The following is a 72,089-nucleotide window of genomic DNA, read 5'->3' as shown; positions in this document are numbered from 1 at the left end:
GATGCCCTAGGAATTGGACCTCTCGTAACCAGAAATCACACTTGGAAAATTTGTCCTATAGCCTCTCCGGTCTCAAAACTCTCAAAACATCTCTAAGATGCTCTTCATGCTACTCCCTAGACCTCGAGTACATAAGGATATCGTCGATGAACACAATCACCGATCGATCCAACATGTGCATGTACACCCGGTTCATGAGGTCCATGAACGTTGTTGGTGCATTGGTGAGCCCAAAAGGCATCACCACAAACTCGTAATGCCCATAACGAGTTCTAAAGGCTGTCTTCTGAATATCCTCCTCGCATATTCTCATCTGGTGATATCTGGATCTCAAATCAATCTTGGAGAACCAGGATGCCCCCTGCAGTTGGTCAAATAGATCGTCAATCCTCGGAAGTGGGTAACGATTCTTGACCGTCAACTTGTTCAGCTCCCGGTAATCAATGCACATCCTGTGCGAACCATCCTTTTTCTTGACAAATAGGATCGACACTCCCCATGGTGAGCTACTCGGTCGAATAAATCCCTTCCCCAACAGCTCCATAAGTTGCAAGGATAACTCCTGCATTTCTGGCGGCGCATCGCGATAAGATGCCTTGGCGATAGGTGCCGCCCCCGAAACCAAATCAATTTGAAACTCCACTTTCCACTCGGGAGGCACACCCAGTAACTCCTCGGGAATAACATCAGGGAACTCGCATACTATCGGAACCTCAAATACAGAGCTTGGCCTCTCTGACACGGTTCGCGAATCCATCACATACGCCACGAATCCCATAAAACTTAGCTACAAACTCTTCCTTGCCCTAGCGGCAGAGCAGAAAGCTGACCTAGATCTAGTACCCTCGCCATACACTGTAAGCACTCCCCCACTCGGGTCTCGTATAGTCACCAACTGGCGCTCGCAGTCGATCACTGCTCCAAAACGGCTCAACCAATCCATGCCCACGATGACACAGACATCACTCATTGCGATCGGTGTCAGGTCAATCAGAAACTTGACCCCAAAAATCTCCAGTACGCATCCTCGGAACACCTCGGTAGAAAAAACCACATGCTCATCTGCTATAGAAACCCTCAGAGGTCGACTCAACACCTCACGTTGGACGCCAATGTGACAAGTAAAGGCTATAAATACGAAGGATCGACTCGCACCCGAGTCAAACAACACTAAAGCAGGCACAGAACTCACAAGAAATGTACCTAGTTATAGCACAGGATAAACATAAAGAGAAGCGCAAAATGAATAGATGAATAAAATACATACTAGCCACGACATTAGGTGTTGTGCGGACCTCCTCCGTTGTCAGCTGGAAAGCTCTCCCACGAGCCTTCAGAACCTCGGCCTTCACCGGACTAACATCAGTAACACGCAAAGCAGCAGGAGCGGATCCCTGGGCTGATCCCTGAACAAGTTGAGGGCAGTCGGACTTCCGATGGCTGGTCTGACTGTAGTGGAAACAGACTGCAAAACCCTTGGGGCAATCCTTCGCCATATGCCCCTCTTTCCCATATTTGTAGCAAATCCCCACCCGGAAAGATCCCTTGTGACTCTTGTCTCACTTGCCACAAGTGCGGCCCTTCTGGCCTCCTGATCTCGGATCAGCGGGCTTAGCCCGCTTGGCTACCGGCTGCGACTGTGCCGGCCACCGGTCTCTCCCCTGAGACTCCGCGTCCTCCCTCACCTGAGTCTCTAGCTTGATCTCCATCCTCCTGGGATTCCCCTGGAGCTCAAAAAATGTACGATAAGACAAGTTCGCCACGAATTCCCGAATATCCCTCCTCAGAATGCTCAAGTACCGACTCATGCGAGCCTGCTCAGTCGCCACGTGCTCAGGGCAAAACAACGCCCTATCGTGGAACATCCGCGTAATCACAGTCACCGACTCTGTCTTCTGTCTAAGAGATAGAAACTCCTGGGCCAACCGTTCCCTTTCCACAGGGGGAACATACTCATCTCGGAAAATCTCAACAAATCTACCCCAATTCACCGCAACATGCTCTGCAGGGGTGAAACTAGTTGTCACAAACTTCCACCAGTCCTTTGCTCCCAAGCGAAGCTGGTTCAGCACGAACCGTACTCTCAATTGCTCTGGGCATGAGCAAGTGTAGAAGAATCCCTAAACATCAGAGATCCACCTCATCGCAGCAATCGGATCTTGAGTCCCATCAAACTCTGGTGGCTTCGTGTTGCTGAACTCCTAGTATAGCAACGAGTCACCCCCGTGCAGTCTGACAGCAGTGACAGTTGCGGTGGTTGCAGCCGCAGCCACCTTGGAAACAACAGCATATCACTCATCAAGTGTCTCGATCAAAGTGGTCTTTATAGACCCAAACATCTCTGGAATGGCCTCTCGGATGGCTGCAGCCACCTCGTAGTGAATCATCCAGCGAATCTCATCATTGCTAACTCTACAGGTCTTTGGGGTGTGGCACGTACCAACCATGATGTATCTGAAACACAACACAAAATAATCAGAGACTCGCTCGAGCATACTCACACTAGACCACTCATCCCTACTTGCTCCTTAGCATCCTAAGGATTTTTACTTGGGTGTCCTACAAATCGAGTGATTTCAGTTGTACGGGCCAAATACTACCTTCCACACCCCACCTGTAGTCATCCCAAGTCCTCCTCCTAGGATTCTAATTCACGATTACTCTATATCTCACGAATCACCGACTACCTTCTCAGAAGACCCCCTTTAGCTCATCTAAGTATCTCTTCCTAGATTATTTCCCGAATCCGAACTCAGCACATACTCAAACAATAACCGATAACACTGATCAAAGCATCCCTAGGCTAAGGCATCATAGATCAGGCAACTCTAGCCCTAGAATATGAAATACCTAGATTACCCCCTAGCATGCAATTTTAGTAAAACATCTCATAAATATCACATAATACAACATAAAGGTATTTTGGGAAATCACCATTCGGGCTCTAGCCAATTGTACACACCGCTTCAACTTGTTTCTCTTAAAACTCGTTCTCGTTTTGGAACAATTCTTTTCTTTTTAAAATTCTTCTCAAATCCTCAGTTTGAGTCCAAACACACCCGAAGGTGTATCTGAATCCCTCAAACCAAGGCTCTGATACCAACTTGTAACGACGCAAAATTTTCAAACCAAAATTTTCATTTCAAACATAAACATCATGTATCATATTTCCCAAAAATCTCAGTATCAACATTAATACAATTTATTTATCAAAAGTTGTTTATCACATAAACCAGGATCCTCCAAAATATGTTCCTAAAGCGAGTGTGTGTACAATCAAGTCGGGGCCTTCCCGCGATCATCGGAAGTACCTGAAACACATAACACATAACATGGTATGCACGAAGCTTAGTGAGTTCCCCAAGATACCATACACAGCTCATTAGCCAATCTAGGCCATAACTCAATAAGACCCTCTGGTCAATGTGTCTCAGTGGAACCCTCCGGTTCAAACTCAGTAAACTCATAGCAACAATATTCAACAATAATCACAAGACATATAGCATAATATTACAATACACAGATAAACACATAAAACAACTCAATCACATAAAGATACCACTCTTGGTAAGTATAGTGAGAAGACTCACCTTGTAAGCTAGCTAGTAAAATCGCGTGCTCGAAATCCTCGATCTAACCTCCGCCTATCACAAGGTTAATATCGCTAATTAATATTCTCCTTACACTCAATTATACCATTTAATGATCTCTCTTACACTCTTATCCCTAGAAATGGGTAAAAGACTATTGTACCCCTCCCTACCCCCATTACTCATTTTTTACCAATCCTTAAAGTCAACAAAAGTCAAACTCTAGTCAACAGTCCAAATTGACCAGACTCGTCGAGTGCACTCATGCGACTCGTCGAGTCCCATCGATTCTCGACACTCTCATGAAGGTCCAACTCATCGAGTTAACCCCTAACTCGCCGAGCTTTCGCCTGATCCAGTTAATCGGGATAACCCTAATCTACTCGCCGATTCGGCTCATCAACTCGGCGAGTCCGTTCAGAATCAACTTGTATTCAGACGACTTTAAGACAGGATACTTTCCCAAACTCCAGATCCATGCTCTCAGGGCTCATTTATCACGTAAAGTCGTAGACTTTACGTCCATGCATGGCATTTTGGGCATGAAATGCCTAGAACACAATCCAAATGGCTTTTTCACTCATAAATTTCATCAAGGATGAATAAAGCATGAACCTTTAGATGCTAGAGACCTCCTAAGGTCCAGATTTGGAGTTCAAGCCTCCTCAAGAACCCCAAATCCTCAAAGTCCCAAAATATAAAGGAAAGAAGCCCTAATCTTCAAAATGAGAGATCTACACAAACAAAAGAGAAAGGTTTGAACTTGATACCTTTAACAAAAGCTTTTGGGCGTATAAGCAACAGATCTAACAGCCTCTTCACAATCCTTTCTTGGAATCCTCCTTTCCTCTACCAAAATGCACCCACAAATCTCAAGTAAGGCTCAAAACTCTCTCAAAAGCTTAATGGGGCGATTAGGGTTTCTTTTCAGTGAGGTGTGGCCGCAAATGAGGCTATAAGTGCCTTTAAATAGGCCCCAAACCCGGGGATCTAGGGTTTCCACTCACAGCGCCTACTCGGCGAGTCTACTCCCGGACTGATCGAGTAAATCATTAAACTCACGTGGCCACACCCGCTTCTACTCGGCGAGTTATAGCGCCAAATCGTCGAGTAGATCAATGAACCTCAAAAATACATAATTAAAATAATTTACCTGGAAATCTGGATGTTACATTGGGTCCCTCATCATACCACATATCATACAACAAACATACTGTCGGGCAATTCTGGGGTGCCCGATCTACCCTGTCAGGCAATTCTGGGGTGCTCGACCTACCCATGTCAAGCAATTTCTGGGGTGCTTGACCTACCGTGCTAGGAAATTCTGGGGTGCCTGACCTACCCTTTGGTCCTTACGGCCGTACTCGGGGAATACTCCCCCTACTACCTATTATCACATAACATCATATCATGCTAACACATAAACATATTAGGTAGTAGTAAACCCATATGATTGTCACACAGACAAACATCTACCAAAAAATTCTACTAGTGGGCCGACATTGTGGCCTTAGACCCACTTCTACTGGAAGGTAACTCACCTCAATGACGTGAAGTGTCTGAACTATCCTCATTGTCGGGATCAACTCCTCTCAATTCCTACACGTAACAACCTTCCTTAATTCACCATTGCATACCCTTAACCCTCACAAGGGTTACTCAGGTCAAAGCCAAATTCAAGGTCAACACTTTGGTCAAAGTCAGCTCTGGGTCAAAGTCAACGTCTGGTTGACTCGACTCGCCGAGTTGACCCAACAACTCGCCAAGTCCCTGAATCCTTAAAACACTAAGACCTCGATCCCACTCGCCCAGTCTTGCACGCACTCGTCGAGCTCTACTTCATACAAAGTCGGGACCTTCATCAACTGACTCGCCGAGTTCATCCTTGAACTCGTCGAGTCCTTCTTCATGCAAGAAGGCACAAGATAAGATGTTTAAATATGGTGCAAACCCTAAATATTATGGCTTCATCTAGACAGTCCTATTCGTCGAGTCGGGCTCTCCGACTTGTCGAGTAGGTTACTTAAAACCCGCGTCCAAGAGTCTAGTCTACTCGACGAGTTGGGCCTCCAACTTGCCGCGTCCTAGTGTAAAAACATACAATTAATTAAATTTAAATACGTACCGGGAACCAGGTGTTACATATTGTCTACTCTTTTTCTAGAATTCAGATCTCGTTTGAATGCTCATTCTTGACCTCTCGTTCGAACTGCGGGGTGTTGTTAGATGTTTTTATATATGTATTTTGTAGTCAGCGCATTTTACATATTTGTAACTCATTTGTATTTTGTAGTATTTATATAGGTAAGAGGCATAATGCCAATTCATGAGAAAATATTCTCACTAACATTAAATAAATAGATCTTTTTTTTGGGGGGTGGGGGGGCTTCGAGATCACGATCCCAAGTCAATGGATTTTAGACCCATCGATAGATGTCATTTTATGTATTTTTTATAATAGTTCCTATTAATGTTTTTGCATCATATTTTGTAACGTCCTAAAAATACTACTAAATAATTTCATTTTCAAAATACCCAAAATGGTACAACCATTTGTTCCAAAACCAATCATAGTATAAAATAATCTCATCATCATAGTGAATCAAATAAATAGTGCGGAATAAAATTTAGAAGATATTGTACGATCATGTCGGGCCCTTCCCTTTGGAACCAGAAGTATCTGAAACATTTAAATCACAAAACCGTAAGCACAAAGTTTAATAAGTTCCCCAAAATACCACATAACCATACGAGCCCTGTCCATAACATATCGGGCCCCGGTCATTCAATTAAACGGTTTCCGCCCAGCTCATCTACTGAGCCCCGCCCATCATACATAACGGCCCCCAACCAATTTACATAGTAGGCCCTGCCTAACATACCAACGGGCCCCACTCGAAACACATACAAGATTCATAAAGACATCTAGCATCCAACATAGTATAGTGAGAAGACTCACCTCACAGTCGATCACATTATCACCTCAGCTAGAAACAAAAGTGCTGATACTAGGAACCACCTAGTTCATAACAGAAAGTCTAATCTCGGTCAAGGACTCAACCCCAAATGTTGACCCAAAGTCAAACAAGCCAGAAAGTCAACGAAATCAACATTAAGACAAAAGCACGTCGTGCTCTGGAAAAGTACACCACATTTTACCTTAATTTAAAGGGTAAAGTGACTTAATCAATTAAGTCAGTACCCCAAATTCCAGATCTGAACTCACATAAGGTCTAAATGGATAAAGTTTCCAACTTTATCCATTAAGCCTTTCCATAACCAACAAGATCTTAACTTAAAGTCACATAAAGTCCAAAAATGCATTATTCAAGTCTCAAACTAGCAAGTCCAAGTCTTCCACTTTTAGATATGAGTAAATATGATGTCTAAATGGATAATGTTTCCAACTTTATCCATTATAAGGCCACAATTTCCAAGATCTAAGCTTTTTTCACTCAAAATGGCCTAAAGCATCACCAAGGATTGCATGGCTTGAAGAAAGGAGTAAAGTTCCAAACTTTATAATCTCATAAGGTCCTAGAAGCATCATAGAGTACATTAAGGCTGTTGGATTCTATCCAACACCAAGATCCCACACCAAAAGGCAAAAATAAGCCAAAAAAGGGCATAAGCCAAGATCTAACAAACTAAAGATCAAGATTGGAGTTTTATACTCATAATGGTCCAAAAATAGAGATCTACACTTCAGCTCTTCACCCAACCACCTTGAAAACTACCTGACCTTCAAGCTTCATGCCAAAATATAAAAATTAGGCTTGTAAAAGTGATTTTAAGCTCCAAATGAGAAAGAGAGGGTTAGGGTTTCTCTAGGGTTTGTTTATGAGTGAAAGAAATTGAGAATGATCCAAACCTAAGACATAAGTGTGCTTAAATACTCATTAAACCCTAAAATTGCATAATTAGGTTGGGCTAACAAGCATGTCACACATACTTCAGAAAAAGCGCCTCGTGCTTTTGGGTTTAAACCGCAAGTTGCAGTTTTCAATAAATGAAATAGATCAGGTAAACACAAATACATACCAGGAAATAGATGTTACATATTTTATTCGTTTTCATGTGCATTACTTTAAATAATGTTTAGCCTATGTATTTTGTCAGAATTCTCTTACTACTCATGTTTTTATGTCGTTTTCAGAAATTTCGAATGGAGCGGTGACTTGGAAGCAGCTTGGATACATATTTGGAGCTTAATGGAGCTAAAATACCTGAGGAAGCTGGAAACTGGATTAGATTTGCTGAAACTGAAGAGTCCGCATCTGAAACGCGCGTTTTGAGTTTACACGATCGTGTTTTGGATTGTGTTTCATCTTCGCAACTTTTCCAATCCAAAAATCGACTTTCGAGACTTCGAATCATTTACACGATCGTGTTTCTTCATAAAGCACGACCGTGTTTTTGAGTTTTTATCAAATATAGTAACGTACTTCATTAAATAGAGTTTTTTCGGGGTTTTGAGGCAAAAACATGATCATGTTTCTCCCTAAAACACAATCGTTTTTTTATAAAAACGTGTCTGATACATATCTGATGCTTCTGGCTTGCATATAAATACACCTTATCTGTTCAGTTTAAACCAAAGCCATTCCTAGATGTTCCCAGACGACCAGAGAGGACTTTTGGAGGATATTTCTACATTTTTCATCAATTCCTGAAGATCCGAAGGAAGTGGATTGTCTCTTTCATTTAGTTTAGTAAGATTAGTCGTTTGATTTCTCTTTTTATTGTTCTAGACTCGTTGTAAATGCATGATTTTATGTACAAATCTAATTTGGAAGGAGTGATTGTTGCAATGATGACATAAGTGGTCAGTGGCGGTGTGTGGTAGTTAGTGGTGGTGGTAGAGTTTGGGTTTGATTTTTCTGAATCTTTGAATTGGTGTAAAATGTATTGTACTAAGTTGTAAATTTTAAATATTAAACTATAAGTCGACTGCAGTAAATTATATATAGAAAGCTAGGTTCAAATGTGGATTGACATCTATTGTGCGGACAGTGTTATTCTGTGAAAATGACAAATAAAATATGTTGTTTAATAATATAAATACGTTCAATCTTACATAATTATTGTCATTATCACACATTCACACTAATTAAATCGTCTATAAAGTTATTATAGATTTTTTATTATTATTCTCATTTGTAACACTCGTGTTTCTAGCTTAGGCATTTATATTGAGTTGATAGTCTAGGTTAACCTTTGTAACTCATTTTGAAGAAATGAAAAGGAGTTATATGAATATTATGTGAATTATGTGTTTTATGCTTAATTATTAGGCTTAATTAATTAAGAATAAAAATAAGCGTCAAAATTAAAGTGTGAGATAAGTCGATATCTTTACATAAATTTGTAGTGGTCGAAACAAGGATTTCGGGGATATAAAGAATACCAAAATCCGAGTTATAACGAAGAAGTTATGACCTGTTGAAGTTTCGCGACAAAACCGGCACGGTGCTGAATGTCGTAAACAGTGAGTTTTCGATAAACTACTTCTTAGCCTTAGTAATATAAACGAAAGTCGTAGTATTCATTAAACCGAGAAGTTTGATAAAAAGAACGCCCAAATCTGACTTCGTATGAGGAAGTTATGATTTTTCGAAATTTCAGCGTAGCAGTAGACAGCTAAAAACTCGAATTTTAGATCGAGCGATTTTTAGCCGACACAACCTAAACGAGAATTGAAGGTCTCGTCATTAGGAGCACAACGGTAAAAAGTCTGACGAAAACGGACGTCGGATGAAGAAGTTATGAATTTTTAACGGATTTCCTGTCCCGGTCTGTTAAAAATAATAATATAAAATTTAAAGTCAAAATTAGCCAATGAAGTCTAAACGGAAGTTGTAGATCGTAATTTTAGCTACGCGTGCATATAAAGAACGTCAAAAACGGAGCTCGTATGCGAAAGTTATGGATTTTAGAAGTTTTGGCGCGAAAACCGAGAAATTTCGCATAGTCACACTTTGCCACGTCACCCTCGCTTAGAATGTGACACGTGTTCTGCTGAGTCACCTGGCTGCTGAGTCACCTGGCTGCTGAATCACCGAGGCTGCTGAGTCATGCGAAGCCACGTGTCATCTTCTGATTCGACCGAGGAGGAGGCCCAATCCGAAGCTGCCAGCCTTCTGTCCGAGCCTCGCACCCAGCTCCGAGCCTCGTATAGCCTAGCTCCGAGCCTCGCAGGTGCGCCAGTAAGCCGCGGTCCACTTAGAAGCCGCCAGCGAGCCCTCGCATGTGCGAGCCATGCGAGCCATCCCCCCCTGCAAAGCCTCTTAGCCGTCGGATCAGGAGACTTCTCAGCCCTTGGATCAGAACTTCGGACCCTATAAATAGAAGGGTACCTGCGAAGGCTCTCAGGTACTTTTGGAATTTTGCCATTTTTAGCCCCTCTCTTCATATTTTCTTCATCTTAGAATCCCCCAAAGCCCCGGTATCGATTGTAAAGCCCGGAATACCCCACGAAGTGCCCGTGAAGCCCGGAAAAATTATCTTTTCGGTTTCGAAGCCCGACTTTTGCAGAGCCCGGTTTCTCAATAAAACTCCCGGTTTTCTTAGAAACGATCGTTTTAGGAAACGAATTGCTGCCCGATTTTCACCAAAATATGTGAGTGTGTAGTTACTTTCAATTTACACATAGATATGAAGTATTTACCTTGAAATACGTGTTATGTGTAAATATGCTAATTGTTTATTCGAGTTGACTGTTGAATTGATGTTTTATATAAGTTTTAAATTGTATATGCTTTTTATCTACAAAATGTGTTGGGTAGAACATGGGTAGATATAATAGTTGTTGTGTGATAAAATGAAATAATGAGAGGCCTCGTTATAGATGTTATTGATGATCTAGTCATCTAGCGGAGTATAGATGACGACCACGAACTTTCTAGATAGTCCAGTGGAACACTAGCAGGCTAGCAACCTGTAGGTGTTTATTCGAACTGTGTGTTTATTTGAACTGTGTGCTCACCAGATGTACTCCGTCCCCCACATGGTTGCCTTTAGGACATTTATTGCTGAGGAATCCCCTTAGCAGTAGTGTCCATCCCGATGATAATCCTTAGGCTAGGTCCCTTGTGATAGGTGTTTAGGGACATAAAGTGAGGACAACGGGAATGGGTAATCAAGGTTATTGTTGATTGGTGAACTTAATAAGTATATTATTATTGTGGGTTGAAAAACCCTATATGCTCACCAGGCTCCCAAGCCTGACCCACTCAGTTTTATGATTACAGGTAGTGGACCCCGAGCATAGTCGGAGGATGACGAGAGATTTTTGGATTATAGGCCAGTAGTTATATATATATATATATATATATATATATATATATATATATATATATATATATATATATATATATATGGAAAATATATACCTTCTTAATGAAGGATTTTGATAAACTTTTATCATATATTGTTTGGGGACCAATTCCGCAATATCTTATAAAAAGATTTCTCTGATTTTAGTTTAAAAAGCATAAATTAAATCGGTCTTTTCTGGCCGAGAAATGTGGGGATGTCACAGTTGGTATCAGAGCATTAGTTTAAGCGAACTAAGAAATTGTAGAATTTCTAGACTTGAACTTAGAATGCTAAGTGAAGATTGTGAGATTAGTGTCTACCATATTTTAGACACGAGCACTAGTTTATTTTAGGGAAGATGCCTAAAATGCCCTTATGTGCTAAATGCTATGTGTTTGCCATGTGTGCCATTATTTGTTCGGATCTATGGTCTGTTGCTGACCGGATCTGGAAACCTTATGTGTGTAGGATTCTAAGCGTTTGAATACGAGAGTAGAACTAACATGTAAACATTTCAGAGTGATAAGGGAATTGACATGTCTAACAAGGATAAAGACCTAAATTCGCCTTATTCGGTATATAGATTGTAATGGAAAGAACTCGGAGTGGAGCTGGAAATGCAAACAGAAACCAACAACCTCAACCTCAAGTGGTGGAACAGGTGCCTATAGTAGGAGCTGCACCCGAAACCATCACCATGGTTGGAGTACGAACCATGATTCAGACCATGTTGGCTTAACAGAGGGAGGAATTGAGGCAAATGTTGTTGAACGACAGGGATGAACCTTCAGTTCCTGTTGAACAACGTGAACTAAATGACGATCGATCTGAAGAAGGGAACAACAGTAGATCGGTTGGTCATAGTGAACCGCTTGTGGTTGGGAGGAATAACCATGAGGGTAGAATGGAGAGAAATGGGTGCAAGTATAAGGACTTTATGACTTGCAAGCCATCGACCTTCAATGGAAAAGAAGATCCTGTCGGAGTAATGGACTGGATTTCGGAAATGGAGTTGGCTTTCATGACTTGTGATTGCCAAGGCAAGTTACAAACTACGTTTGCAGTACGTCAGTTCAGGGGTAGTGCTGCTCGTTGGTGGAGCACTTTGGGGAAAACCCTAAGCCCTAATGAGCCACTGCAATTAACTTGGGTAGAGTTCTTGGTGCACTTCAAGCGCAAGTACTGCTCAGCCCAAAACGTACTTGAGTTAGAAAACCAATTTCTAACATTGCAGAAGGGGAGTATGACCGTTGATGAATATACGAATAACTTCACAGACAAAATGGAGTTTGCTTTGCGTATTGTCCCAGATGAGTTGGCAAAAATAGACAGGTACGCAAAGGGACTTCCATGGGAGTACGCGGTGCCAGTACGTCAGACACTTACTTTGGAGGCAGCTATCTGGGCTGCCAAGTCTGTGGAGGACATGATTAAGGGAAGAACCGCCAGCAAGGTTGAAGTTGGCAAAAAGAGAAAGTTTGAAGGAACTTCAGGTTCCAATAAAAAGAACAAGTTCTCGAAGTCTGGTTCGAGAAAGTTTGGAGGAGGAGCCGAAGCCAAGTGGTGTGACAACTGTAAGAAGAAACATGTTGGGAAGTGCAGCGTGGAAGTCACTTGTTACAAATGTGGAAAGCCAGGGCACTATGCCAATGAGTGCACCACCAACAAGAGGGTGTGCTACGAGTGTCGTGAAGAAGGGCATATTGCTAAGGATTTCCCAAAGAAGAAAGATGCGGGAAGGCCCAATATACCACTAAAGTCGAAGGCGAGAGCCTTCCAGATGACGCTCAAAGCTGCGAAAGAAGAAGCCGATGTCGCTTCAGGTACCTTTCTCGTAAACGAATTGCCTGCCCAAATTTTGTTTGATTCTGGAGCCAATTACTCCTTTATATCGCATGAATTTGGTAGAAAGCTAGCTTTGCCTGTAGATATGCTAGTTAATGCTATAATAGTCGAGATTGCTAGTGGCAAGTTTGTACCTGTTAGCCATCGTATGAAAAACATCCTCATTGACTTGGATGGGAATAAGTTCCAAGAGGAATTATTGCCTATCGAGTTAAATGGATTCGACATAGTTTTAGGAATGGATTGGCTTAGCGCCAATGATGCAGAAATACTATGTAGAAAGAAGATAGTAAAAGTAAACCCGCCAAGGAAAGAGTCGTTTATGGTGTACAGAGACAAACGCAGAGTAAACTCTGGAATCATTTCCTTAATGAAAGCCAGAAAGTGTTTGGCCATCATATCTAGCGTTCGTGATCGATGCTAAGATGGAAAAGAAGGAGGTGCAGAATATTCCGGTGGTGTGTGATTATCCGGAAGTCTTTCCCGAAGATCTTCCCGGATTGCCCCCTGATCGACAAGTAGAATTTCGTATCGACTTGTTACCAGGAACGACGCCGATAGCTAAAGCACCTTATCGATTAGCGCCAACCGAAATGAAAGAACTTATGACACAACTTCAGGAGTTATTGGACAAAGGTTTTATTCGACCTAGTTCATCGCCCTGGGGAGCCCCTGTGTTATTTGTAAAGAAGAAAGACGGAAGCATGAGAATGTGCATCGATTACAGAGAGCTGAACAAAGTGACGATAAAGAACAAGTACCCGTTTCCAAGGATCGATGACTTGTTCGACCAGTTGCAGGGTTCGAGCTATTTCTCGAAGATCGATCTTAGGTCGGGATACCATCAACTAAAGGTGAGAGAGCAGGACATCGAAAAGACTGCTTTTAGAACGAGATATGGACACTATGAATTTTTGGTTATGTCGTTCGGACTAACCAATGCCCCAGCATCTTTCATGGATTTGATGAATAGGGTTTGTAAACCATTCTTAGATAAATATGTGATAGTATTCATAGATGATATCTTGATTTATTCGAAAAGCAAGCAGGAGCATGAAAAGCATCTGCGTGAAGTGCTAGAAGTCCTGAAAAAGGAGAAGTTGTATGCAAAGTTCTCCAAGTGTGAATTTTGGATTCAAGAAGTCAAATTTTTAGGTCATGTGGTTAACCAAGAAGGGATAATGGTCGACCCAGCAAAGATTGAAGCTGTAATGAAGTGGGAACAACCAAAAAGTCCTACGGAGATTCGAAGCTTTTTAGGATTAGCTGGATATTACCGAAGATTTATCCAAGGCTTTTCTTCGATTGCTACTCCATTAACAGCTTTGACCCACAAAGGAGCTACTTATGCTTGGAATGAGAAGCATAAGGAAGCTTTTGAGAAGTTGAAGAAGAGATTGTGTGAAGCACCGAATCTTTCATTGCCTGAAGGAGTTGATGACTTTGTAGTTTATAGCGATGCATCTGGAGTTGGGTTAGGTTGTGTTCTGACCCAAAGGGATAAAGTGATCGCGTATGCATCGAGGCAATTGAAGGAACATGAAAAGAACTACCCTACTCATGATCTGGAGTTGGCAGCGGTAGTACTTTCCTTGAAGATATGGAGGCATTATCTTTATGGCACCAAGTGTAAACTTTTCACTGATCATAAGAGTCTCCAATATCTCTTTAATCAGAAGGAATTGAACATGAGGCAACGACGCTGGCTAGATTTACTCAAGGACTACGACTGTGAGATACTTTACCACCCTGGTAAAGCAAATGTTGTTGCCGATGCTCTCAGTCGGAAGGTAAACCTTGAAAAGAAAAGGCCAAGAGCGTTGAGAATTGAAGTTGTCTTGACAATTGTGGAAAGTATAAAGAAAGCTCAAGAGGAAGCTTTAGAGAAAAATGACCGAAAGGAAGAACGTTTGGGCAAAACGTTAGTGTTCGGTACAAACAACCAAGGGTTGAAGGTATTCCAATATAGAATTTGGGTACCTAAGACGGGCGGAATAAGGGATCTTCTAATGGAAGAAGCTCACAAGACCATGTACTCAATTCATCCCGGCAGTACAAAAATGTATAGGGATCTAAAACCCTATTATTGGTGGCCGACGATGAAGCTCGATGTTGCTAAGTATGTGGCCGAGTGTGTAACTTGTGCTAGGGTTAAGACACAACATCAGAAACTGTATGGGAGTTTAGAACCATTACCCGTACCCATGGGTAAATGGGAAGACATCACCATGGATTTTGTGACTAAACTACCCAGAAAAAGGAACGGTCACGACATGATTTGGGTGGTCGTTGATCGCTTCACTAAGAGTGCGCATTTCATAGCGGCCAAAGAGAAATGGTCTATGGAAAAACTTGTGAATTCTTACGTGAAGGAAATTGTGAGGCTTCACGGTGTTCCGTTAACGATTGTGTCCGATCGTGATAGCCGTTTTACCTCAAGGTTTTGGAGGAGTCTACAAGAGGAATTGGGTACCAAGTTGTGTTTGAGTACAGCTTACCATCCGCAGACCGATGGTCAGAGCGAGCGAACGATTCAAACATTGGAGGATATGCTGAGAGCATGTACCCTAGAATTCCAAGGTAACTGGGATGAACACTTACCTTTAGTAGAATTCTCCTATAATAATAGTTTCCACTCAAGCATTAAGATGGCACCTTATCACGCTTTGTATGGGGAAAAGAGTCAAACGCCATCATGCTGGCTGGAAGCTGGGGAAAAGCAGTTTATGGGACCTGAAATAGTCCATCAGACTGCCGAAAAGTTGAAAGTGATAAGGGAAAGGATGTTAGCTGCTCAAGATCGACAAAAGAGTTATGCTGACAAGAAAAGACAACCGATAACCTTTGAAGTTGGAGATTCGGTTTTACTTAAAGTCTCGCCGTGGAAGGGACTTATAAGATTTGGTAAGAGAGGGAAGTTGAGTCCAAGGTTATTGGACCATTTAAAGTTCTTCAGAAGATCGGGAATCAAGCTTACAAGCTAGAGTTACCGGAAGAACTAGAGGGTATTCATAACACCTTTCATGTGTGTTATTTGAGAAATTTCACAGGAGATGTGCCCGACATAATTCCGATTTTTGAGTTAAGGTTGGATGAAAACAAGAGGTTGATCGAAGAACCCGAGGCAATCATTGACCGTAAGACTATGAAGTTACGACGCAAGATGGTCGATTTAGTTCTTGTGCGCTGGAAACATACGAATGGACCAAATCTCACTTGGGAAACGGAGAGTGACATGATGAGTCGCTACCCGCATTTGTTTGGTGATATATGATTCCGGGGACGGAATCATCCTAAGGGGGAGAGAATTATAACACTCGTGTTTCTAGCCTAGGCATTTATATTGAGTTGATAGTCTAGGTTAACCTTTGTAACTCATTTTGAAGAAATGAAAAGGAGTTATGTGAATATTATGTGAATTATGTGTTTTATGCTTAATTATTAGGGCTTAATTAATTAAGAATAAAAATAAGCGTCAAAATTAAAGTGTGAGATAAGCCGATATCTTTACATAAATTTGTAGTGGTCGAAACAAGGATTTCGGGGATATAAAGAATACCAAAATCCGAGTTATAACGAAGAAGTTATGACCTGTTGAAGTTTCGCGACAAACCGGCACGGTGCTGAATGTCGTAAACAGTGAGTTTTCGATAAACTAATTTTTAGCCTTATTAATCTAAACGAAAGTCGTAGTATTCGTTAAACCGAGAAGTTCGATAAAAAGAACGCTCAAATCTGACTTCGTATGAGGAAGTTATGATTTTTCGAAGTTTCAGCGTAGCAGTAGACAGCTAAAAACTCGAATTTTAGATCGAGCGATTTTTAGCCGACACAACCTAAACGAGAATTGAAGGTCTCGTCATTAGGAGCACAACGGTAAAAAGTCTGACGAAAACAGACGTCGGATGAAGAAGTTATGAATTTTTAACGGATTTCCTGTCCCGGTCTGTTAAAAATAATAATATAAAATTTAAAGTCAAAATTAGCCAACGAAGTCTAAATGGAAGTTGTAGATCGTAATTTTAGCTACGCGTGCATATAAAGAACGTCAAAAACGGAGCTCGTATGCGAAAGTTATGGATTTTAGAAGTTTTGGCGCGAAAACCGAGAAATTTCGCATAGTCACACTTTGCCACGTCACCCTCGCTTAGAATGTGACACGTGTCCTGCTAAGTCACCTGGCTGCTGAGTCACCGAGGCTGCTGAGTCATGCGAAGCCACGTGTCATCTTCTGATTCGACCGAGGAGGAGGCCCAATCCGAAGCTGCCAGCCTTCTGTCCGAGCCTCGCACCCAGCTCCGAGCCTCGTATAGCCTAGCTCCGAGCCTCGCAGGTGCGCCAGTAAGCCGCGGTCCACTTAGAAGCCGCCAGCGAGCCCTCGCATGTGCGAGCCATGCGAGCCATCCCCCCCTGCGAAGCCTCTTAGCCGTCGGATCAGGAGACTTCTCAGCCCTTGGATCAGAACTTCGGACCCTATAAATAGAAGGGTACCTGCGAAGGCTCCCGGGTACTTTTGGAATTTTGCCATTTTTAGCCCCTCTCTTCATATTTTCTTCATCTTAGAATCCCCCAAAGCCCCAATATCGATTGTAAAGCCCGGAATACCCCACATAGTGCCCGTGAAGCCCGAAAAAATTATCTTTTCGGTTTCGAAGCCGACTTTTGCAGAGCCTGGTTTCTCAATAAAACTCTCGGTTTTCTTAGAAACGATCGTTTTAGGAAACGAATTGTTGCCCGATTTTCCCCAAAATATGTGAGTGTGTAGTTACTTTCAATTTACACATAGATATGAAGTATTTACCTTGAAATACGTGTTATGTGTAAATATGCTAATTGTTTATTCGAGTTGACTGTTGAATTGATGTTTTATATAAGTTTTAAATTGTATATGCTTTTTATCTACAAAATGTGTTGGGTAGAACATGGGTAGATATAATAGTTGTTGTGTGATAAAATGAAATAATGAGAGGCCTCGTTATAGATGTTATTGATGATCTAGTCATCTAGCGGAGTATAGATGACGACCACGGACTTTCTAGATAGTCCAGTGGAACACTAGCAGGCTAGCAACCTGTAGGTGTTTATTCGAACTGTGTGTTAATTTGAACTGTGTGCTCACCAGATGTACTCCGTCCCCCACATGGTTGCCTTTAGGACATTTATTGCTGAGGAATCCCCTTAGCAGTAGTGTCCATCCCGATGATAATCCTTAGGCTAGGTCCCTTGTGATAGGTGTTTAGGGACGTAAAGTGAGGACAACGGGAATGGGTAAGCAGGGTTATTGTTGATTGGTGAACTTAATAAGTATATTATTATTATGGGTTGAAAAACCCTATATGCTCACCAGGCTCCCAAGCCTGACCCACTCAGTTTTATGATTACAGGTAGTGGACCCCGAGCATAGTCGGAGGATGACGAGAGATTTTTGGATTATAGGCCAGTAGTTGTAAATAACTGTTGAAAGGCTTATAATGTCTTGTTTATGCTTTTGATCTGTATCGGAACATGACATCCCGAGGTTTTGATATATATATATATATATATATATATATATATATATATATATATATATATATATATATATATATATATATATATATGGAAAATATATACCTTCTTAATGAAGGATTTTGATAAACTTTTATCATATATTGTTTGGGGACCAATTCCGCAATATCTTATAAAAAGATTTCTCTGATTTTAGTTTAAAAAGCATAAATTAAATCGGTCTTTTCTGGCCGAGAAATGAGGGGATGTCACATCATTCTATCAGAATGTTTACTGAGTCGTATTCTGTAAGAATGAAAATGAGGGAAAAACGATGTGTAGGAACAAAAATGAATAAGAATTAGTGAGAATGTATGAAAATGACGATAGTTGTATAAGATTGAACGTAGTCAAATTACTAAACAACTCATTCTCTTAGTAATTCTCTTAGAATAGCACTGTCAATACGTCTGTACAATAGTTGTCCATCCATATTATAACCTAACCATATATATATATATATATATATATATATATATATATATATATATATATATATATATATATATATATATATATAAGAATGAAAATATTAGACCGTAAAGATTACGATTTTACATATTTCTTAACAAAAATATGAAAAAAAATCGAGATTTATATATATATATATATATATATATATATATATATATATATATATATATATATATATAACATGTATCCACGTGTTTTTAGAAAACGGGGGTTATGAGAATTTAGCAATGTTTTAAAAACCGGTTTGAATCGGCCAGTCGAACCGATTGTACCGGGAACCGGAAGAAGAAACAGTTTTGCTATCATCGATTTTACATTGATTTCTAAACCGAATTGAACGAGCCGGTTTTTAAAAAAACCTGATTGAAACGGTCAAAATAAACCAGTTAAACTGAATAAAAAAACATAAAAAAAAAAAAAAAAACCATTTACATAATAGACATTCGTGATTTTTTTCATATCTATTTAGTTTTTTCATAATAAAAACATATGGTAAATGTTATAAAGTTTTTTGATGTGTTTTTATTCATCCAAAACCATATTTAGTTTCGGTATTATACTTTTTTTTTTTTTGACGTATATGGATTGATGTAAAATATTAAAACTTATGGTTATGTGTTATTTAAATGTATTTGAATTTATCTACAACTTATTTTTATATGTATTTTTAATGTTTGAAATTGTAAACATCAAATTAATGATTTATATATGTATGTATATGTATAAAAATAAGAAAAAACATGAAAAAATAAAAACTGGTTTACTTGACGGTCGAACCGGTCACCATATCGGTTCAACTAACAAACCGGTTTTTAAAACGAATGCAAACAATTTAATTTTTGACGAGAAGAATGCAAACAGTTTTCAACTACAAGCTGCTTAAGTTTCTTTTATGTCATGATAAATGAAGAGACTATTTATCAAAGTTATTCATAATAATTTTTAATAAAGCTTATACGTGTTAAGCATAGCACTTACCAAGAAAATATCATTACAAATTATGAGCACACAATTAAAATAGGTCATTTTGTTTTTGAGTAAATAATCAATGAGACTCCAAACGTCATTTTTATGTCCTTTCTAGCATATTTTAAAATTTCTTTGTTTTTTCTTTTCACGGTAACATGCATGCCTTCACAAAAATAATATAATTAGGGTATGTCCCATCAGAATGGTATTAATCATGATTATATTCTTTTCAGTTCATTGTGAAAGATATATCGGACGCTTACCGGATCAAAATATCATTGAAAAATGTCTAAAAATAATTTTGTCATTGTTGGACCCTGCAGTCTCGAATAATTCATCTCAGATCCACAAATCATTAGATGGAACATCTTCAAGTATCAAAGACGGTGCACCTATTTTATCTCGGGTAAATTGACATCGCCACACATTTGAACAGTTCCACTGCAATCTAGGCTACCTATATCATTCTTGGTAGACCATGCTTTGCTTCATGGGACAAATAAAATTCATCAATATCACATCTCGTAGCTTTATGCAAATATATTTTACCGAAAACCTCAAAAACACATGCCCAAAACACAATCAACACACTCCTATGCAGTTCTCGTAGATACTTTCAAATAATCATTTGTTGCGTCAGTGGTGATGTTGTAACGTCCCCAAATTACCAAAGAGATTTTTATTTAAAATAGGTTGACCAATTAAAACTTTTTATTAAAATGGTGATACAACATTCGACTGTTTGAAAACCATAAGATTAACAAAGTTGATTTACAAAACAACGGAAACCAATATCTTCGATGCGAGTCTACAGTACCACCAAGCTCTTCTCATGAACAACTGTAAAAACAATTAATCCACAATTGTTCCGACTGGCGGCAGGAACGCCGGATTGTGCGACGTAGGGATATTGGACCACAGTCATTCAACATGCATTGAACAATACAAAATAAGATGTAACATAAATATCATTTTTATTCATAGATAAAACATTACATCGGATTACTAGAATTTCTAAAACAAAGAATGCCTTAACATGTGGGCATAATAATAAACAATAACAGTCTTCTAGTTGCTTCCTCATTCAAATACTGCTTCTGGGAGTGCAAACTTCAGTCTCACGGTTTCCTAGGAATACATGCGGTTTTGAAAACGTCAACGAAATGTGAGTGAGCTCATAGGTTTGAATATTATATCTTTGAAACTACTTTTTATACGTAACTTAATTAAGTTGTTAAAGTATTTTTATTTACTTTATCACGATTTGTTGAGATTTGAGAGACATGGACCACCATGAGTCAAACACTTGACAAGCTTTGGTTGGAGCCACGAATCATGTGCACGACGCACATAAGGTGCACCGCGTGCATAAGCCCTATAAATAGAACCTTTCACTTCTCAAAATTCCATATCACAAAGTCCGATCTCTCTCTCTCTCTCTCTCTCTCTCTCTCTCTCTATCTATCTATCTATCTATCTATCTGAAGTAAATTTGATATCCTTTTGCTGATCCTGATGGTGCAAAGCATTGGATGCAGTAATGAGAGTATGCATGATCATGCTACTAGGGTGAGTTCACGGCCTCACGTTTATGGTTTTAAAAATATTTTATCACGGGGGGGGGGGGGGGGGGGGGTTCTTATGAAACTATTTTGTCTTTATAAATATATTAGTATTTTATACATATAACATGAAACGATAGGATACATTGTCGGTACAAACTTTGTCTAGTTTTAATCAATGATATTATGCCTAATCATTATGCTACCCGATATACTAGGAAATGATTATACCTAGTCATTATGCTAGCCGTTTTTCTAGGATAACATAGTACCTTGAAGTAATGTTAGCCAAGTTTTAGGATAGACATTGTACTTAGCTGTTACTTTGTCTTAATATCATGTTATATAATCATAATTTTATACATATATATATATATATATATATATATATATATATATATAAGAATAAATATGGAATAATCACTCATTATAATTATCTTGTATATATATATATATATATATATATATATATATATATATATATATATATATATATATAAAGTGATAATTATGGAAGAAAACATAATGATAGGAAATGTACTTCTCTGTTCGATAACCTATCAAAGAAAATATATAAAAGATAATTATTTTATATAGGATTAAGGATATATATGAATAATTATGATATCAAATAAATATTAATTAAAGAAAAGATAAAACAATAATCATACTTAAGATTAGGCAAACACGTGTTAGTGAGCTATTATTATTCATCCTATAGCCTAATAAAATTCGGCCAAACCACAAACCTATAATCGTTAATCTTGTCAGAGTCAGAAATATATGTGTGTGTATATATATATATATATATATATATATATATATATATATATATATATATATATATATATATATAGGATATAGATCCGGTAAGAAATTTTTTTTGGTAGGAAGGTAAGAAGTTTTTTTTTTACATATTTTTTTGACGAACAAAATAAATGAATCACTAGATGATTCATTTGTAAGATGATTCACAAGAAAAAATTCCTAAAAAAAACATCTTTCTGAATCATTTTTAAGTAAATTAAGAAAAAATTCACTTTTATGACAATTTTAGTGAATAACAACAAAATCATTGTATAAATGAATCATCGAGATGTTTTTTTGAGAATTTTTTCTTGTGAATCATCTTACAAATGAATCATCTAATGATTCATTTTGTTTGTTCGCGAAAAAAATATGTAGAACAAAATCTTCTTACCTTCCTACCAAAAATTTCCTTCTTATTTGATCTTGACTATATATATATATATATATATATATATATATATATATATATATATATATATATATATATATATATAGGGGGTCACACCCCCTTATGCGATTGTTAGCTACAATCCCGACATGATAGCTTTCTTAATTATAAAAGTAATATTGTTCGACGTCCGATGAAGCATCGTGTTGGGGTTATTTATCGGTCCATAACATCGATTATAGGGGCTCATGGTAATGTTCGAAAAATATTAATTTAAACTGCCTAAGGGATTCCTTCAGTAGTTGTATGATTAGATTAAAAAGATTTGACAAAAATTATAAAAGTTTAGGATATGTATTACATTCTAAAAGAAAGAAAAGATTTTTGAAGAAATAATATTTTATAAGATTAGGTTAGATAGTATGTCCTAAGGATAGGATTTAGCAAACGAAAATAGGATTATTAGTTTTGGAATTCCTAGGAAATAAGGAACTCTTGAAAGATTAACATATTCACAAACAATAAATCCTAAAAGTTTTCAAAGAATTTTTATGAGAAAATGACAAAAATAGCCAATTACACTAATTGCATTACAAAAATAGCCAAAAAAAAATCGGGATTACATATTTAGCCACCCATTTCGCAGATGAGAAGGTCCCATCTGCGAAATGGGCTTCTCATCTGCGAAAGTACAAGTGCCTAAAGCACAGTTGTGCTTTAGGCACTTGTACTTTCGCAGATGAGAATTTTTTTTTTTTTTTTAAATTTTTTCGGTATAAATAGGGGTAATTTCGCAGATGGAATAGGTCCCATCTGCGAAATCCTCTGATCCTATCTGCGAAATGATGCAATTTTTTTTATTTTTTTATTATTTTTTTTTAAGGTTGACTACGAAATGAATTGGTTTGACTACGAAATGGGCTTTGCTATATAAAAACTTTTGTAGAAAAAATATCATTTTGGTTGTTATTTGGTTTGTGAAATACTCTCTATCTCTACAATTTGCTCAAAAAATGATTGAATATTTGGTTTGTCTTGTAACCGGTGGGAGATGGCAAGTTAATGGAACTAATCTGGAATACATATGTCCACAGGGAGGTATTTCTGAATTTGCTTTGATATTTTCTGAGTATATTAGTTATAGTGATTTTGTATCTATGGTAAGAAGCAAAATTGGTTTGTTAGACAAATATAGAATTAGTCTTCGTTTCCACCATCCTGAATTAAATTATTATATAGCTATAGTTGAAGACGTGGATGTTAGAATGTTGATAAACGTAATCAAATGTAGTGGAGGAAGGGTTGTGAAAGTGTTTGTGGTGGTTGATGAAGTTGAGGAGGTTAATGGGGGCGGTGAAATTGGAAACGAAGTTGTTAGTAATTTATGCAGTTTTAAAGGGAGCAACGATCCGATAGGTACTTTCAATACTCCTAGTGTACCTCAGTTTCACAGTGTTGCTGAAAATGTTAATGTTAGTTATTCACCTATTCAATATGTGGATCCCGAGAATTACAAGTATGTTGGTGATGATGATGTTGGTACATATCTTAATCATGTTGGTGGTCGTTGTGATGATGTTGCCGAACAAGAAGTTAAACTTATGAATAGGCGTGTGGTAGATAAAACTAAAAAGAAAAAAAATTCAACTCAAAAAAATGAAAAAAATCATGTTTACGGGCATTATGTTGATGTTGGTGATGTATGTTTAGATATAACCGAGCTACAAAGTAATTCCGATAGAGATGAGTTGGGTGATGAAGTTAAAGCTAAGTATCCCGATAACCTTTTTCACGGTATGCCCCCTGTACCAGCATGGCCAGTTGATAATAATGAAGATATCCCAACACAGATGGTAGACATTAATCTTCAAAAGATTCAATGTGAGAGTATATTTAAAAACAAAGAACTTTTAAAGCGGTGTATTGGTAAAAAATGTCTTCGAGAAGGTTTCCAGACGAGGACAAGTAGATCCACCAAATCAAGGTATGAAGCTGTGTGTGTTTCGAAAAATTGTTCTTGGTTACTAAGAGCAAAAGCAATTAAAAATACTGATGGACTTTTCCAAGTGAATAAATTTGTTGATGTACACACATGTTCTTCAACATTGTTGCAACCTAATCATCGACAAACAAACAAATATGTTTTGGGTGAATATGTTGCTGATGTTTTGGCTGAAGACTATAGTAGAGTTTATCGGGGAAAAGAAATTGTTAATGATATGAATGCTCAATTGAATATCAATATCTCATACCATCAGGCATGGCGTGCGAAGCAATATGCATTGTTGTCGTTAAGGGGTACGAAAGAGGATTCTTTTACCAAACTTCCGGCATATTGTCACAACTTGGCCAAACATAATCCGGGTACTGTCACACATATTAAAACAGATGCTGATGATCGGTTTGAGTTTTTGTACGTCGCACTCGGTTGCTCGGTTAGTATTATCATGTCCTAATTTTTTTTTAATATTTATTTTGGTGTATTTGAATAGATATACAATGTATTGTAGGTACGATCTTTTGTCAATTTTTGTAAGCCGACCCTAGTAGTAGATGGAGCTCACCTAAAGGGCGAGTTCAAAGGTACCATGCTACTTGCAGTTACTAAGGACGGACAAAATCAAATATTACCGGTTGCATATGGTATATGCAAAAATGAGTGTACTGATTCTTGGACATGGTTTTTTCAAAAACTACGTGATTGCATAGGAAATATGCAGGAGCTTACAATTATATCTGATAGGTATCCATCTATAGCAACATCCGTTGCCAACATTTTTCCTCACGCTCATCATGGAATATGTGGTGTCCATTTGTATTTCAACATAGTATCTAGATTCGGCAAGAGTAAGACAGTTAAAGGAATTTTTTGGGAGGCGTGTAGGGCGTACACAGTTGATGCTTTTGATGTTGCCATGGATGTTATGAAAAAGACAAAAGAACCAGTATGGGAGTACTTAAAAAGTATAAATCCAGAAACCTGGTCAAGGGCACATTTTAAAGGGAACCGATACAATCTTATGTCGTCCAACAGTGCGGAGTCTATAAATGCATTATCTAGGCACGCACGTAAGGTGCCAATACTTATGTTGATTGATTTTTTTCGTGCTACAATGCAACAATGGTGGTTTCAAAGACGTAACTTTGCAGGTATTACGTAAATTTGTAATATTAATGTTTTATTAGTTTCGATGTTATTGATTTTAACTTCTTCATTTTGGCTGTTTTTTTAGCGGAAGCAACAACAACACTTACCCCTTGGGCGGATGAAGTTGTAAAAGAAAACAAGAAAAATTTTACCAAATGGGATGTTCGCATGATCTCAAATACGAAATGCGAGGTCAAAAAGGGGGCACAAAATGTGATTGTTGATTTTCAACATATGACATGTACATGTAGGCATTGGCAACTTGATGGGATACCTTGTGGTCATGTCATAAGATGTTTAACAGTGAACAATTACCAAGACTGCTCGAGGTTTGCATTAAATGCTTACTTTACCGAAACACTGAGGAAAACATATGAGGAATCAATAAACCCTCTGCCGAAGCCATCCGAATGGGAGATCCCCGATGATTTGATGATTGTTAAGCCACCTATAATGGATAAACGTCAGCCAGGCAGGCCAAGAAACACAGACCGCATTCCATCCCAAGGCGAGGGTCCAATTATAAAAGAGTGTTCTACATGTGGTCAACTAGGACACACGAGAAATAATTGTACTGGAAGGGCGTCTGGTAGCAGAGCAGGTCACATAATTTCTACTGCAGAAATGGCATATAATATTGGTGGTTCAGCGGGTTGCTCACAAACCCATAACGCTGATTTTGATATAAAACAACCTTGAAATTAAGAGTAATGACGAGTTGTTAGCTTATTATGTATTGTAATATTTTTATTAACTCTTACAAGACATTGCTATGCTTTCATATTTTAGTTAAGTTTGTTGATTATAACAATGAATGAAGCCTTTATATTATAAAATATAGTTTGCAGATTTATTTTAACAGTTACAACATGTTATTTAAAAAAAAACAACAAACGATCCTTTGGCAACCTAATATGTTTCATGATAATATTACAACAACTTTATAACTAATTTTTAAACTCAGGGAACTGCAACGGGTACTTCTCTTTCTCCATCGTTATATAGTCATCCCTAATTCTCATTTTGTCTTCGAAACGATCCTTTTTTACCATAATGTGTATCAACTGCTCATCCTTCTCAGCAAGCCGTTTTTCAGTCGTTTTGATTGCCTTCTTACTCTTTTTTATCCAATCTTTATGCTCTTTGATTTTGTTTTTATTGAGGTCAATCCATTCTTCAGCTTGTTTGCATTCCGAACCTATATCATTAGCAAGTTGAGTGAGAAGTCGGGATGACTCTTTGTCCTCTTCTTGTTGTGCTTCAGCCTTCTTTAATTCTTCAAAATTTTCATGTGACATATATGACCCGGCTGAAGAGGGTGTAAAAAAAGGGTCTACCGAATCACAGTAGTAACAATCTACTTCGTTGCATGAGCAAATTTCGAATTTGTGTGAGGAACTCATAATAAAATCGATGTTGTATTAAACTGGAGCAATAAGTGGTATTTATACATACTAGACAGTAATGAGAAGTCCAACTTTGAAATGACTAGACAGTAATGACAAGTCACTGTAGTAACCTGCACATCCCAGTGGATCCCTTAAGTGACAAGAGATAAATGACAGTTTGACATGACAAAACACTGCATAAAGCTGAAATTCGTAGTCCAAATATAACCATTTCGTAGTCAAAGTATTATTTCATAGTCTATTTATTTATATAAATAGATGTTTAAGATCTATAAACCAAACACCCAAATCACCTAAACGAAACGAATTCCCATTATTAGAAATGTCGTCGAATGTAGCAAGTTCTTCGAATGAATTACCTGGTTCCAATTCTGAAAGGCCATGGACGACAAACGAGGTGTTAGTTCTAACACGGTGCTGGCTAAGTGTTAAGGATGGTGAACCGTTACTTGCTCCCCCGCATTGCCTAATTGGTGATGAATGGAGTCGCATCACATCTTTGTTTAACCATGAGATGGGAGAAGGGCAAAAAAGAGAAAAATCAGATGTTGTTACTAAGTGGACGGATGTAAAGGAGGAAGTGACATGGTTCAATCGAGCATGTAGTTATGCGAAACGTAACAATGTTCGTTGTCGTGACGAAGAAGAGTTCTTGGAAGTTGTTACAGAGTTTTACATCTTTGAGCATGAAGGCAGAGACTTCAAATATGAGGAAGTTTGGAAGGTTGTTAGAGATAAACAGTATTTCAAGTAGACCGCTCTAATTTGTGTTAAGAATAAGCCATGGACTTGTGTTTTACGTTAATGCTTTGTTCGTATTATGTCGTTTTTTTCATGTAATTGTTGTGATGTTTTAATGGTTCATGGAATCTTGTTACTAATGTATTCTAATATATTTTGATAACTAATGCAATGGCCATTTATTAACTCAAGTTAATCATACGAGTTTCTCACATAATAAACTAAAATATATATATATATTAACTCAACTTAATCATACGAGTTTCTCACATACTAAACTAAAATATATTTTAAACATATGAAATACATACGAATTACATACGAAATACATGAAAATAACCTAGTACTCACATAATAAACTAAAATAGATTTTAAACAAACGAAATACATACGAAATACATAAGAAATACATGAAAATAACCTAGTACATGAAAATAACCTAGTACTGAAATAATAAACTAAAATAGATTTTAAACAAACGGGATATATTTCAAAATATTCCAAGGGGCTTCAAACTGGAATTCCAACCCGTTACTTAATGACTTGTATTCCTCCTTAGCAGCTTCCAAGATGACATCCTCAGTAGCATTTAGACGGGCGTCGTCAATTTTGGTATAAAGATCGTTGAATAATAGAACTTCGGTTTTCATTTCATACCATCTTGCTAAGATGTCTAGTTCTTCACGATCGTTTCTTGTAGCCATTCGGTTTGCAGCATTGAAAATATTTGTTAGACGGCTCCAAAACATTGGATCATTCAACTTGCTTGTCTCGTACACATGAATATAAGCATGTGTAAGAACCAAGAACTCTTCATTGCTCCATGATATAGAAGTCATTTGGATTGAAACAAAGAGGGTAGAATCTAAAAAACAATATTTGAACAACTATATTGGTTAATTTAATAACGTTTTGCGTGTAACTTAGGGTCAATTTATAGTAGTTTCTACACAAAATCGCAGTTCAAACTTCTAATATGTCTGCAATTCATAATCAAAATTAACTGACGAATGCAGTGTACTATACTTATAACACAACAGATCACTGTTCGAGTTGACAATTCATCCCCAGTTGAATGACAACACAATACATTGTTGTTTGAGTTGACAACTCATTGCACCAGGAAAGTAAGGAGTCGTTATAAATAGATTTCAATATCCGTTGTAATTGTATTATATTACTTCCCTCCTTGCAATTATGGACTCACCACATATATGGAGGAACGCAGAGGAGGTCGCTTTGGTTCAAGCTTGGATTACAACTGTAGAGGTGGATTTTCCACCGGGTCCCCCACAAGTTCGTGCTGGATCATTTTGGTCTCGTGTCTGTCATTTGTTTCACCATTTAATGAACCGCACTCAATATCGAAGAAGAAGAGATGTCAAAGCGAAGTTTCTGGATATGAAAATGAAGGTGAAACAATTTCAACGTATTTATAACGAGTTGGATAACGAACATGCAAATACGGATGAAGACATTCTACGGCAGGTGGCTTTGGAACTATACCGCTTTCAATACGATGGTAGCGAGTTTACCCACTTAGATGCATGGAATGTTTTAAAGAATGTCCCTTATTTTTAATATGCATGTTGGTTAAGTTAATTGTTTTTCGTTATTTAAGTTGTTTTTTGTTGTATGTTTCTAGTCGTTACTATTTAATAAACATCCATTTCTTTTAATGTATGTTGTTCCCTCAATAGCCAATATTTAGAAAGCAATAAAATAAAAGCGGGGTACATAAATAACTAACACATAATACGACATAAAAAATAAACTGGGTACATGGATAACTAATACGTAACACAGCAGTAAAATAAAAACGGAGTACATAAAAAACTAATACATAATACTACATAAAACATAAATGTGCTACATGAATAACTACTGCATTGAGGGAGGTAACAGGACCACCGTTTCATTTGGTATTTCCCAATGCTCATATGATGGTATACCATTCACCAACTCAGATCCATATGCAACTCGATACACATAATTAGTGAACTTGTATTCAACCATTCTCTGAATGGACTCAGATGTACGGGTTCTTAGACATGCTATAGCGTGGCCACATGGTATACCGCTTTTTTGCCATTTACCACAACTACATACCTTTCGTTCAAGTTGTACGTTGCTGGTGGCAAAAGTGTCATGGACTTCAAATGTATCCCCATACAAACGTTTTGCATTACAATTGTAAGACTTGCTGAGACTTTTTTGAACCTTACTCTCAACGTAAGGGGTCAACCCACCAGACAACCTCCCTGTAAAATTTGATATTTTAATAAAAATAGCAGCACAATAAAAAAAAACAAAATATAACAATCTCCCTTACCAGCCAGTTCGGCCGTTCAGCATACTTTGATTTTATCGACGTGGTGGTTAACTCAATTATCGTTGTTATAGGAAACTCACGTGAGGATATAATTTGCAAAATTTCAGGGACGTCAATCGATTTAACATTGTAACGTATTTTTGGGAAAAATGCTCTTGTCCATTTTGAAATCGGTATATCGTCAAGCCAGTAAATTGGACTCATAAGCAAGGTGCAGAAAGGTGGTTGCCTACATGTACTTTGCAACCTTTCGAAACACAAGTAAAAATCATCAACGCTATATGCATTGCATGACTTCCAAAACAACGATTCGACTTCCGTATTGTTATGTCCGATAGACTCACGTATCTTTCGAGCTATATCTTTAGGACAATATCCATGATAGGAATCCGGGTAGGCACTGTCAACACCAAAGTCTATGTTATCACACATGTTGCTTATGAAACCAACCTCTGTGTCCTCACCTAAACAATCTCTTAACCTCATCATGAACCATCTCCATGATTCTTCACACTGTAAGGTTCCCAAACCAAGTGCTAAGAGTAGTGGCTCATGATTTCCATCTAAAGCCACTGCGAAGTACATTGTTGTCAGAAAGCTCCCAAGAAGGGGTAAATAACCCACATATATCAGCGGTATCATGCACCTAAGGAAGGTACGAATCTACATAAAAACGAAGACATATTAGTGTTATGTAAGAACTAATCGACATAGATTACCATGAAATATTGTATAACTCAATAAAAGAAGTATGTTATACCACGCAACCTAAAGCCACAAAACAGAATTGAAAGCGGTTGTTATCGGTTTTCTTAATGGCTGTGAAGGTATTAGGATTTGTTCTTTGAAGGTTATGCAAGAAAATTGGTAGTTGAGAAAAGGTTCTTTGGCTGTGACTACTCATTTTCAATACCGATAATTGTGCTCTACAATGATCACACAAATGGAATTATAAATAGAAGATATTGTATCTCTACTGATCAAAATTCATAGTTTAACCCTTTAAATTCGTAGTTGAACGTTTTGAATTCATAGTCAAACCAGTTCATTTCATAGTCAAATTTCACTGACCGACATGACAATACTACAAAATGTACTTGTCTGCATTTCATAGTTGACCTTTTTGAATTCATAGTCAAACCAGTTCATTTCATAGTCAAATTTCACTGACCGACATGACAATACTACAGAATGTACTTGTCTGCATTCCATAGTTGAACTTTTATGAATTCATAGTCAAACCAGTTTATTTCATAGTCAAAAAGAATTGTCCGTAATATGATTTATTCTATAAATGGGTGTCACTCATTATGAAAAAATTTAACTGAGAAAGTAACTCCGATTTAAAAGAATAAGAAGGCTAATGGCATACTGCAATTGTGGAGGAGAACGTATCGTTAGGATTTGGGTACAGCTAAAAACCCAGGAAGATTGTTCTATGCTTGCCCGTATTTGGTATCATATTCTTACCATCATTCAAATTTAAACCCTCGTGTTTACATGACACAAATTAATTTTCTTACTGTGGATATTAAATTTAACAGGGACCAAAATGCGGGTTTATCAGTTGGGTTGATGAAGAGAAGGACCAATCTTCTATGGTAATAGCTAAAGTAGCTAACTCTAATAAGCTCTTTCAATCAGAAAATAAGAAGTTAAAGATAACGTTGGTTTGTAGTTGGGTGTTGTTCTTGGCAGTTCTTGTTTACAAGTTGTAAGCTTTTCAATATTTTTTTTATGGTTTTGAAGTTGTTAGGTCAATAAATTGTTGTATTTGTAACGTTAAAACAAATGTTGTGGTCGTTCTTATGTTTTGAATTTATTGATAAGTAATTAGTAGGTCATTAAATTGTTGTAATTGTCGTAACGTTATATTTTTTGTCATCCGTTGAGTAAACTCTAAAGATAAACTAATAATGAAATCCAACATTAATTTGTATATACATTTATATAATCCAACTACAGAGGAGCAAGACTAGACCCCCAAATAATTTTTGTCATCCGGAGACGGAACTCTAAAGCTGCGTTCTTTGGGTCAATAAGAACACGTATTGGTTGACCTGAAACCAATTGCTCCATAAACATACAAAGAAAAACACCGCAATCTCCCAAATGACTACTTTGTTGGGGAACGTTTTCTTCATAAATGAATTGCATATTCAATGGAATCCTTGGGATGTTCCTCCGCGCCCAATACTTAATCTTGTCCAAATAATTTGCCACCCGACGTTCAAATTTGGAAAAGATTCCTTCGGATTGGAATTTTTCATAAGCACCTCTACCAAGACTGTCATAAATATGCACTTCCATTGACGCTAATCGTAGTTCCCCAAATAGCCAATGATTAGGGGATGAATGAATCGGCAATAAGACCTGTATAAGGATCAGAAAATAAAATTATGTTTATTTACATCACAATACAAAAACATCACAATACAAAAACATAACAAAAAAACGATATTATTTTCAATATAAACTATTAAGTTTACCGTATCAACATCCCACCAAGCAACCATGAAGTTAGGGTATGTAGCAATACCAGCCATAAACGCCCTCCAGTCCTGTCCTTCTTCCAAAGCATGAGAAACAAAAAAATTTGGAGGCATTATTGTATGTCGGTCGCTCTCAAACCGTCTCTCCATCAAAAGTCGGTACCAAATGGTTATATGCTGCACACATGATACTTTTGTTATTGACTAAAAAACAATTAACTTTTAAAAGAATTAATTAACAATTTATTTACCGCTGACTCCAACCATCCGTCGTGTGTATGCCCAAACAATGAGCTCCAAAAATCTCTATCTAACACGAAATTAAACAAACGATGTTGCACATCGTATGAATGCAATACATAATTTTGGATGACATCCTCACCGCCTGCTACGTAAGGTTGCAGGCGCAACCTGGAGAAGTCATGAGCAACACCAAAAACTGGAGGAGGAACGGGGCTTGTTGATTTCATACCAATCTTCTTTTTTGTTCTTCTTTTTTGTTTCGGTGTCGTGTGCAACTAAAAACAATATTCAAATGTTTAAATGTATATCTTTCAGATAATTCACATAAACATAAAATCAACAGTTTATAAATAAAACGAATACCTCGGTGTAAGGAGTGCATAAAAATTGTGATGGTTTTCGACTCCTACGTTTATCGGGTGTAACTTCTTTGTCATCATCATCATCATGAAAATAATCTACATTTCCCATTATTATAAGTTCGTCTTCATCCGGCACATCATCATCAAATTTGTTCCCTGCATTGTCATTCCTCTCCTCCCACTCCTACATTAAAGATAATACTTTATACTTAATAACGAAATACACATAATTTAATAAGCAATAATATCTAAATAAACAAAATATTAATATTAATGTAACTATATAATAACCTCTTTAACTTCACTATAATCGTTTACATCACACACATCATCATCAAATTTGTTCCCCGCATACTGAGTACTCTCCTCCAACACCTACATTAAAATATAACTTTTTACTTAATAACAAAATACACTTTATTAAAAAGTAATTATTAAAATCGTAAAGGTAACATCTATAACAACCTTGTCGTCTTGAGTATCACCAAAAACATTTTGAGTTGTATTGTTTTTATTCATCACTTCATCTTGCACAACCTATATTTTCAAAAATAAAATATGAACACAGGTATTCATATATGTTAATAAAATTTAATAAATAATGTAGCGTATAACTAACCTGTTCATCATAATTTATTTGTGACACTGTCGGTTCCTCAAAAATAATGTCGTTCCAAAATTGTCCATTATTCACTTCTTCAAAAAAAACCTCTGTAGGTTTTTGTTGATTCATAAACACATGCTGCTCCAGTGCATGTACCCGTTTCAACAACTCGTCTAGCTTGTGTTTCCCACTGCCCCGACCTCTACCATGAGAGCGACCACTGGACGACATACTAGACGAAAATTCGTCTTGTCTCCTAAAATGGTCCCGTACTGGAGATGGAACTGCTTTCCCTTCACCATATACATACTCTTGAAATGACATATAATAAAAAGATGTCATCTCACCATCACCCGGTAACATGTTTTGTCTTGGTGGTAGCCCCTCCTAAAAAATTAAACATATTAAAAATGCATATAAAACTATAATAATCAACTTTATTAATAATAAACGAAATATTTTTAAACCTGCATCTTTGACCAAATCTTGTTCACGTCAACCCATTTCAATTTTTTTGTTCCGCTCCATCTTTTCATCCGAGGCAAGTCTTTATTTTTCTCAATGCGAATCCACATGCACGAACAGCCGGAATCATCTCATATATCCATATCTACAATTTTGTACAATAACAGTAATAAAAGTTAAAATTAAAATAAAAAATATAACAATAAAACAATTTAAATATAAGAAAATTTTTATACCCTAATTGGAGCCGTAAATCCTGAGACGGAATACTTTAAAGTTTGACCACGCTGAGGAAGTGATAAATAATGATGTATCTTATTCCACGTATCCTCAAGGTCAACAAAAGTAAAATCCCATAGATAGCTACCCCAAGAGAAGCTAACAAAACAAAAAAAAAAAAACAAAATTGATTATTATATAAATTATAACTTTAATAAAATAGAACTTTTAACGTAAAGAAAATATACCTATTCCAGAGATCCAAATTCTCAGCCAAAAAAAACCAATCTTGTGGCACCCGATCGTTAACTTCTTTGCCCAAAAAACTTTCACACAAAATGTATATCAAACATACTCTAACTGCATCAAGGTCGTCAAGTGCTAAGAATGTTTGATTTAAAATTAAACTTTTCAGGTCGCCGATTTTCACCGAACTATTAGTATGGTCCGGAAATAGCCGTTCACGCAGTAAACATCTTTTTTTACTGCTTATTAATTTTTCCGACCATTTTCTCCCAATGTTTTTTGGATACTCCCCAAAATTGAAGCCGGTAATCAAACAAAACTCTTCCGGCCCATAAACCATTTTGGTATTGCCTACTCGAAAATATAAACGTTTTATTCCATCTGGAGATAAAACAGGGTCCGGCCGGATCTGATGAAGGAACATTTTATGAAACAATAAAGCGTCCCCTTGTAAACGAGGGACATCAATAAAATAGCCAAAGACGGTATTTCTGAAAATAGCACGTCGGGCATCATCTAAAACTTCAAAGACTTCCCATATGTTACCGCCAGAGCCTTTTAGGTTCGCAAAGGCTTTCGTATTCATTAAACTAAAATCATGCTGCAAAAAAAAACACAAAAACAAATTAGATAACTAAAAAATATTTTTTTTTTAAATATATGATTACGAACTGCAAATACTTTCTTAATTACTAATATATATATTTCCCCGATAAAAAACAATAACATACACATATATAAACAATTTTCCAAGTTATACAACAAATATATTTACGATAGAAAACAATATCATACATAATTATATAAATATTTTCAACTTGAACAAATTTTCAACTTAAACGACAAATATATAAACAATTTTTATCTTTCTAATTAAAACTAACATTATATAACCATATAAACAAAAAAATTTAAAAATAAAACGACAACCAAACTAACAATTTTGCAAGTTATACGACTACTTTATACAAATTTTTCAACTTATACGACAAATAAAAACAATTTCTAACAATATATATACGACAAATTTTCAACTTATACAAATGTTATACGACAAATATATATACAAACAACTATTTTGCAGTTTATATAAACAATTATAGGATAAAAATTTACAAGATTTCAGGTTATACAACAACTAAAAAAACTACAAAAATAACAAATTGTAAACATTATCTACGCAGTCTCTACTTGTCTCTACTTGCATTTAAACTTCAAGTATACTAAAAATATACTAAAACTATCAAACACAACAAAATTACCCTTTTTTAACACTAAATAATACAACAATTGATAAATAAAAAAAAAAAAAACTTTAAACATTAAAAGAGTTAAAATCTAACCATATTTGCGGGATTGTTGACATAATCTTCCATTTTCTTCAAAAACTAGCCAAAATTCCGAGAGAAGCCCAAAGTTAGAGAGAGTTTTTGTGTAGAGAATGGTGAAAATGAAAAAAAAAAAAAAAGTTTTTATACCTAAAAATCACCCATTTCACAGATGAGAAGGTCCCATCTGCGAAATGGGCATCTCATCTGCGAAAGTACAAGTGCCTGAAGCACAACTGTGCTTCAGGCACTTGTACTTTCGCAGATGAGATGCCCATTTCGCAGATGGGACCTTCTCATCTGCGAAATGGGTGGCTAAATATGTAATCCCGATTTTTTTTGGCTATTTTTGTAATGCAATTAGTGTAATTGGCTATTTTTGTCATTTTCTCAATTTTTATTGATATTTATAAAACATGTGAACTCACCAACATCAAGTAGACGTTTTCAAAAATTGCATGTGTTCCTAGGATGAAGGGAAGCTCAATGCAAGGAAGAGCAAGTTGCACGAAAATAGATAGGTTTTTAGTTTAGTCAATGTAATATATGTTATTAAGAAAACATAAATTTATGTTTTGGGATTGTACTGTAAGAGGTCAACCCTTTGCGCTTCCACCGTCAGTCGGGGGTGTGACAGGTAGGATCTTTTTTTCAGTCGTTTATGAGGATGTTTCTATTAACGATTGAGGTTTATATTTCGTTAGATCTACTGGTACTTCACCCTTTGGGTAAGGTTGTAAGGAAAACGCAATGAAGTAGATCCAGGGTTGGTTATGGGTTCTCTTGAGGGTATGTATTGTTGTAAGTTCATTAAATATTGTCGTGAAGGGTATATGTGTACTAAACAAGACAGCAAATGAGAACTTGGTTCGAATTATAGGAATGGTTTCTATGTGGGTTATAACCTTTGAATATGAGAAAGAGTACAACTGCCTGTCTCATTCGTTGGTTGTGTGCAACCATGTTTTCGTTTGATTTTGCGTTGGTAGCAGCCTGTACTGTGAAAGGAATTTTTCGTTATAGAAGGGTATGGCTCATGATGTATTTGGTTAGTGATTGAGAGGGATGTTGATTGGGTTCTTGCAAGTTGGTGAGTTGATGGTTAAGTATCTTTAGGCTCATGTAATGTTGGTTGTGAGTCCTCAAGACAGTGATAGAATAACGGTGAGATCGGTGTAGTACCATGAGATTATCGTTCTAGTTGCTAAAGCGTGTCACGATGTATCATGAACCAGTGGTTGTATGATTCCCATGGGTGGGAACCGGTAGTCATTTGATTGAGACTCTTAGGTCTCGAATCGTTGGTCTTATTCACATGTTTAGGTGTTAGCGCATTGTTGGGAGTCGGGAGACTCAATGACCAGCCGATTTGGATCATGTGGATAGTAAAATTTTGTTGGGAGTATTAATTGTGCATCAAAAGTCTCTTACTAAATGCTTTGATTATGAACCTGGTTTGCTTGCAGTCTTTCTATTAGGAGTTTGGTTACCAATTTTAGATATCGGTTCTGAAATCTCAATTCATGAAGATCGTCGTAAATGTATCGATTGTTTTGTCAGGTATATGTACACATTAGCTAATGAAGGGTTTGGATGCAACGTGAGATTATTGGAGTGGCCATCATTATACTCATAGGAGCAACGGGTTGGTGATGAATTTTTAGGAATTCAAGTGTGTACTTAAAGTTTTTGGGCACAACTTCGGATTTAGGATAAGATGAAATTCACGATCAGGATGTTTTGAGTATTCTTTTTGCATGGTTTGGTGGTGTTCCTAGTCATGGAACTAGGGGTAGGTATGACGATTGTATGATCATCAATCCCAGGGTATGGATGGTGGGTTCCAGGTTTCGGGGAGAATATTTCGGGAGATGGTTAGTGGTTGTAGTTTTGAGAGTTCCCAGTTTGAGTGGTTTTCTCGGGAAGTTGGGACATACAATTAGGGAGAGAAAGATAGTTGTTGTGCTTGAGTATTTTCAAGTTATTGGATTATTTGATGAAAATTGTGGGTTTCCGAGTGGTCTCTCGAGTTTTCTTTATAAGATGCCTTGATTTCGAAATGGTTAGAGGGAGCTTATGGAATATATTGGCATTGTTTCATAAATCCTAACCAAGACGGATTTCGAGGATGAAATCCAGTTTAAGTGGAGGAAATTTATAATATCCTATTTCGAGAAGTTTCTTATTTCAGGATTATGGACAATAAATATATCAAATTAAAGCCTTGGGCTTCAAGGGAATATGGTTTAGACCCTATTGGATGTTGATAATATAGGTTATTTGATCCAAGCCCTTAGTTTGTGTTTTAGAGTCAAAGGGTAAATGGGAAAAGTGATGTTTCAAACTTCTTTCATGAATTAAGGATTTTAGTTCGGTATGTTTTAAGTCAAAATTAATTAGATAGAATTTTGGTGTTATTCAATACCTTTCCGTGCATAAAAAGAACACCGAAACCAAAGATGAAACGAATAAGTTATGGTTGTTTAAAGTTAAAGTGAAAATTGGGGTTTTTTTGTCCTATGCAAGACGTAGGAAAGTTACGTAGGGCATAGCTACTACGCAAGGCATAGGCGAGTTATACAGGGCGTAGCTGGCTAAGTGTGGATCACGTTTCTAATATGCTACACATGTCATAACTTAGGTTACGCAGGGCTTAATCACGACATATGAAAACCCTAATTCTTCGGTTTTGATCCCTATTTAAGGGTTCTAACTTATAGGAAACCTCTCATGACCAACCTCCATCACCAAAGATCATTCCTTGAGAAACCCTAGCCTCCTCTCACCTTTTTGAGCCTTTGCACCATTTATGAGCTTATTTCTCCATTAGAAGGTGGAATCTTGAAGAATAAGGTTGTGGAAAGTGTATAGAAGAAGGGTTCAAGTATAGATCCAACAAGGTTACTTCATTCTTGGACCATTGTGACTAAAAAGCTTCAAACTTGCTCATTGGTTTCATAGATCTTGTTAATTGTCATTTTTGTCACTTTTTGGTCCCTTAAGCTTGTGTTTTGGGAGTTGAGGCAACTCCAACACCTTTTGAGCTATATAGAACACTCGTGGGACTTATTGGACTTGGAAAGTTGTGCTTTGGTGCTTGTTCATTAAGCCATGCAAAATTGCAAATTGTTTATCATTTTTGGGTCATTTTAGTGCATATAGTTCAGATCTTGAAAGTTTGTGACCTTGTTATGGATAAAGTTGGAAACTTTATCCATCTAAACATCATATTGATTCAGATCTGAAGGTTGGAGACTTGGACTTAATGAATTAAGTTGAGAAATATGCATTTTTTAGTCCCTTTGAGACATAAATGCTAGATCTTGGTTATTTGGACCATCCTAATGGATAAAGTTGAAAACTTTATCCATTATGAAGCTATTAGGAACCAAATTTGAGCTTTAAGTGAAATGTCTTAATGTATTAAGTGCTTAAAATGAAGTTTGGCAAGGGACGCCGTATATGAGGCGTAATCTGGGCACGCCCAGCGTTGCCTGATTCTTGCACATTTTCTGGATAGAACTCTCCGCCCTGCGTAGAGTAAGACGTACGTCGCGCGTAAGTCAACAAAAGGTTAAATATTGACTTTTTGACCAGTTTGACTTTTGGTCAACTGTGAGGGGTGAGGACCTAAAAGGGCAAAATGGTTTTTTGCCCACATGAGGATTTATCTTGGTATTTGGACTTGCTAAGTTGGAGTATTTATCTTAATTGCTAATTAGGGTTTGGTTTCGGATATGTTTAGTAAGAGAGACTTCAGCACCGACAACTCGTCTGTGAGATCTATTCTTTTACCGATCGAGGTGAGTTTTGTCACTATACTTGCATGTATGGTACTATGTGTATGCATGCTGACCAGTTGGGTCTTACTTGATATTTGTTATTATGTGTTATCCAAAGTTGTTGATAACTCACGGGTGTGCTGTTAGCCCACTGAGATTGTTGATAGTCTTCAGGGTTGCTGATAACCCACCGGACATACTGTTAGCCGATTGGGATTGTTGATAATCCCTAGGGTTGCTGATAACCATAGTTGTTTATTTTATTTTGTGATGTATGTGGTATTTCGGAGAACTCGTTAAGCTTTGTGCTTACGGTTTATCTCAGGTACTTCTAGTTTAAAAAGGAAGAGTCTGGCATGACCGCACGACATCTCCTGGATATCTAGTCTGCACTGAATGCTTCCAAATTACTTTGATGTTTTGAGAATATTTTGACTCTAATCGTCTTTTGGAACAATGAATGAATGATTTTGACTTATTTAAAATGAAATTTTTTTTCGATATTTTTGGGACGTTACAAAGTTTCCGATCAAAATTCTGTTGTAACTAATTTTGCAGAATAGTTGTGTATAAATGTTTATAAAGGTCAGTTAAAACCAAGGCAGTTGATGAAATATTACTGTAGATATATTGGCAATGAAATGTTTACTAGCTACATTATTTGATGCTAACACTATCTTCTTTCCTCACTAACATCATATGTGGACAACAGTTGGGAACTATCGCTTACGTATGAAGCATCGAAGTTTGATGATATCTCAAGTTTTTTTTGACATAAGCCTTAATTTTCTTCTTAAACCATATCATAAATGAAAATATTGCATTGGCCATAAGCCCATAGTAATTAATTAACCGTTCTTATTATTTAAAAAAAAAAAGCATATTGAAATCTTGAAATGAAATGTTTCTTTGGTTAAAATACTTCAAGGGGCTATCTATCGACCATCGGGTTGGGTGTCGTACTGTCTTTCTTTCTAAACTACTGTATCTCTTTGACAAAAAGGCTCCTCTGTATCTATTCTGCGTATTCTATTCTATATAGTCTATACTTTCCATTTTTGTTGTTCAGTCCAGAATTTACCCTTCTTGAAAATGTCAACTCTCCCTCTTCTCTCTCCCGCCAAATTGGCTCCAACGTCTCACAAACCCAGAAATCCTTCTACCAAAAGAACGCAATTGATTCAAACCCTAAAAAACCCCACTTTCGAACCTCTAAAGGACCGACTAATCCGTCTATCCAATGTGGGGCAGATTCAAGAAGCAATTTCAGTCCTTGATGTTATGACCCAACAACACCAGCTCACCCCAGACCTCACTACCTTCTCCGTCCTCCTTAAATCGTGCATCCGAACCCGAAATTTTGAACTTGGCAAGCTTGTTCACTCGAAACTCAACCAATCTGGAATAAAACTGGACGCAATTGTATTGAACTCGCTCATAAGCTTGTATTCCAAATGCGGGGATTGGGTTACTGCTAAAACTATATTTGATTCCATGGGTGATGATCGATTGAGGGATTTGGTTTCTTGGAGTGCCATGATATCTTGTTTCGCGCATAATGGATTCGAATTACAAGCGTTGCTGACTTTTATTGAGATGCTAAGGCACGGCGAAGCCCCAAATCAGTTTTGTTTCTCGGCCGCGATTCAAGCGTGTTGTAATGGAGAAAATGCTTGGATCGGAGAAGTGATTTTCGGGTTTGCTATTAAGACCGGATACTTTGAATCTCATGTTTGTGTTGGATGTGCTTTGCTTGATTTGTTTTCGAAGGGGTTTCACGACTTGGAGTCTGCAAAGAAAGTGTTCGATAAAATGTCTGAGAGAAATTCGGTTACGTGGACTTTATTGATCACTAGATATGCACAAATGGGACATCATGAAGATGCAATTCATTTGTTTTCAAGTATGCTATCATCTGGGTTTATGCCCGATCGGTTTACTTTAAGCAGTGTAGTGTCTGCCTGCGCTGAATTGGGATTCGTTTCCATTGGTCAGCAATTGCATTCGTGGGTGATTAAGTCAGATTTGTGTTCAGATGTCTACATCGGGTGTAGTCTCGTGGACATGTATTCAAAGTGTGCAACCACTGAACCAATGAAGGATGCTACAAAAGTTTTCGAACGAATGCCTAATCATAATGTGATGTCATGGACCGCAATCATTACAGGATATGCACAAAGTGGAGGTCTCGACACAGCCGCCATTCAACTCTACAAAAATATGATCACACAAGGTCATGTCTTCCCAAACCATTTCACCTTCTCCAGCCTTCTAAAAGCAAGCGGAAACCTTTCGAATCTTGAAATCGGTAAACAAATTCACACCCACACAGTGAAATCTGGTCTTGCATCCGTGAACTGTGTTGGGAATTCACTTATCACCATGTATGCTCGATCTGGTATCATGGAAGATGCCCAAAAGGCGTTTGAAGTTGTACTCGAGAAGAATTTGATCTCATACAACGCGATTGTAGATGGGTATGTTAAAAACACGGATTCTCACGAAGCTTTCAAGATGTTTAATCAAATTGAGGAGACAAAAGGTACAGAGGCGGTTGATTCTTTCACATTTGCCAATCTTTTAAGTGCAGCAGCCAGTCTCGGTGCTCTTGGAAAGGGTGAGGAGATGCATGCACGGTTAATAAAGTCGGGATTTGATTCGAACCAAAGGGTATGTAACGCTTTGATCTCAATGTATTCAAGATGTGGGGACATTGAAGCAGCTTCACGGGTTTTTAGCAAAATGGAAGAACGGAATGTCATATCTTGGACTTCAATTATTACCGGTTTTGCAAAACATGGTTTTGCAAGAAATGCCCTGGAGAAGTTTGATGAAATGGTTAAAGCAGGCGTGAAGCCAAATGAAGTCACTTATGTTTCTGTTTTATCGGCTTGTAGTCACGTAGGAATGGTTGATGAGGGTCTAAAACACTTTGATTCCATGTACCATGAGCACAAGATTAACCCAAAGATGGAACATTATGCGTGTGTGGTTGACTTATTGGGAAGATCCGGTTTTCTTGAAAAAGCTCTCGACTTTATCAAGTCAATGCCTTTCAAGGCTGATGCTCTTGTATGGAGAACATTACTTGCAGCCTGTCAAGTTCATGGTGATGCAAAACTTGGAAAATTAGCTGCAAAAATGATTACAGAGCAGGATCCAGATGACCCATCTGCTTATATCTTGTTGTCTAACTTATATGCTTCAAAGGGTGAATGGGATTCGGTGGTTAAAATCCGGAAAACCATGAAAGAAAGGAACTTGATGAAGGAAGCAGGCTGCAGCTGGATAGAAGCTGAGAATCAATCACATAAATTCTATGTTGGGGACACGTGTCATCCTCGTGCCCATGAGATATACAAAGAGTTGGATGAATTGGTGATGGAGATAAAGAAACTGGGGTATGTTCCGGATACTGGTTTTGTTCTTCATGAACTGGATGAGAAAGAAAAAGAAGGATATTTGGTTCAGCATAGTGAGAAGATTGCTGTGGCGTTTGGGTTGATAAGTAGTACGTCAAAAACGAAACCGATAAGGGTGTTGAAGAATTTGAGGGTATGTGGAGATTGTCACACTGCAATGAAGTATATATCGGTGGCAAGGGGAAGAGAAATTGTGGTTAGGGATTCGAATAGATTTCATCATTTTAAGAATGGGTCATGTTCTTGCAACGACTATTGGTGATTACGAAATAGAAAAAGTAAATTGAGTGCATGGCGGAGTTTTTGTTGTATGTACATTCTAATTTCTAAGTTCTAAGTTCTAACAACTTGATATGAAGGGGTGAACTTTATATGGGGGTTGTTTGTGTTTGTTTCTTATTATTTGATTGTTGTAGTTAAATTAAATCATCTTTTTAGTACAAGGTTGTTAATATCGGAATCTTACCTAAGATCGTTTCACATTTTGCAAGATCGTGTTGTAAGGTCAAATCAGGACCGGAAAAACCTACCAAAATGAACTATTTCTAAATTTGTTTGCTAGGTCACATTGTACGTTTAGTTCCTAAGTCGGGTTATCCATCTGTGGAGTCCTTAAATGTTAAATTTGTTGCACGTTTGGTCCTTGTTATACCTAATAAGACTATATTGACCTTATTTATTTATTGTTTATTATTTATTATTTATTAAATAGATAAAATGTACAACCCCTTAAAGCTATATTACAACCACCAAACGTTACAGGTAAGACATGTGGAAGATATGATGAATAACCTATTGACCCATGTTTAAATCCTGATATTACTCAACCCTAGTGGCCATGGAAGTTCGCCTGCAGTAACTCCAGGGCATGAGGCAAAGCCTTATGGTTGCAGCGGAGGATTAGTCGGTGCGCGAAAGCGAGCCCAAAAACCCTCATTAGGGACCAAAAAACAATCACCAAACCTTATACATTTATTAGATCATAGCATCAGTGAGAGGTTGAGACCATTTCCTCCTTTCCTATGTCGCTTGTCCTCTCCTTCCTCTTTCTGTCACCGATAACCCACGCCACCACTTCACCTTCCGAATGTGCAACCTTCTACGCCACCACTTCACGTCCAGATCTGCCCTCTCGTTAGAAAAAGTGCACTGACAAAGGAGATGGTGGTGGTTTTTCGAAGGTGGTTACCGACAAGAAAGAAAACGAGAGTTGACTAGGATTTGGCGGCCAGAGCATTATTGCCATCGAGGTGTTGTATCTAGTTTTTTTTTTGGGAGGAAGTGCATGTCGGAGAAGACAAAGAAGATGGTGGTGGTTTTTCAAAGGTGAAATAGCCACGAAGTGGGTGAGGGTCAAGGGTGAAGGTGAGGGGAATGGGGCATTTGTTCATCTCCATTGTCAGCGACTCTATTGATGTCTATGGGTTTAATTTCAGGTTTGAATGGATGGAGGGTTTTTTTTAATGGATTGATTCTAGTTTTGCTTTCTGATTTGAATTTGTGGTTATGATTTATTGTTTGGATTCTTAGTTCAAATGAATTGATCAGTTTAACGAGACATTTTTTTTCCGGTAGTAGAGGTTGTGGTGATCTAGTCTGGTGTACACCACACTCCAACATATGCAGGATTATGGTGGCTTGTGAGCTAGTAGTGACGAGATTGTAATTAAGGGAAAGAGGCAGGAATTATGTGGGCTGCAATGGTGTGAGTTACTTGTGTTGGGTGGAATGACTGATGACGATATAGGTTACCGGTGATGCAGGTGTCAGGGATGTTTATAGTGGTTGAGAGAATTACTCTTAACGCTGCTTAGACTTTAGGGAAATTGATTTGCTTAATTTATTAATATATAAATCATAAATTTTATTACAAAGGAATTAATAAGAATATAACTGTCTTTTTAGGTAAAAAAAGAACTAAACGTACAATAAAAACATATAATAAAAACAAAACATGCAGCAAATTTGACATTTAAAACTCAAAAGAAACAAAACTTAGCTTAAAGACTAAACATGTAAGTAGCACAATGCCACAAAAAAAAAAGAGAAAATGACAAAAATAGCCATTTACATTAATTGCATTACAAAAACAGCCAAAAAAAATCGAAATTACAAAAATAGCCAGCGATTTCACAGATGAGAAGGTCCCATCTGCGAAATGACATTCTCATCTGCGAAAGTACAAGCACCTAAAGCACAGCTGTGCTTTAGGTGCTTGTACTTTCGCAGGTGGAATTAATTTTTTTTTTTTAATATTTTTGTTGTATATATAGGGGTAATTTCGCAGATGGAATAGGTCCATCTGCGAAATACTCTCACTCTATCTGCGAAATCGTGGTATTTTTTGTATTTTTTTTTAAGTTTGACTATGAAATGAATTGGTTTGACTACGAAATCATGTTGCTATATAAAAATTTTTGTAGAAAAAATATTTATTGGGGTCTTTTACAACCTTTTTTTTTTTTTTTTAAATAATCTTCAATATAATTTTTTTTAACACGGAATTCACGATAGCTAAACATCTTAACCAATTTTACTAAAACTTATTTGGTTTACCTTTGAAAAAAAAATATTTTTATTAGACGAAAATATTGCAAAAATTATGACTGAAAAAAATGCAATTTTCTTTTTTGAAAAAAAAAACTGCAAAATAATCAAGTCCGCAAATTGGTGGTCATATTGATTTAGGTAACGGATTTTAATAACAACCAAAATGATATTTTTTCTACAAAACTTTTTATATATCAACATGATTTCATAGTCAAACCAATTCATTTCATAGTCAAACTTAAAAAAAAAAAAATACAAAAAATACTACGATTTCGCAGATAGAGTGAGAGTATTTCGCAGATGGACCTATTCCATCTGCGAAATTACCCCTATATATACAACAAAAATATTTAAAAAAAAAATTAATTCCACCTGCGAAAGTACAAGCACCTAAAGCACAGCTGTGCTTTAGGTGCTTGTACTTTCGCAGATGAGAAGATCATTTCGCAGATGGGACCTTCTCATCTGTGAAATCGTTGGCTATTTTTGTAATTTCGATTTTTTTTGGCTATTTTTGTAATGCAATTAGTGTAAATGGCTATTTTTGTCATTTTTTAAAAAAAACACACACGTGTAATTTACTTTAATTTTAATTTGTTTTAACCTTAATAATTAATATGTATAAAAGTAAAATGGACCTACCACAACCTACTCTCACCCAAAATATGTTTTATTGTTATTAATTTTATATGTATAAAATTAAAATAAACCTACCACAACCACTCCAAGTCCCGATCAAAATATTTTTAAAGAATGTTTTTTAATTATGGAACAACAAATAACCTATATATTTTTCAAGATTCAACTATTTAAATCGTTTCTTAACCTTGAATTATATAAAGACATTTTATTATTTGTTAAGCTAAATCGATTCTTAATCTTTATTTTCCAAAAATTAAGTTGGTTTAAGATAAAACCTCAAAGGTTGAACCTAGAGAGATTATTATAAGTTTCTTGATACTGTAGATATCATGTTTCCAATCAATTAAAAAATTAACTCAAACAGAGCAAAGGCACCAATGTGTATCCATATTCATTTTTTTTTCCCTCTTGTTCCATATGTGAAAATGATGTTGCACATCAAAAAGACATCAATAGTTTTCGAGTTGCATCCCTTATGATGAATTATAATTTAATTGAAACTTTGATACGTTTTTGGGAAATAAATGGAATATTTATGGTGTTAGTCAAAAGTGATCAAAACTAACCAAAATGTTTTTGCCTAGCGGTAGGGAGTCAATATCAATTGAAAGGTCGTGGGTTCAAATCTCACATAAGATATAGATTCTAATTAGCAGTGTTGTAGAAATCGGCCTTGCCGGCCGATTAATCGGGGATTAGTTATTTGGTGGTCTAGAACCGATTACGATTAGGGGTGTTTGCCAGAAATTCGTCAATATCGGTCAAACTCAGTTTTGGTGATCTGTGGCGTTCCTTGGCGCTCCTAGGTGGGAAAAATTAAAAACTTCAAATATTTAAATTTTTAAATATAACACCAAAATTTCAAAATTTTATTTTTTCAAGTATTTAATTTTTTCAATATTATATAAATATTTCATATTTTCATAATTTGAAACGTTCAAATACTATTTTCTTAGAATATATTATGTTTTTAACGAGTTTTATTAATAACTTTATGTTTTTGATTAATCTCTAATTAATCTACATCTAGATCGATTAATCATTAACCCTAGTCTTCAGTCAACCGTAGGTCCTGCCAAACATTTTTTACAACATTAATAATTAGTAACTTGATTAGTTTATGTTTCAAAAAAAATCGAAGTTCAAATTTGCAATATTAAAAAAAAAAAAAAAAAAAAGCGAGCTAATAGTAAAAATTAGTGGAAAGCTTATGGGACTTTTGCGAACCATATCCTGTTTTGGCAAGGGCCGAAACCTTTACCAATTCGTCATTTAGCATTAATGTATCTGTGCACCCACCTCACGCCATTTCATCGACTCAAAGCACAATCCCCAAAAGCTGCGACCACATCGAGGGAGAGATTACCACTGTATCTCTGTGTGTGTATGTTTTTTAATCTCTTCTGTGTAACTGTGTTGCCTGAGAGTACGTTTCGGTTGACCACATTTACACAATCAACAAACTACTGACGTTATGTTTCAATTTCCCTGACTTGGACCTTTCATCTCTCATATAATCAATTATTTTTCTTATATTCATGTTTATATATTGCGGTAGATTAGAAAGTTTCTGGGTTTAAACTTTTTGTGGCTATAATTAGAATTTCTGTAAATCCCCCTCGTGTTGCCGCCCAAAAGTTTTCAATCCCTAGCTTATATATTGTTCCATTCACGTTCTCCAGGCCCTTGTAAGCTTGTTAAGAAATTACTTTTTGAACTTTTTTTTTGATCGAAATTCGAAAATTAGTTGTACTTTGGCAGTTCCAATCAAAAGTTAGTATTTTCACATGTACCTTTTCCTTTTTTTTTTTAATTAATTCTTTTATGTATTTATATTTTTCTTCCTGCTGCCAAGAATCTTGATCTTCAGCTTATATGTTACGCTGTTTTAGGTAAATGTACACGTCTTCGACTTATAGATTGATTTAATCACGTTATGTTGCTTGATCTGTTTACAGGTCTAATTAGAATCCACTTTGTGAAATGTTCTTGGTAAAGTAGATGATTGCTTTTACTTTAGAATGTCACAAAAGGAGGGAAAGGGGAATAGAATTGATGGTTTCTATACTAAAAAATTTTCAAAACAGAATATTGTGATTGCTGAATTTGATGTCCATGTGTCTTTGCAAGATTTCCCCCTTTAGTCTATCCTTTTTAGCCTTTGTTGTATTCTATATCTATCCTATTATAAAAGCTGTTGATTTCTATTGTTTCATGTTCATGTTGTCGTACCAGTAGCAACTTAAAGTGTAAGGTCCATATTTTGGTGTTAGAGGCTGAAACTGGAGAAGGAAAAGAGAATCTATGGAGGGAGACGCAGGGAGAGACTTGGAAGTCCAGAGAAGTTTGGATGGGAGGGTGAATGAACCATCTTGTTGCCTGAAAGCAAGAGCTTCCCCTGTTGATTCAGAGCTTGAAGCCAATTGTCATGCAACAGTTGTTTCTGGATGGTTCTCTGGTAATCATTTGAATAAACAGAATCATGAATCATGTGGTTACTGTTTGAGATGATCATCATTATCTTGTTAATTGCTGCAGATAAAGGTGGCAAAAGCATGTACTTTAACAACCCCATGTGGCCAGGTAATTTAAGCTAGGGTTCATATATGTTGAATATGCAACCTGAGTTTCCTTTTGTGTATAATAAATATCAGGAGAAGCGCATTCCTTGGAAGTAGAAAAGATTCTGTTCAAGGAAAAATCAGAGTACCAGGAGGTTGTAGTTTTTGAGGTATCACATGTCAACATGGATCAGCCCTAGACTCTAGTACTAAAACTAGAGAATCACATGTTAATATTTATATATATATATATATATATATATATATATATATATATATATATATATATATATATATATATATATATGCTGAAGTTGTTAAATTATTGATGTGTACAGTCTGCAACATATGGGAAAGTTCTTGTTCTTGATGGCATTCTTCAGCTGAGTGAGAAAGATGAATGTGCATATCAGGAAATGATTGCTCATCTTCCCCTTTGCTCCATTGAATCGCCAAAAAAGGTAACTTTAGCATCAAGATGAAGTTTGTGATCTCTTTATTTCCATGCTTATTGATATTGGATGGTGTGTTTGTATGCAGGTTCTGGTTGTGGGTGGCGGGGATGGTGGAGTTCTAAGGGAAATTGCTCGCCACAGATCTGTGGATTTAATCGATATATGTGAAATAGATAAGATGGTTATAGATGTGAGTATGTATGTATTTGGTGAAACTAAATCGATAAAATTTATTAACTGTAAGTAATTGATGTTTTGTTACATGCTCATTATATTATATATGTAATTGTAATTTTGTAGGTAAGTAAGAAGTATTTTCCTGAGTTAGCTGTTGGTTTTGAAGATCCTCGTGTTCATCTCCATGTCGCTGATGGTAATGTTTTTATTATTTATTACATTTATGTTTAAGTTTGAGATTTGATATTGTGGAATTTGGACAGCTGTTGAGTTTATCCGGAACACACCTGAAGGAAAGTATGATGCCATTATTGTTGATTCATCTGATCCTGTGGGTATGTTTTTTTTTGTTTTGCTTATGATGAATGAATATTCATACATGTATGGTGTGGAAAGTATGATGATGTAACATAACGTATGTAGGTCCTGCTCAAGAACTAGTGGAAAGGCCTTTTTTTGAGTCGATAGCAAGAGCATTAAGACCTGGAGGGGTACTTTGTAACATGGCAGAGAGTATGTGGCTCCACACTCATCTTATCCAGGACATGGTCACTGCATGTCGCGATATATTCAAGGGTTCTGTTCATTATGCATGGGCAACTGTACCTACATATCCCAGGTGTCTCTCATTATTCATTAAACCCTACTGCTACTGTGCTACATTGCTGCTGCTGTTAACAATAATTCTAGAAAGAAAAAAAAAACTGATTGATTGTTGATATTTCAGTGGTGTTATTGGATTCATATTGTGCTCAACGGATGGACCACCTGTAGATTTTAAGATTCCTGTAAACCCCATTGAGAAGGTAGAGGGAGCACTGGAGCACTGGAGAGAACTAAGGTTCTACAACTCTCAGGTTCCTAATTAACCTGCTATTTGCTATACACAGTTTAGTGAGTGTATGATGATATGTAACATGATTCATTTTTCTTTTTCTTTTTTTAATATTAAACAGATGCATCAAGCTGCCTTTGCCTTGCCTTCATTTGTGAAGAGGGAAGTTAGCTGTCTTTGAGGGTTGTTAGTCTTGTGTGGGCTTGAAATTGTGGTGTGGGTGCAAACCAAATTATGAGTATGGTGTAGGTATTTTAGTGGATATATATATATATATATATATATATATATATATATATATATATATATATATGCATGATGATATTGGGTGAAAATAATGGTATTCATGGGAGGGTTTGTCATTTGTCCTCTGTACGTGGTCATCAATCTTTGTTTTGTGCTTCCAGATAAATTGTGTGTGCGTGTTTATCTGTCATAAAAGTGAACTCGGATGTTATGTTTCCAAGAAAGTGGGTTTAGATTTGGGTGTTTTATAAAAACAATTTTGATCAGCATTTATCAAATGTTGAACAGAAATATATTATAATTTAGTACGTAAATTAACTACACATTACATCAACTGCATTAACCACCATCTATGCATTAAGATTTCTGGTTAACACACATGATGCTTTGGGGTTAAATGGTGCAAGGAGAACTTGTTACTAGTTATTTGAATTTCTGTAAGAGATCAAAATACAGTCAAATGATTCTTTAACATTTGTGCAACTCCCAACTTTAAACCATTAAACATATATACTTTCAACATCAAGCGAAGCATGAAGTTGCATCAATGGAGTGAATCCAACATAAGCTAATACAACTTTTTTGGCTATCACAATCAAGCAAGCATGCAGATGACAAGACATTTTTCTGAAAAGATACATTTACAATACAAGTAAAGAAGATGAAGATTTAAGAGACGAGGTTGGGTAATACGAGAGGTCTGACATCTGGCTTTACCTTGGCACAACTGCCTTTTAATATGGTATCTAAAGTCGCAATAGCTTCCAGAATATGCTTCCCTTTGTTCAACATTATACAAGTAGCCCTGTATAATAAATGACAACACAACATGGCTGAATACATGAGAAGAAAGAAATAATTGGGGCCTTGAATAAAAATAAATACACAAAACCTAACCTTGCTCCACATGCCACATCAGTTATTTCGGCTCTAGTAGGCACACCGGTTTTTACGAGCGACTCAAGTACCTGTGTTGCCCAAATAACAGGAACATGTGCTGCGCTGCATATCGATAGAATTTCCTCCTGAATATCCCCCATCATCTCCCACCCACACTCAACTGCAAGGTCTCCTCTAGCAATCATAACCCCCAAAGGATTTGATAACTTCATTGCCTCTAAAAGCAAGAGAGGCAAGTTCTTAAGCCCATCTTTCGTTTCAATCTTTAAAACAATTCCCAATCCGTCAAGTTTCCTTTTCTTAACTTCTTTCCCAAGCAGAATAATATCATCAACATCCCGAACAAATGAAACCCCAACAATGTCAGCATGGGCGCCAACAAAGTCAAGATCAACAATATCTTTGCAAGTCAAACCTTCATACTGAATTTTGCTCTCGGGGATGTTGATGGATTTCTCTGGGCCAAGTTTGGTGCCCCGCGGACCAGCACGGGTGATGGAAACAACTATTTCTGAAATACTCGTCCCTTTGATCACTCCCCATATTTTCCCATCATCAAAAGCAATCGGCTCTCCAGGTTTGACCGAGTCAAACAGATACCCAGAGGAACAAGTCACTCTAGGACTCCCACTACCAACCACGGAAGAAGTCAACTGTGGTTGTTGTTCAAAATCATCTCGTGTTATGACCAGCAGGTCTCCGACTCTCAATCTAACAAATGTCTCTGTAGGAGGGACATCCACCACAGATCCAAACAACGACCTTTTCTTGTTCCCTTTTAATTTTATATACAATTTTGTTCCATTCTCGACATAAGCGGTGTTTGTACAACCAGCCATGAATCCAACGCCACTAAAAACAGGGAATTTCTTTGAAATCTTGAGTGACCTTTGTTTGCCTCGAGCATCACGGAATCTAAGAGTATCGCCAACTTGTAGCTTTTCAAGAAGCTGCTGTCCGTCCACATACATGACCACATCTGGAGACACATGAGCAGGTGGCGAGCCAGCGCCTTTTTGTGCCACCCAAACCTGAGCAGCATTGATCACATTTCCAGACGCGTTCTTCTTTGGAGATATTTTCATGACACATGGACCGGATTTCATTCTACCTGTTCGCAGCTTTGGTCCAGCCAGATCCATGAGAATCCTACATGGTTTCTCAAGCATCTGAGAGTTTATTTTCACTCTTCTGATTGTCTCGCTCCAGACGCTTGGATCACCATGGGCACAGTTGATACGCACGGCCGTGGTCCCTGCCTTAAGAATATCAGTGATAAACGTTTCATTGGTTATGGCTTCTTCACCAAGTGTCACCATGATATGACTTCTTTTGTCTTCAACTGGACCGATAAGAAAATCCCGGTTAGAATTTACCCTTTTTCTCATCATACTTGCTGTCAACTGGTTGTTGAAATTTTCTGAAGATTTGGATTTTAGATTTTCCAACAGCTGGATTCCTGTGGAGAGGCCTGCAATCACATACGGATTGATTGTTTCCAAGTTCAGGAGGCCTACAGAAGAGAGCTCATCTTTTAGTTGGTCGACATCAAGGCTTTTAAGAGCCAAATAATGTATCAGGTTTGCAGCACTAACAGCATGTCGTCTGCAAGGAAAGTGATGTTACTGTTAGTGTTAGTACCCAAAGCACTGATGTTATTGCATCATTAACTTCTAGAAAACTAATGGCTTATAAATCACAATATAAATAGCGATACCTATGACATAGTTTTAGCCGGGAAGCATTCCACTGTTCCATTGCTAAAGCATGCATGTGAACAGCTTTTAATTTATCCAGAAGATTTCCCTGATTTCCCAAGATTTGAGCATGCTGCAAGTGATTGTCATCCAAGTATACTGAAGAAGCAATAATTTCCTTCTCTGAATCATTTTCTTCAGTAGACTTCCTACTACTCTCTGAAATGATGAGTGATTGATCATCAGCAGCATAAGCACCCACACTGCTTTCAGGTTCATCATTTCCATTTCTAGTAGCAGAGACGATATAGCTCAAAGGAAGTGCCCGTTTACGTCTCCTTAGAGGCTGAATAAATTTATCCTTAGAAACTAATAGTCCACATGACAAGTGCAGAGGTTTTTCATGTAAGTTTGAGGATGCCAACACCAATGCTTCAGCTGTGTAAGGGCCCTGGAAAAATTGGCCCAATAAAGAAGGCGTGTTAATTGGGGAATTCAAAGATAAAGTTTGAATTAATCATTATGCTTGAGTTGCTACTTACATAATTTGAGGCATGGTTGGTGACCGAGCTAAGTGAAGCCACACCAAACATCATCTATAAGATAATGTTTCAGCAAAAAGATGAGTATCCAAACACTTTTTTAAAAACAACTTACTCACTTTTTCCACCACAAAAGCTAATTCAAACACTTTTTCTAAAAACTCCTTTCCTCACCACCATGAGTCAATAAAGTCATTATGCCTAAAAGTCCTTTTGAAGTTCAAAATAAATCCCAAACACCCTCTGATAACATCACAATGAGAGTAAATGAGGCTATCATTCCAAATTAAAAATGTTGCACACCTCATTCTAAGGTCCTCGTATGATTTATCACTACGCTTATGTTCTCTATTTCAGTCTACATGTAAAACCAATGCAAACTAACATAGATTATCTCTACACATAGACGAGTATTGATTAACAGCTAAAAGTTGTTTTTTTTTTTTCATGATAGTAGAAGTTTCAAGAAAGAAAGGCCGACTTCTCTGGATCTTTGCATACTTAAAATGACCTATAATCGTCAAAAGGATAGCTTCATACAAGCAGGTCACATAATATAAATTTAATCTGTGAAGTTTGGGGGAAAAGATAAACTATAAATGAACACAATCACAAACTAAAAACAAAAGCCAAACTAAAACCAACCCCTGATATCCACAGATGAGAAATAAAACGACCGATTTGACCTAACTAAATTAACCCCATGGTGTCATGAATGTTAAACAACAAACAAGTGCTCATTTTCAAATCAATACATGCCGTGTAACAGGATGATCAAGGCGATAAACATGACGTAGGAAAGAATCGAACAATATATATATTATTTAAAAGTTTTTATTTTTTTTACCTTTTTGAATCTTGGTGACGGGCTGACGGCAAGGAATATTGGTGGTTGGAGATGGAGAATCTGTGGGAGAGAGGAAGCGAGAAGAAAGAAGAGTGTGGCCAACACGAGCTAGATTCAAACAGCTGGACTCTTTATATTTGCCAATCTTTTCATATTATCGACTATCGACCCTAATTTTCTTTTCCTTTTCGTCGTATTATAATTTATTTTTGGGAAAATGTTTGTGTAGCATAACGAACTTAGGTTATTAGTTGAATTTGATCATTTATGTTGTTCTGTGACCTAGGTCTTCTAAGTTTTACCGTATAAATTATCGTTAGTTTTTTTATTATTTTTTTCGTTAACAGTTATTCTAAATTATCCCTATGGTTTACCAGCATGGTGATCCGACACCACCCCGTTCACTTTCGGTAACCACCGCCATTCACCTCCGGCGGACTCCACCGTGCCAACCAAATGTGCAACATATCACAATTCCTTAAAATTTCAATTCATTTGACAAATTTAATTGATTTCAATAATATTCTTTGAACAAACCATTCAATGACAACGAATCAACTTTTGTTCAAAAAGATAGCGACAGATTCGTCCATAATTGTACCCGGTTTTATAATAATGAGATGCCTTACTGAAAACATAAAAGGGTTGTATACCTCTTCGGGCGAGTGTATATGAGATACATGCATGTCATTTAGAAGCTTCACATGTTTATCAAATGAATTGGCAAGGATAGAAACCAATATATTTAGCATATTTCTTCTTTGGAAGAAAATGACCGAAATGCCCCTTTTAGCAAAGTAACAGAGAATCTTTTTATGGTGTTCCATCAAACCTTGCATCGATCATCAAGATTGTTTTCAAATAACATCAACAGATAATGATAAATACGAACCTCAAATGTTACCTGATGAAGCATCCATTTGAAATTGATCGCAGCAGAACAACTGTTCTGGGATGAATAAGTAATCAAACCCATACTGTAAACCCTATTGAGGGTATTAAAATTTGATGAAAGATTTTGTCTCCTATTTTTTGGACCAAATATCTCGTCATTCAACCTTATATTCATATGATTGTTCAATAGGGATTCAAACCAACCGCTTCCTGATCTTTGCATCGACATAATGACAAACAAATGCATATGGTTTCTAGTAAACCGACAAAATAGGTATTTATATATTTATATACAGACCAAATTTTTTAGAAAAGAAGTATATATATAAAGATTATACCTGTTGTTGAAAGGTTTTGGTTTTGGGTAATGCAAGTAAATGATTGGAGGGTGATCAATGATATTATTATGATGGGATGTCTTGATTACTTGAAACTCTACATATTCCCTCATTTTTTCACTATGTAGATGATTTGAATACGTAGAATATGCATAAACATAGAACTGTTGCACATATTAACATCAACAACTTCAATCCCCACACATACTTTTTTGGACGTATGAGGATAATGGTATCCTGTTTATTCATGAAAATGATCAGCTGTCTTGATTGTCAAGTGTTAAAACAGTAAATAAATCTTCTATGATCAATAGTTAGGAGATGAAATAACCAAACTTACTAATCGGAACAATAAAGAAAGCATTGATCGAAATACCATTGTAATGAGAGCCAGGCAGTACCGTGTATATAAATTTTTACATTATCGACTTCTTAAATGTCTTCAATTGGTTTCCCACCTAAAATTAGGATTGTACTTGACAAGTTTGTTAAATTCATTGTTTGAGTTTTCTAAGTTGTTGAAAGATTAGATGATATCAATACTCATTCCAAGATAATAAATTAATGCATTGATTTGACCTTTTAACGGAGGTTTTAGTGGAAATTTGGTCTTCTAGCTACAAATCATTATTAACGTTCATGATATTGATTTTGATTTGTTAAAAGTTATTTTAGATATGACTTGTTTTATGTTCGTATGACTTGATCATTAGGCTTTTGGAAATATGTCATTGAGCACAGAAAATAGACAAAATGAGCGATGGATGGTTTTACACTTGGATATATGCATATGGAAAAAGTAAATTATCAATCACATAAAAGCTTCACAAAAGAACCTGAGACATATAATAGTCATCCTCGCCATCTTCGGGCCCATCGTTCTCCTTATCATTACCATCGATATGTTCATCTTAAACCATAGAGATCATTTGTGTAATTTAGAATAACTGGTTAATGGGGAATGATTAAAAACTAACGATAATTGATTAACTGACATGTAAAGTAAAAGTTAGATGGTCTATTGTGCAAAAAATATATAAATGGTCAAATCAGACCGAACACCTAAGTTCATTGTGCTACATTGAAAATTTCCCTTTATTTTTCTTACATCAACCTTTGCTTATACATATACACCATGTTGGGTGACAACAAAACAAATTAGGCACTTCAGAAAAATATCAAAAAACAAACTTCAGTGAAATCACAAAACTTCTAAAAAACGTAAATCAAAAGAACACAATATTTAACGTGGTTCAGTCAAGGTGACCTACATCCACAAGCGAACAAGAGAGAGAGAGAGAGAGGATTTATTAACTTTTTGGAACTATTACAAGCACTCAAAATTGTATCTCACTTTGAGCTCTCACGGAAATCTAACAATTTACAACGATGGGGATATGGTGTAACATTTTGATTTCCAAGTATTTCCTTTTTGTGTAACATCCCAAAAATTCAGATAAAATTTTCATTTTTAAATTCATTTCAATCATATGATAATCAGATCAAAACAGTCGAGAGTATATCATAGTAACATATTATCAGAGTACAAAATCCCAAAATCATGTGATTTGGAAAATCATAGGTGGATGCAGTGTGATCAGGTCGGGCCCTTCCCTTTCGAGTTGGAAGTACATGAAATATAAACTGAAAACTGTAAGCACAAAGCTTAGTGAGTTCCCCCAAAATACCTCATACCATACATACAAAGCAGTCAAACATATCTAGGTATTTTTCAACCAATTCGATCTCTTTCAACCGGTATTGGGTCTTTTTCACCCCCTTCGGTCTCTTTCAACCGGTACTGGTTCCATTTCACCCCCTTCGGTCTCTTTCAACTGATATCAGGTCTATTTCACCCCTAAAAATAGCATGCAATCAAAAACAGTAAGAGTCATAGAGACATCAAGCATATACATGCATAACATGTAATTGTCACGAAGACAATCATCATCTTACAAACATAATATAGTGGCCCGACATTGGTGCCTTCGATCCACAAGTATAGTGAAGGAAAATCACCTCTAACAAAATACAATTGAATCAACACTCAATCTGTTGCGAACACTGCTCCTCCCACTAAACATAGTCTAGAAACGACTCCAATAAATAACTAAGGCTTTATCCCATACCAATGGTCTACTCATCCTTCATCATATTAAGGGCAAAAGACCATTTTTCCCTTTTCCCTACAAGACCCAACTAATCCAAGCCCAAAACCCTAAATGGCCCAAGTCCCAAAATCGATCCAATGGGCCTCTAAGAGAACGCCTGGAATCCACTCAATGACGCTTGGTGTCTGAACGCCCAACGTTCTAACCCAAACGCCATGCGTAATCACTAAATCCCAAATCCTTAGCCAAGAACTTAATGGCTTAAGACCTAACGTTCAAACTTCAGATCCAATGCTAAAAGAACGTCTAAAGTTATAAACTTGCAAACTTTATGAATTTGCATGGATACAAAGAGCCCAACACCAAAATCTAACTTAAATCACACTCTAAAGTTCCAAAACTCTTGCATAGAAGAGTATTGAGGTCCAAGCTTACATTTTTATGATTCTAAACCCTCCAAAATGCTTGAAAGGATAGCCCAAACCTCTAGAGAATTCCAAACTCACAAAAGTCAAGTTCTTTGGACCAAAAAGAACATAAAACTACACCTAAGCAAGATCTAATAAAGAAGTCATCAAGATATGAACTTTATACCTCCGAAAGGTGCTCCAAGATGCCAAGAGTCCAAATCCAAAGGCTAGAGAGCAACACCAACACTCCAAAGATCTTCCTTCTCCACCAAGAACACTAAAATGATACCAAAATGTTACTCCAAGGCTTCAAAACACTCATACGCACTTACGATTTCGAAATGAGGGATATAAGGAATGGGGTTGGAGATAAGAAACGTTGTAAGGCTACAATGACCTTTGTAACGCCCGTAGATCAGGGCTAGTCAATTTAGAGACGATAAGCATCAAAAATGACTTTTTGATGGAAGATTATTTAGAAGGATTAATCTTAACCATGTTGTAGTATATGTCACAAGGTTTCCGTGCATATAAAGAACGCCAAAATTCGAGTTATAACGAAGAAGTTATGACCTGTCGAAGTTTCGCGACAGAACCGGCACGACCCAGCGCGACGTAAATAGTGAATTTAAGGTAGACAGGTATCTATCTTTAGTGATCTAAATGAGAATTGAAGATCTCATCGATAGTAGTGCAACGACGGAAAGACGGACGAAAACGGAGTTCAGATGAAGGAGTTATGAATTTCGAACGGAGTTTTCTTGTCTCGGCCTACTAAAGATAATATATAAGTAATATATTTATAATATATTAAAAATAAAGTCCAAATTAGCCAATGGAGTCTAAACGAGAGTTGTAGAGCATAATATCACCTTCGCGTCGATATAAAGAACGTCGAAAACGGAATTCGTATGCGAAAGTTATGAATTTCTGAAGTTCGGGGCGCGAAACCCCAAAACTGTCAGAGACCTCGACGTGGCAAGCAGTGCCACGACGTGGCAAGTCCTCTGACACCTCCGGGAGTCCCCCAGATGCAACTTGCGATGACGCATGCAGTGGCGACCAAGCCCACGACATGGAAAAAGGGTGTCACGACGTGGCAAGGGCCAAATTTGCCCTATAAATAGATTTGAAGGGCCAGCCGTTTAGGGTTGCTATTTTCTCTTCTCCCTCTCCCGTTTTACCTCGATTTGCGTGCAAGAAATATCTCGAAGCCACGGTATCCACCCCGAGACCCGAAGCGAGTCCCGAAGCCCCGAAGATCCCGAGAAGAAAAGAGTTTCCGAGCCGAAGCTCTGCCCATGAGAAACCCGGTGTGTGAAGATATCCCGGTTTCACCGAAGAATACTATTTGAAGAGTCGTAGTGTTGTCCGATCATCTTCTGATCAAGTGAGTGTATAGTCACTTTCATCTTACACATAGATATGAAGTATTTTATAAAATACATGTTATGTGTATATATATTGTTGTTTATATGTGTGAGTGTGTGGTTATTTTCTTCTAACATAAAGATATGAAGTATTTGCTATGAAATACATGTTATGTGTTTATATAGTGGTCTTGATTTGAAGGGGTACCTAATCTCTTTCAAATGCACAATTTTATAAAAGTATCGATTTAACGTACTAAGTATATGTGTTATGTGAGTGTATCGATGTTATCTTCTAATCTCATAGATATGATTTATTCTCCATGAAATATGTGTTATGTTTATGTGCCTCATCTTTTATCTGGAATGTGTTTTGAACGAACATACTATACAGGTTTTAAACTATGTCTAAAAATGTATATTTTATCTAATAAAATGTTGGGTAGAACATGGGTAGATAGTTGTCTTCTGATAAAAGGATGAGAGGCCTCGATGTCATTGCAATCCAGTCATCTAGCGGAATTTAGATGACGACCACGGACTTTTCTAGACAGTCCAGTGGAACGCTAGCAGGCTCATAACATGTAGGTGTTAATGAACTTGGGTGTTCATTCGCTGTATTCCATCCCCCTCATGGTTGCCTTATTTGACTTATATTGCTGAGGAACCCCCAAAGCATGTGTTGTCGCCCCGATGAAATATTCTTAGACTAGGTCCCTTGTGTTAGTTGTCTTAGGGATGTAAAGTGAGAATAACGGGAATGGGTAATTGGGTTATTATTGGTTGATGAAATTAAATTAATTATTTATTGTGGATTGAAAACTCTATATGCTCACCAGGCTCCCAAGGGTGACCCACTCAGTTTTCTTTGCATTACAGGTAATGGCACAAGGGTATAAGTTGGTGGACTTGACGAGAGAATTTGGATTATAGATCAGTAGTTATAAATAACTGTTGTAAGGTCTAATTTATATTGTTTATGCTTTTGGTCTGTATCGGAACATGACATCCCGAGGTTTTATTATTTAATGAAAATACATTCTCTTTGAGAAATGTTTTGATAAATGGTTATCATATTTTATTTTGGGAACAAATTCCACAACCGTTTTCTTAAAACGATCACTCTGATTTATAAAACAAAGCATAAACAAATCGGTCTTTTCTGGCCGTGAAATTGGGGATGTCACAACCTTTAAATAGGGTGCAAACCCTAAAAATTAGGGTTTGTCCTCTGTGTGCGAACGTTTGGCGTCCACAAACTTACGTCTGGCGTTTGGGACCAAAATGAAAAGTTAGTACAAAGCAAGGCCGCCAATGCAAATACCTAGAATCTGGCGTTACAAATCTCCCCCACTTGAATCAGACTTCGTCCTCGAAGTTCGCTGCTGCAAATAAGCCTGGGTAGTGCTCCCTCATCTCATCCTCTGGCTCCCATGTTTATTCAAAGCACTTTCGATACAACCATTGCACCTTCACCAGGTTCACCACCTTATTACTCAAAGTCTTGGTCTTCCTGTCGAGGATCGCTACCGATCTCTCAATGTAGTTCAGGCGATCATCCACCTGGATATCCTTCAATGGAACCACTGTGGAATCATCAACCAAACACTTCCACGACTGAGAGACGTGAAAAGTACTGTGAATTTGACTGAGTTCCTCCAGGAGATCCAAACGGTATGCCACCCAACCCACCTGAGCTTCAACCCTTAAAGGACCAATATACCTGGGGCCTAGTGTACCCCTCTTCCTGAACCGGATGACACATTTCCAAGGTGACACCTTTAGAAGTACCATATCCCCGACCTGGAACTCCAAGTCTGACCGGCGTCTATCTGCGTAGCTTTTCTGCCGACTCTGTGCTGTCTGAAGTCTACCATGAACTTGTTGATCTCAGTCATCTTGAGTACCACCTCGGTACTCCCCATGACTCACTGACCAACCTCGCCTTAACATATCGGGGTCCTACACTTCCTCCCGTAGAGCATCTCAAAAGGAGGTCAATCAATGTTGGTGTGATTACTTTTGTTATAAGAAAACTCCACCAAAGGAAGGTAGGTATCCCAACTCCCACCGAAACACAATACACAAGCCCGAAACCTATCCTCCTAAGTCTAGATAGTCCAATCACTCTAACCACCAGTCTGTGGGTGAAAAGTCATGCTGAAGTGTAGATGAGTACCCAACTCCTTGTGAAATCTCTTCCAGAACCTGAAAGTGAATCGAGATTCCCTATCGGAGACCACAAAAACCGACACCTTATGGCGTGGCACAATATCCCGAATGTATATGTCTGCCAGATACTCTACTGGATTGTAACATCCCCCTCTGGCACGTATCACAATATTGTCCGCTTTGGAGAGGACTTCCCAGGGGGTCACCCATCCTGGTACTACTCCTGCCCGAGCACGCTTAACTGCAGAGTTCTTATGGGATCTGTTGCCCTCACGACTTTAAAACGCGTTGTAATAGGGAAGGTATCCACACCCCTTATAAGGAATGTTTAGTTCTCCTTCCCAGTCGATGTGGGATCAGATCTAACCCCCTTTCACCCCCCATTATAGGGTTCGACGTCCTCGTCGAACACATCGACCCATGCCCTAGCTCTGATACCATTTGTAACACCCCCCTCTGGCACGTATCACAATATTGTCCGCTTTGGGCCACTCGGCACGAGGACTTCCCAGGGGGTCACCCATCCTGGTACTACTCCCGCCCGAGCACGCTTAACTACAGAGTTCTTATGGGATCTGCTGCCCTCACGGCTTTAAAACGCGTTGTGTTATGGAAGGTATCCACACCCCTTATAAGGAATGCTTAGTTCTCCTTCCCGGCCGATGTGGGATCAGATTTAACCCACTTTCACCCCCCATTATAGGGTTCGACGTCCCCGTCGAACACATCGACCCGTGCCCTGGCTCTGATACCATTTGTAACACCCCCCTCTGGCACGTATCACAATATTGTCCGCTTTGGGCCACTCGGCACGAGGACTTCCCAGGGGGTCACCCATCCTGGTACTACTCCCGCCCGAGCACGCTTAACTGCAGAGTTCTTATGGGATCTGCTGCCCTCACGAATTTAAAACGCGTTGTGATAGGAAAGGTATCCACACCCCTTATAAGGAATGCTTAGTTCTCCTTCCCAGCCGATGTGGGATCAGATCTAACTCACTTGTGGATCGGGATAAAATATGCACTCTTGGTCATTCGATCCACGATGACCCGTATCGAATCCACTCTGCGCGCCATCCAAGGCAATTTGGTGATAAAATCCATCGTAATCACTTCCTATTTCTAAACGGGAATATCTGACGGGTCCATTTTGCCGTGGGGTCTCGGCCTTGACTTTCCTGCAAGTCAAAAACCTCTCCACATGCCATGCCACATCCCATTTCATACATATAATCAGGCTGGAGATCTTTATACATCTTTGTCGCTTCGGGATGAATAAAGAATCTTGACTTATGCGCTTCTTACATCAAAATTTGTCATACACCACCCCAGTACGGAACCCACACCCTCCGATGAAGGGTCAATAACCCTCAACTATCATAATTGAAGGAAGCCACCTGACCACAATGTGTTCACTCTTCCGGTGCTCTTCCTTCATAGTCTCAATCTGAGCCTCTTTAATCTGATCTAATATCGGAGTAATCATTGTCATCCTCAAACATAAATCCCTTATCGGAGCCACGGCCACCTTGTGGCCGAGAGCATCGACCACCATGTTGGCCTTCTTCGGGGGATAAAGGATCTCACAATCATAATCCTTCACCACATCCAACCATATGCGCTGCCTTGTGTTCAGATTTGGCTGATTCATCAAACACCTTAGGCTTTTATGACCCGTGTAGATAGTATAGCGGACCCCATAGATGTAATGTCGTCAAATCTTGATGGCAAACACCACTGCCCCCAACTCCAAATCATATGTAGGGTAATTATAAGGCTTTAGATGCCTTGACACGTACGCAATCACATGACCCCGATGCATCAACACTGCACCTAACTTGTGATCAAAGCATCATAATATACCACAAAATTGTAACAACGTAAATTTTCAAAAGAAATTTTTGATTTAAAAACATATAAATCCTCATGACACGTTTTATTAAAATCTCATTTGTTCAATTCACAAAACATAACTCCATGTTTTAGTAATTAATAATCCAGGATCCTCATAACTCTTTCTCTGGTGTGTACAATCAACAGGTGTCGTCCCGCGATCCTGAGAACCTGAAACACATAACACATAACACGGTAAGCACAAAGCTTAGTGAGTTCCCCAAAATACCACATAAAACACATATTAGCCACTCGAGGCTATAACTCTATGGACCCTCTGGTCCTAACTCTGTATACTCTGGAACACACACACAACATAATTCACATAGAAATAATGTAGTGCATCATATCACATAAATAGCATACCAAATACTCTATCACATAACTATAATTACCACTCTAGGTATAGTATAGTGAGAAGACTCACCTGGAAAGCAGAAAGCAGCTATCCTCACACTTTAATCTCAAACTCGCCACCGCCTAACGCATAGGATGAATATCTCTTATAATAACTCTTTTTCACGACTCAGATCTCTTTATGTCTTGATTTTTATGCTTTTGGTCCCTTTTTGGGTTGGTTGATGAGTTAAGACGTATGAAGGGCTTATTCTTTTAGATCAGAGCATAATATGAGTTTCTTTTGCATAAAGGTGTAAACTTTATGGGGTTTATGGTCTCATGCATGCACTAAGTCATCCATTAAGTCCTCTTCAGCTTAATAGCTTCATTAAGCCATGCATGCATGTAAAGTTAGCAACTTTACATGATAAGCCATGTGAGGTAAGTCTTCTCACTGTATCCATGGATTGAAGGCACGAATGTCAGCTCATTATTGTGTTATTTAGGATGATAGTTGTTATGTAGCTTATATGAGTTTGTATGATGGGTTGAAATAAACCCCAAGGCGGGGCCCATTATCGTATGTTCGGGATGAAATAGACCCCAGGGTGGGGCCCACTAATGTATGATTAGGTTGAAAGATACCCCAGGGCAAGGCCGTAGGGCTGTGCCCATATATGTTGATCGGGTTGAAATACACCCAGGGGCGAGGCCCCATGGTTGGGCCCATATATGTATATTGGGTTGGAATATACCTCAGGGTTAAGCCCAGTTGTATGATTGGTATGTGGTACTTCAGGAAACTCATTTTGTGCTTATAGTATATGTTTATGGGTTCAGGTACTTTCGGTTCGAAAGGGAAGGATCCAACATGATGGCACAACATCCTCCCCTCATGATCCGCATTTTGAATAATTGTACTATGATATTTTGGATATTATATTTGGTGATGGTTTTTAAAACATTTAATGAATAAAATTGATAGTCCTTCAATGAAAAATTTTATCATTGTTTTTGGGTTGTTACAAGTACTATACATCTTACATTTGTTGTGAGATGGACTTTAAGATTGAAAAATGGTTGGGAAGCATATATTGCATCTTACTTATTGTGATTGATCTTGTTTTACCCTTTGTATATCGTGGGAATTATTTTGTCTTTTTTTCAAAACTAAAATGTTTTAAGGATCCTTTTTGGGCAGGTAAGACCCTTATTTTATGTTTTGTATAATAAACCTAATTTCTTCTATTTGTTTTGGATGTAATGGAAATATTGAATGTGAAATATTGATTTCTATCATGTTTTAGCTTGCATGAGCACTTAATTGTTTAACTACTTTATTTGGATTTTGATCATTAAAAGGTGTCACTCTAAGTACACCCAATTAGTAATGTTTATTCAACAACGAAGTTTATGTGGGAATTGTCATAAATGACAGTGTACGCTGTTAAAAGTTATATTTTTTCCCAAATTGACTATATATGTTTTTGTTGTTTTGAGAAGTACGAGTTTGTATATTTGTATATGAGTTGAGTGTTCACTCATACATTATCGGGATTGTACTCATTAGGCTCCCCATAACCTAACCCACTACGTTAGTAAATTTTGCAGGTTAGTAGATATTGTGCGAAGCTTAGAAGACTCATAAGCTTTGGATATTTAGAAGACGTTTGGTTTGTAATGTCTTATTAAACCTTTGTTTTGATATGTGTGGTGACACTCTCGCATGAAATGTTTTTATTAAACAACTAAATGTTTGAAAAATTATATTTGGGATTATTGTTTGCATTTGAACTCTGTAAATTATTTTGAATTAAACTTTGAGACCGTTTTTCCGTAACTAAAACTTTGAAAATATTTTTAAATATTTAATTAAAGGTTATTTCAAATAAGCCCATGTGAGGGGTGTTACAGTCCCATTTTAGTTAGGGTTACGTTTTGTATTTTGCTTATATAATATGGCTTATAGCTAGGGTTTCAATTGTATTATCGTTTTCAAGCTTATGAAAATACTTCGTCATGTCATGTCTTGTGTATGTAGGTCATATTGACCAACCACAATAAAAACCACATTAAATATTGTGTCTTTATATATGTGATTTATTCTCATTTATTCCTAACAACTTACTTTTAACAACCTTATTTAACTTCTTCCATAGTTGGCACTCGACTTGTTCCTCTAGGCATCTCTTTGACTATTGCATTTGAGGATGGGAATATATGGAGATTGATCAAAATTCAAAGGGACTATTTCAGAAATAGTTGTTCCCAGATATCCGTCAACATCCCTGTGAGCAAAATTCAATATGAAGGCTTGACTTTTAAAAACATTATTGATCTCGGCTTTTTTGGTACCGATGCATTCATTGTTGGGATTTCATTTGTTCGAGATGCTCATGAGTCATGATGTTATTAGGCAGGCTTTGGCAAGAACTCAAATTGACCAGTTGGGAATTGTTCTAATAGTTGGGACTAAATATGGGCTTATCAAACCCTTTAGGGGTTATGATTGCCACTTCTCTCGCATGATCCAAACACCTTTCTAAATCTTCTCAGGTTGTATTCTAGTGCTTGTACATATGTTTCAATAAAACATCATTTGTATAATTTCTTGAACATTTTAAAAGTATAATAAATGGTTAATGATGATTGATGCAGTTGTAGGTAGGGCTATGATAAAGAATCATTTAACTAATTTTTTTTCTTTTTATCTTTTACAACAATCGGAATAGCTATTAAGTTGTCATTGTACAACATACACTATAAACAAGCCCTAAAAAAGGTAAAGGCTATAATAAATTAAATAAATTAAAAAAAAAAAAAAAAAAAAAAAAAGGCACATGAGTAACATATATCATTTATCTTCGGAAGTGAAATCAGGCTCTGCAGGCTTCTGAAGCATCAATGGAGGCAGCTTGTCAGGAATCCTTGCTTTCCTTGCACCATTCCGCCTTAAAGCACGAAGGGCATTGGCTGCAAATCTTGATGCATAGATTGTAGCACCCAAACTGGGGGAACTCCCACTCCCACCACCACCTCCAGTCAAGGCGTTCTGCAGCCTATCCTCTTCTTCCCGGAGGGAATCTTCCAGTTTCTTCCTGCAACGCCGCCGCCATGCCGCCTGTATGAAACAAGCGGCCCACGTCCGCCATTGCTGGGAGTAGAATCTGAAAGTGTGGCGCAGCTGCTTACTGTGAAGTCTCCGGAACTGAGAAGCTACAAATTTGAGGTCATCTGCCATGAGAGCAAAGGCCTCGACTTCTTCAAGTGCTTGGACTGTTCTTGTGGAGATGGGGAGGTTTGATGATGTATGGGGATCCAAGGCCCATGTCAGCAGCTCTTCACCACAAAAATCACCCGCTCTCAGATAATCAGAGTTGAAGAAACCGGTCCTACCACCGTTTGTTGTAACTGTCAATAACTTCCCACGCATTACAAACAGCATCTCATCAACCGGGTCCCCTTCCCTCACTATATAACTATCTTCCGTATACAACACCGGTTTCAAACGGTCGCACATCGCATCCATCAACTGATCATCCATTTTTTCAAACATCGGCACCTGAAAAACCAAGCCATTATTAATTATAGATAAGATACCATTTGATTTGATTTTTTTTTTTATATTTTATAAAAAAAAAAAAAAAAGAACAACAAGTCACTCACCCTTTTTAGCAGTTTCAAACAAAGATGGCGCTTTATATCCCTTCTAAGGTCCTTGGGAAGGTTCCGGATCAAATTATCTTCATCAACACCTCTCGTTTCCTGCCATTTATATTGTTCGTATCTTCTGATTCGTTCCTTGAGAGGTTCCGGAAGCAACCGGTGGGACATCCACTGCTCTGCATCTCGTCTTTTCACCCTCATCTCCTCCAATCTTATTGTTGTAGATTGCAGGTATGTCTGTAATACAATAAAAGGTAGGGGTACTCACACCATTACATCTTCTTAAATTAGATGCCAAATCTTAAGTAACATATATTTATATATATGTAAAATATGAGTTACCAACCTGCATGTTTCCGATGAGAAACGAGAATAAAACCAAACCAGATATAGAAATGAACACCGCAAAGCAAATTTCCCACACAAAGGTGCTTGTTTGAAGGTTTTGACCGAGAGAACTGCAAGTTTGACCAAGAAAAAAAGTATCACATAGCGTGATTGATTGATGCGATGCCATGTGTGTTGGCAATAATAATAAACATCCAAAGAAATTGTTTTGAGATACCTAAGGTTTTGCAGACCCCACCAGAAACAGTAAAAAAACTTCTGTGGAAAATCAAGTGAGTTGACAACACCGGATTGAAGGGCAGGAAGAAAGATTCCAAAATCATAAGGAGGGTTTTCCATTTCTATTATGGGGCAGCTTGAATTCAAATACTCAACAGGATGCGATTGATTACCACAAGAAAACCAAGAACGGGAACAATTTGTTATATTTTTCCCGGTTGTATTTTTACACGCCTCTTCCCAGCAGGTTGTTTCACGTTCAACAGAAAACAAATACCAAAATGCCCCGAATACCTACAACCATCATCAAACACTCAAAAGGGTGTATATGTAATGTTTAGATAAAAGGCGATTGAAATCAAGTTATATTTATTTATTTATTTATTTATTTATTGCCACCTCTTACATGACTAGCGAGCATGTAAAGCAAGAGATTGAAAGCAGCTCCAGCCCATGCGGTTTCAGTAAGTATGCCAGAAGTTCTTGTGACCTCTTTATAAAGAGGATAGATTCGAAGCATCCTGGGGATATATTGGAACACAACAACAAACTTCAACATGTTTTTTGTATTCAAAGATCTTGACCCATGCATCTTCGGTATAACCAACCAAATCACAATCTGAGATTATAAACAAAAACTTGAATTCAGGTTCAGAGCATTCACAATCAGAAATATTTTTGATCCTCAGTCTCACCTGTGGCAATGGAAGAACCGCAAGAATGTCAACCAGAAAGTAAGAAGACATGTATCTCTTTGCAATCTCCCAAGAATTTTCAACAAGAACACCCCTACCAAATACCCGTGAAGAAGGAGCTATAAAACCAGTGCGAAACTGAAAGATGATATGAACGATGTAGAAGATGTCAGTGAAGGACCGCAACACACTGGCTGTGATCTGCAACTTCTTGTCCAGATCAAGGCACTTCTTGTCATCTATAACTATAGGAATATAAAAGAATAATGGATCTACAGAAACAGCAATCACACATGACAACACAAATATTTTGTTCCACTTCTGAAGGAATTTCCCTTGAGGGTTAAGTGTATTCTTCCAAGAACCAAGGCCTCTGCTCACGATTCTCTTGAAGGAATGGGATTCCATTGATCGTTTCAGGCTTTTAATCCCTCCCGAACCATGTTCTAGACCTTTCCGGAACATCTCAGAAACTGAACCCAATGCTGTTTTCAATCTCCCTGAAGAACCTCCACTGCTGCTATTTTCTGATCTCAAATCCTGAAACCTGGTCACATCATCATCATATATATATCAAATTTATGCACTACCATAACAAAAAATCAAAGGATGCGTTACAAGTCAAAAACAGTCTTATGTATTTTTTCTACACTACAAACCTCACAAACTTCTCAGGTCGAGGATTCATTGTTATAGATTATGCCTGAAGGAGTTCAAAATTGCAGCATCAACCTTTAAACTCTCATTAAATAAGGGGGCATCTTCAACTCCATAAATACAAAAAAAAAAAAAAAAAAAAAAAAAGCTTCTTTAAATTGATTCAGAATGCTGAAGGCGAACCACTGGAGATGAATATAAAATCCATTTCAGATCGCAATTATTTTTATGTATGTAAGAACCGGAAAACAATGATGAATCTAACGGCAAGTAGTACATACAACATATATATAGCGGAATTCTCTTTTCTACCCATAAATCAAACTTGCCCAAAAGGAAGCGTTTTGTACTTCAAACTAAAAGAGATTGATCTTCAACCAATTAGCAGTTCAAATCAAATGATGAAGATAAGTTGAAAAACAGGATGACGACCTAAGAAATTACAAGTTTCTTTTACAGTGGCAAAGTAAAGGGGCTACGGAATGAGAATCTCCCTGAAGGCATTGATCTTTGTTCGCTTATTACTAACTAAATAAGGCCGTGATCTAAGAAAGTCAATCTACTCTACATATAACTTAAGAAACAACTTAGACACGCCAGTACATAAGTTTCAAGTGTGATCTTACAGTTATTTGCAATTCAATCCAAATTAAGATAAACATCCCAATTCCCTTTTAGAAGGTCAAGAAACAGAAAGTAATAAAATTACCCCCAAATCAACAATACCCAGTACACCCAAGTCAAATTCAGACGTCTCAAACAAATTTAAGTGAGAAAGAGTAAGAACCAGAAACAAACAAGAAAGATGACTTCAATCAAACACAGAAAGTGGATTAATTATAAAAATCAATAGAGCAGAAAAGTCGTACAAGAACAGATGTTGAACAAGGTGTGAAGTCTGCGATGATGCACAAGAACCATACAACCAACAGATACGTTGATAGATTTCTGGGGGTTCGTTTTGTAATAAAATAAATTAAAATGCGATATGAGGTTGGGTTGAAGAGGAAGTTTCTTCGATATTTCTGAGTTTACCAAGTCTCGATGAGAGATGAGAGAGAAACAGAGGAGCGCGAGATATGGGTCGGAGAGAGAAAAAGATTACGAGTCCACGGGACGGGGGTAGGGTACAATCAGAGAGAGATGAGCGAAGATTATAAGGATGTGGGCCCCGCGATTCTTTTGGTCCTTGACATTTTCGCCCTTGCTTTCTGTCGTAGTCGTCATTTAGCCACCTCCATGAATTAATGACTTCCACTTCCACACTTCCACCTTACCTTCAAAGTTGAATAATGCAAGTACCATTTCATAATCGAATCTAATATACTTACTTGTTTTATATCACACCAAGTAAACCGTTTTGGATTTTGGGTTTGGGTCATAAATTTGTCGACATGGTTTAGCTGTTCACAGGATTTTATATGATTGGATTGAATTTTTTCAAATTATTTGGCTAGTTAGTTTGTTGAAGTTTTATATTCTAAATTATCAAATGATGAAATACAAAAAAACAATAAAATAAATACGCTAAATGGTTAACCTTAAAACTTTACAAGTATTGCAACCATCCTCTAACCTTGTCGTCCACTAATGCCACTTTTGAAGACACCAACCAAAGGTGACAACTACTCACATTTGATTGTTTTTATAATAATGCTATATAATATCGTTTTTTAGGATTGTCGAATTTATTAAGTTCGACTCTTTTGATCGATTGTGTAATGTATCATCAACTCAATTTGACAATTGTGAGAGTGATGCATTTTATTTTGGATCTTTTAAAATGTAAAATATGCAATCTGGTCATAGGACCATGTTGTATGAAAAATCATTTCTTCTCCATTTTGCCTACCGAATATTTTTGAGTAAATTACATGTTTGGTCCCAAACATTTCTGTTCCGTATCATTGTTGTCCAAGTATTAGAAATGTTGCAATGTTGGTCCATATTTGAACAAACTATCATGTTTGATCCCTTTTTCGCTCTCTAAAACAACTTTGGCATCTCCACTTTCACTCTCTAAAACCAATCACCTTGTGACTTTCCCTGATCCAAGTGTGAGTCATGTGCTTCCGGTAGTATATGCATCTACTACCTTTCACACCTACTCATACTCGTCCCAAGTATTGTCCCGCAGTCGACCAAGTCACCATACAAGAAAATCACATAATCAATCAACACATCAGATAGCAAAACTAGGGTTTATATTATTTCCTAAAACGATTACACAA

The 72,089-nt window shown here is 37.3% G+C and overlaps 5 protein-coding genes and 1 long non-coding RNA gene across 6 annotated transcripts; 2 read left to right on the top strand and 4 right to left on the bottom strand.

The window, feature by feature from the left end:
* Window positions 1–32,141: 32,141 nt before the first annotated feature.
* LOC145090883 (uncharacterized) lies at window positions 32,142–32,961 on the bottom strand. The gene is made up of 3 exons (XR_013701809.1): window positions 32,876–32,961; window positions 32,622–32,801; window positions 32,142–32,505 (listed from the first exon to the last, which is right to left on the bottom strand). It is a non-coding gene; the product is annotated as an uncharacterized LOC145090883 (long non-coding RNA).
* Window positions 32,962–33,203: 242 nt separating this feature from the next.
* Window positions 33,204–33,962, bottom strand: LOC145090200 (uncharacterized). Its single transcript, XM_079028527.1, has 4 exons — window positions 33,849–33,962; window positions 33,695–33,766; window positions 33,521–33,604; window positions 33,204–33,413 (listed from the first exon to the last, which is right to left on the bottom strand). Exons 1-4 carry the CDS (start codon window positions 33,960–33,962, stop codon window positions 33,204–33,206), a joined length of 480 nt encoding a protein of 159 aa, XP_078884653.1.
* Window positions 33,963–40,815: 6,853 nt separating this feature from the next.
* On the top strand, window positions 40,816–43,738 carry EMB2261 (Tetratricopeptide repeat (TPR)-like superfamily protein). Its single transcript, XM_079027412.1, has one exon. The coding sequence runs from the start codon at window positions 40,966–40,968 to the stop codon at window positions 43,555–43,557; it is 2,592 nt and encodes an 863-aa protein (XP_078883538.1). The 5' UTR covers window positions 40,816–40,965; the 3' UTR covers window positions 43,558–43,738.
* Window positions 43,739–47,716: 3,978 nt separating this feature from the next.
* LOC145088927 (spermine synthase-like) lies at window positions 47,717–51,075 on the top strand. Its single transcript, XM_079027411.1, has 11 exons — window positions 47,717–47,871; window positions 48,723–48,945; window positions 49,026–49,070; window positions 49,142–49,218; window positions 49,387–49,509; window positions 49,589–49,693; window positions 49,804–49,876; window positions 49,944–50,015; window positions 50,104–50,299; window positions 50,408–50,537; window positions 50,637–51,075. Exons 2-11 carry the CDS (start codon window positions 48,792–48,794, stop codon window positions 50,694–50,696), a joined length of 1,035 nt encoding a protein of 344 aa, XP_078883537.1. The 5' UTR covers window positions 47,717–47,871; window positions 48,723–48,791; the 3' UTR covers window positions 50,697–51,075.
* A 177-nt stretch (window positions 51,076–51,252) lies between these two features.
* Window positions 51,253–54,936, bottom strand: LOC145088926 (pyruvate kinase family protein). Its single transcript, XM_079027410.1, has 6 exons — window positions 54,748–54,936; window positions 53,901–53,954; window positions 53,379–53,809; window positions 51,659–53,266; window positions 51,479–51,566; window positions 51,253–51,388 (listed from the first exon to the last, which is right to left on the bottom strand). Exons 2-6 carry the CDS (start codon window positions 53,952–53,954, stop codon window positions 51,284–51,286), a joined length of 2,286 nt encoding a protein of 761 aa, XP_078883536.1. The 5' UTR covers window positions 54,748–54,936; the 3' UTR covers window positions 51,253–51,283.
* A 12,010-nt stretch (window positions 54,937–66,946) lies between these two features.
* Window positions 66,947–70,967, bottom strand: LOC145088925 (cyclic nucleotide-gated ion channel 1-like). The gene is made up of 8 exons (XM_079027409.1): window positions 70,728–70,967; window positions 69,861–70,043; window positions 69,202–69,748; window positions 68,913–69,125; window positions 68,505–68,800; window positions 68,286–68,397; window positions 67,940–68,176; window positions 66,947–67,835 (listed from the first exon to the last, which is right to left on the bottom strand). Exons 2-8 carry the CDS (start codon window positions 69,887–69,889, stop codon window positions 67,128–67,130), a joined length of 2,142 nt encoding a protein of 713 aa, XP_078883535.1. The 5' UTR covers window positions 69,890–70,043; window positions 70,728–70,967; the 3' UTR covers window positions 66,947–67,127.
* Between the last annotated feature and the right edge of the window lie 1,122 nt (window positions 70,968–72,089).

Source organism: Lactuca serriola, chromosome 2 (genome assembly GCF_051521515.1).
Source record: "Lactuca serriola cultivar US96UC23 chromosome 2, Lser_US96UC23_V15, whole genome shotgun sequence".
In the NCBI taxonomy this organism is placed as follows: domain Eukaryota; kingdom Viridiplantae; phylum Streptophyta; class Magnoliopsida; order Asterales; family Asteraceae; genus Lactuca; species Lactuca serriola.
Note: the sequence above shows the minus strand (reverse complement) of the source record. Positions and strands in the feature narration are given on the sequence as shown.

Excerpts from the sequence above, each read along its gene's own strand:
- LOC145090200 (XM_079028527.1), bottom strand. The coding sequence starts at position 33,962 with ATGAATCAACAAAAACCTACAGAGGTTTTTTTTGAAGAAGTGAATAAT. Across the intron at positions 33,767-33,848 it reads AAATAAATTATGATGAACAG|GTTGTGCAAGATGAAGTGAT; the intron begins GTTAGTTATACG and ends TTGAAAATATAG. Across the intron at positions 33,605-33,694 it reads GTGATACTCAAGACGACAAG|GTGTTGGAGGAGAGTACTCA; the intron begins GTTGTTATAGAT and ends ATTTTAATGTAG.
- EMB2261 (XM_079027412.1), top strand. The coding sequence starts at position 40,966 with ATGTCAACTCTCCCTCTTCTCTCTCCCGCCAAATTGGCTCCAACGTCT.
- LOC145088927 (XM_079027411.1), top strand. The coding sequence starts at position 48,792 with ATGGAGGGAGACGCAGGGAGAGACTTGGAAGTCCAGAGAAGTTTGGAT. Across the intron at positions 49,510-49,588 it reads CCATTGAATCGCCAAAAAAG|GTTCTGGTTGTGGGTGGCGG; the intron begins GTAACTTTAGCA and ends GTTTGTATGCAG. Across the intron at positions 50,538-50,636 it reads TAAGGTTCTACAACTCTCAG|ATGCATCAAGCTGCCTTTGC; the intron begins GTTCCTAATTAA and ends AATATTAAACAG.
- LOC145088926 (XM_079027410.1), bottom strand. The coding sequence starts at position 53,954 with ATGATGTTTGGTGTGGCTTCACTTAGCTCGGTCACCAACCATGCCTCA. Across the intron at positions 53,810-53,900 it reads CCAACCATGCCTCAAATTAT|GGCCCTTACACAGCTGAAGC; the intron begins GTAAGTAGCAAC and ends CAATTTTTCCAG. Across the intron at positions 51,389-51,478 it reads TAAAAGGCAGTTGTGCCAAG|AAAAATGTCTTGTCATCTGC; the intron begins GTAAAGCCAGAT and ends GTATCTTTTCAG.
- LOC145088925 (XM_079027409.1), bottom strand. The coding sequence starts at position 69,889 with ATGAATCCTCGACCTGAGAAGTTTGTGAG. Across the intron at positions 69,126-69,201 it reads CGGTTCTTCCATTGCCACAG|ATTGTGATTTGGTTGGTTAT; the intron begins GTGAGACTGAGG and ends TTATAATCTCAG. Across the intron at positions 68,398-68,504 it reads TGGGGTCTGCAAAACCTTAG|TTCTCTCGGTCAAAACCTTC; the intron begins GTATCTCAAAAC and ends TCAAACTTGCAG.